This window comes from Andrographis paniculata, unplaced genomic scaffold (assembly GCF_009805555.1).
Source record: "Andrographis paniculata isolate CXL003 unplaced genomic scaffold, ASM980555v1 Contig83END, whole genome shotgun sequence".
Taxonomy (NCBI): Eukaryota; Viridiplantae; Streptophyta; class Magnoliopsida; order Lamiales; family Acanthaceae; genus Andrographis; species Andrographis paniculata.
In genome coordinates this window covers 1,880,075-1,940,861 of record NW_026137621.1, presented here as the reverse complement: position 1 = coordinate 1,940,861, position 60,787 = coordinate 1,880,075, and the positions used below count along the sequence as shown (strand labels likewise).

The 60,787-nt window shown below is 33.9% G+C and overlaps 3 protein-coding genes and 1 long non-coding RNA gene across 15 annotated transcripts in view; 3 read left to right on the top strand and 1 right to left on the bottom strand.

Annotated features, from left to right (window-relative positions):
- Positions 1-6,385: 6,385 nt before the first annotated feature.
- On the top strand, positions 6,386-11,512 carry LOC127241573 (dihydroorotase, mitochondrial-like). 7 transcript variants are annotated; one of them, XM_051260687.1, is made up of 8 exons: positions 6,386-6,547; positions 7,032-7,174; positions 7,302-7,483; positions 8,620-8,756; positions 9,885-10,050; positions 10,147-10,263; positions 10,770-10,930; positions 11,017-11,512. In XM_051260687.1, exons 2-8 carry the CDS (start codon positions 7,092-7,094, stop codon positions 11,209-11,211), a joined length of 1,041 nt encoding a protein of 346 aa, XP_051116644.1. In that variant the 5' UTR covers positions 6,386-6,547; positions 7,032-7,091; the 3' UTR covers positions 11,212-11,512. The 7 variants fall into 7 exon arrangements, with proteins under 7 accessions (XP_051116644.1, XP_051116648.1, XP_051116646.1 ...); XM_051260691.1 differs by having other exon boundaries at positions 6,391-6,547; positions 7,029-7,174; XM_051260689.1 differs by having other exon boundaries at positions 6,402-6,525.
- Positions 11,513-14,058: 2,546 nt separating this feature from the next.
- LOC127241792 (uncharacterized) lies at positions 14,059-17,407 on the top strand. Of its 2 annotated transcripts, XR_007836625.1 has the most exons (6): positions 14,059-14,192; positions 14,307-14,383; positions 14,637-14,735; positions 15,069-15,859; positions 16,016-16,221; positions 16,294-17,407. It is a non-coding gene; the product is annotated as an uncharacterized LOC127241792 (long non-coding RNA). The 2 variants fall into 2 exon arrangements; XR_007836624.1 differs by having other exon boundaries at positions 14,059-14,383.
- Positions 17,408-26,501: 9,094 nt separating this feature from the next.
- On the bottom strand, positions 26,502-30,112 carry LOC127241790 (uncharacterized). 3 transcript variants are annotated; one of them, XR_007836623.1, is made up of 5 exons: positions 29,679-30,112; positions 29,396-29,512; positions 29,055-29,109; positions 28,523-28,941; positions 26,502-26,873 (listed from the first exon to the last, which is right to left on the bottom strand). XR_007836623.1 is itself a non-coding variant. In XM_051261007.1 (4 exons), the coding sequence occupies exons 1-3, from the start codon at positions 30,030-30,032 to the stop codon at positions 29,077-29,079; spliced, it is 504 nt and encodes a 167-aa protein (XP_051116964.1). In that variant the 5' UTR covers positions 30,033-30,112; the 3' UTR covers positions 26,502-26,873; positions 29,055-29,076. The 3 variants fall into 3 exon arrangements, 2 of the variants coding, with proteins under 2 accessions (XP_051116964.1, XP_051116963.1); XM_051261007.1 differs by lacking the exon at positions 28,523-28,941; XM_051261006.1 differs by lacking the exons at positions 28,523-28,941; positions 29,055-29,109.
- Positions 30,113-58,458: 28,346 nt separating this feature from the next.
- LOC127241775 (uncharacterized) overlaps positions 58,459-60,787 on the top strand; it is a 9,074-nt gene continuing 6,745 nt past the window's right edge. For 2 of the 3 annotated variants that reach the window (XR_007836622.1, XM_051260983.1), the window contains exons 1-5: positions 58,459-58,686; positions 58,949-59,025; positions 60,183-60,258; positions 60,578-60,650; positions 60,722-60,773. Coding sequence is in view for 2 of the 3 variants with exons in the window: in XM_051260983.1 (XP_051116940.1) it covers positions 58,598-58,686; positions 58,949-59,025; positions 60,183-60,258; positions 60,578-60,650; positions 60,722-60,773 (367 nt within the window). In the remaining variant the exon portion in view is untranslated. The remainder of the gene's footprint in view (positions 58,687-58,948; positions 59,026-60,182; positions 60,259-60,577; positions 60,651-60,721; positions 60,774-60,787) is intronic. The other variant, XM_051260984.1, reaches the window with a different exon arrangement.

Below are 60,787 nucleotides of genomic sequence, written 5' to 3'. Positions count from 1 at the left end.
TAGTGTTGTTGCTAAGTATCCTTTGAGTGTTGTGTGTCATTCTCCAGCAAACCTACCCAATGAAATTCTCTGCTTATTAGCTAATCTAGACAAGTTAGTTGAACCTCAAAGTGTTAGGGAAGCTATTCTTGATCCCAAATGGAAAGAAGCAATGGATCTCAAGATGAAGACCCTAGTTGATAACAAAACTTGGGTCCTTTGTAACTTGCCTAAGGATAGAAAACCTGTTGGGTGTAAATGGGTGTTTACAATTAATACAATTCTGATGGTACACTTGAGAGGTACAAAGCCAGACTTGTTGCTAAGGGTTTCAGTCAAAAAGAAGGTTTAGACTTCCATGAAATTTTCTCCATAGTACTTAAAATGCCCATTGTAAGATGTGTTCTTATGTTGTTGTTCACTTTAACTAGAAAGTGTTTCAGTTATATGTGATAATGTTTTTCTTCATGATGATCTTTATGAAACTGTTTATATGAAACATCCCAAAGGTTATTCAAAAATGTTTCAAAACAAACACTGCCTTCTAAAAAAGTCTTTGTATGGTTTGAAACAAGCTCTTAAACAATAGAATGAAAAATTAAAATCAACAATGATTGAATTTGGTTTCAAACATTCTCTTCATGACTATTCTTTATTTGTTAAGGCTAAACATGATTTGATTATTATAGCTTTGGTTTATGTAGATGACATTCTTGTTACAAGTATGATGTTGAAAAGATCATAAAATTCAAGAGTTTTTTGCATGAAAATTTTAACATCAAAGATTTGGGAACTCTTAACAATTTTTTTGGAAATATAAGCAATTAGATGTGATAGAGAAATTATGTTCTCACAGCGGAAATATGCTCTTGAATTGATATCTGAATTTGGTTTATTAGGTTGCAAACGTTCTCTGATCCCTATGGAACAACACTAGAAGATTTATAACATAGAAAATGAGTCTGATCCCCTAGTGACGAATGTGGAAGTATATCAAAACTTAGTAGGAAAATTGATCTATTTGACTTTAACTAGGCCAAATATTGCTTTTAGTGTCCAAGTGTTGAGTCAGTGTATGCATAAACCAAAAGAGTCACACATGAAAGCTGCTCTTAAAGTACTAAGGTACTTAAAGGGATGTCCTGGACAAGGACTTCTCTTCTCTAAAGGGAATAACTTATGCTTGAAGGCCTACCGTGACTCAGATTGGGCAGCTTGTCCAATTTCTAGAAAATTAGTAACTGATTTTTGTGTCTTCTTTGGGAATTCATTAATTTTCTTCAAGAGGAAAAAATAGTCGACAATCCTACAGTCGTCTGCGGAGGCTGAGTACAAGGCTATGGCCCAAACTTGTGCTGAAATTGTCTGGATGCTTGGTATACTTGATGATCTGCATGTTAATCATAAAAGTCCTGTGGAACTGTTTTGTGGTAACACAACTGCTTTACAAATTGTTGCTAACCCTGTCTTTCATAAAAGAACTAAACATATCGAGGTAGATTTTCACATGGTACGGGATTATATGTCCAAGGGAGTCATTTCAACACACTTCATTCCCTCTGATCAATAATGCGCTGACTTGCTTACAAAAAGTCTTAACAGTAAGTCTATCTTTCGACTAAGGGTGTTATTGTTTCGGGGATTGGATTTTAAATCCCTATTCATTCCATTCCCCCCCCCCCAAATACCAAATCAAACATTTATTTTTTATTTTTTATATTATACTAAAAATCAATTTTTCATTCAAAACATCACATCAACACCTATTTATATCATATCATATAACTATTCAAATTCAAAATTTTTACTATTCAAATCCCAACTCAAAATCCAAACCCCCAAACAAACACACCCTAAGTAAACTTAACAATTTGTTTGATTTATTTCAAGTTGCTAATGCCGGCCCTTTAAGTGAGGGGGTGTTAAAACTGGGCTCGTCTTCACTTTGGGCCTTGGAGATCAGGTTATGGGCTAGGCCCATTTTTTTACTTGTGGTTAAGCCCACACACATATATATATGTATACCTAGTTGTTACTTCATCTTCTTCATCACATCGCCTCTGCCGCTACTCTCACAAACCTTACTACCACTCACTTTGCACATCGCCTCCGCTAACACCATCTTCCATTCACACACAAAGCATTTCATCACTGTGATTATTAGAATCACTTCATTTTGCCTACGTTTTGTTCGCACTTCAATCGATCTCCGCATCGATTATTCCTTCACTCCATTTCACTGATTCTTATACCTAACATCCTTTTTTAGTCATTCTCCGTTTCTCTCCTTCCCACGGGTAATCGGCTTGATTTACAGTTTTTTTTTTTGTTGTTATGCTCATAATTGCTGTTGTTTGAGGTTCTGAAAGACACCTTTGAGAACGAAAACTTTACAACTACACTGGTTTGGTTGTATTCTTCATATTTTTTTTATTATGAGGTGATTTAGATTGATTAAAATGTTGTTAAAGTGTTTTTATATGAGCACCATGCCTTTCCGTAGTTGATTAGTGTGTAGAGACATATTCTCGATTGATCCTTTGTTATCTAAGTGTGTTTTGTTTGAATCTCGCCTCTCCATACACCAGCACATTTGATAATAAATATCACTCGGATTGTAGGCATTCCTCACTTCCTACTATAGAACTGTGTGCTTGTTTAATTTTGGTTTGTTAACATATAGATATAAGATTTGTCGAGTTTTAGTTTAGCATCAACCTCACAATGTATTTGGTAAAAGATAATAAAATTCCATTTTGGTGGACTTCTAATAACAGATGCTAATAAGATTGAAAAGAAAATGAATTTAACAAAAAATATAAATTAATAAGATTGAAGAGAAAATGAATTTAACAAAAAAATATAAATTAATAAGATTGAAGAGAAAATGAATTTTAAAAAATATAAATTAATTATTTTGTTTGATAAAATTGAAAATTATGTTAAAACTTATGTTTAGTTGATATATATAATTTTAAAATTTTGATTTTTTATTTGAACATTAGTTTTAATGTAATGCTTTATTGAATTAAGGACGTATTTGAATTGACTTAAAAATCAAAATAAAAGTACTTTGGTTTTAGGTTTAAGTAGAGTTTTATAGATACAAATTTTGAAAAAAATAAATAAATAAATTGAATATAATTAATTTAGAAGTGTTTTTAAATATCTATTTTTTTAAAGTACTTTTGAACTTATTTTTTATTATTATTATTTTTTTTGCTTTTAGAAAAAATCAAAATAAACGAATTTAAAGTCCTTTTTGGTAAAAATTAATTTAAACAGAGCCTAACTCAATTAGACATTCCAAAAAAAAAATATTACAAAATTACCCCTTTTTTTGGCATATATTACATTTATTGTGCAGTGTATCCAAATTCGATGTCGCCACAAAAAATTAAAGTCGACAATTAAATATATTTTGCATGAACAATTTATGTCTTTTATGGTCCGATTAGTCTGGATATATAGAGTGAAACGTTGGAGCATAATATGGAGAAGACAAAATGAGGTTTAAAATATTTTTAGGTTCAATTAATTTTATTTTGTATTGGGTATGTGAGATAGAGAGTCAAACGTTGTACAAATCTAATTTTATTTTTTATTGGATATGTGAGATAATTTCACAAGATGGAAAATTGTGATTTATTTTTCTCTCTAAACTTTTGTTTTCAATGCTTCTTGTTTTCAAGAAAATTTTAATTATTTATGATGACTTGAAGCTCCTTGAAGAAGTAGATTTGATTTTTCAACCATTAAAAAAAAAAAAAAAAAAAAAAAAAAACATCAACACACTAACTCTCAAGTCTCAACTAGAAAAAAAAAAAGGGTTTGATTGCTAATTTTTTTAAATACATACCAAAGAGGATTGTGGGATAAAATAATATATAGTCGATGTTTGTTGAAAAAAGATTTTCTAATGTTTAAAGTACGGTTTGATTGCTAATTTTTTGTAAATACATATCCAAAGAGGGTTATAGGATAAAATAATAGGTGGTCGATGTTTGTTGAGTCGTTCATTGTGTACTTGATGATGGGTTTATTGGATGTCTCCTAAATTAAAATTCCTAAATATTGGTTGTTATACCTAATTGGCCATCAAATCTTGTGTATTTTATTTTCTTTTTTTAATTGCACCATTTGCACGCATTCAACCGTTACAGCGGCGGAACAATTACATATTTTCTAAAAATACAAATATTTGTGATTTTCCAAGTTCACTGCTATTAGAATCGAAGTAGTTGGCTTCTTATGTGATTTTTGCCAACGATTTTTCTAATTGTAAAAATTGTTGGAAAAATCGAGCCATGTCCTGCTCTTTCATTTTATTATTTTTTATAACAATAATGTTAGGACAACATCACAAAATACAAGAAGTAAATCTTAGATTAGTTAGATGTAGGACAATTGTAATTAGCCATATAAATAGATATCAAAATTTTGGATTTGTTATTTTGTAATTTTAATCCAAACAATTGTTTTTTTTTTTTTTCTAAAAAATCATATTAAAATATTATTTAAATAAAAATTATTCGAAATATTGGTGCGTTTGTTTGGGGGATTGAATTTTAATTCCACTATTCATCTCATTTTTTCTCCAAAACATATCAAATCAAACACCTATTTTTAATTTTTTATATTATACTAAAAATTAATTTTTACATTCAAAACATCACATCAACACCTATTTATATCACATCATACAACTATTCAAATTCAAAATTTTTACTATTCAAATCACAATTCAAAATCCAATCACCCAAACAAACACACCCATTGTTGAGCACAAAAATTAATAATAATAATAAATAATGGTAATAGGATTCTGGATGGGTCTGGATATAAGCCAAACTGCCCAGAAGTCGGAAAAAAGAAGTCGGACAAACGCGGAGGTCTGTCAAGAGGACAGTCTGTCCATCTAAGGAGATAAGGCGAATAGAGCCGGTCGGTTGGTCTGTGGCCGGGACCACAGTTGGTTGGTCTACAGTCGGGACCGAGGTCGGTTGGTCCGTGGTTGGGACCACAGTCGGTTGTTCTGTGGTCGGGATCACAGTCGGTTGGTCTGCAGTCGGGACCGAGGTCGGTTGGTCCGTGCTCGGGACCACAGTCGGTTGTTTTGTGGTCGGGACCACAGTCAGTTGAGCAGGTCTGGCGGTCTGCAGTCGGTTGAGTCGGACGACATGGAGGTCGGTTGATATGGAGGTCGGTTGATGCAGAGTTCGGACCAAGTGAGGTCGGACGAAGAAGAATGAGACGGACGATACATGGTCGGACAAGAGACCAGATGGTGGTCGCTTTATTGAGCGACCAATGAATCGTTCGGTCTAGCGACCAGTTAGTATCTGGACTGGTCGGTTGGCCTGCGATCCGTCTAAGGAGTCAGGAGTTATTTTGGCGGCTGAGTAACCGGTCGGGCCAGCCACTCATTTGAGGCAGAAAAGTGTTCATAGGCGGTCGGATAAGCAGTTGAGTGCTGTAACTGACGCGAGCAATCTGGTAAGTCGGTTAACACACGTGTTGACAGAGGAGGATTTTCTGGGCGGTTGAACAGCGGTTGCTGCAATCAACCAGACGACGGTTCAAACCGTTTCTTCAAGGGATTATTTAAGGACCCGATGCCATTCGAAAAAAGGCATCTTCAATCGACATCAAATTCAAGAGAATTGATTTTGGGATCACCACTTTATTTTCCAGTCTTTATTTTATATGTTCATGTATTTTACAGTGTTTAGACATTTCTAATCTGGGGCACTAATTATATCAAATTCGAAGATATTTCCCTATTTTCGGATTTTTTTTTTATTGTTGAAAAATTGCATCAACACAGTCGCATATAATTTGAGTTTAATGAGAATCAGGTAAAATATGATTAGTAAAAATAATTATTATATAATAAAAATAATTATAGATTAAAATTAAAATGTAATTAAAGTTTAAAAAATTAAAATAAAAAATATAATTAAAATATATAATTTTATTTTAGAACAAATGATGTGGAATTAGCTAGTTTTTATGGAGATAGTTTTTTTTATATGTTTAGTTTAGTAAAAATAAATTTTTAAAACATGACAAAAATAACTTTTAGTATATTTACTATTTTCTTTTTAGGGTAAATATAAAAAAAAATAAATATATGTATAATTTATAGGGATTTATAAATTGATATTTTGAAATTTATTTGTTAGATTAAATACAGTTAAGGACCGCTGAGAGGGTTAGAGGATTAGACGCAAATTTTACGAAACTACAAAAAAATTTGACACACGTTTATAGAAATACGAAGAATTTGTTATAATTTCATTAAATCACGAATAGATTTTGTGCCTAAAAAAAATATTGTATTTGATGTAATTTTTTTTTTAAAAATAAATAATAACAAATGAGCGAGAAAATATGCAGCGGAGGGTAAAAAACTGCAAAAGGCACCTATCAGATTCGGAATAGACACACAGATCGCTTTCGCGCCGTTGACCGAAGAAGTGCAGTGCAAGCGGCACTGATCTTCCATATCAGAAAACTGGAAACTAACTGCTACGGATTCAGCTGGTGCGGGCCTATCTCGCTAACAGTGAGCCTCTAATTCATTACATTCTGATTTAAGATAAGGTTTTAACTCAGTGATGTTTTGTTTTTTAGTATCTCAACTGAACTGATCTGATCGTTTGTTTGCATAATGTTGTTTATAACTCTGTCTACTTATTTCCATTTTACTTAACTCCATAATGTGGTGCTCTATGTCAGAGATTGATCTTTCTATGTAAATGCCTTCTGCAGTTGTATGTATTTCAAATTTTCATTTTAATTCTAGCTTAAGATTAGCCACAATTTTTCATGATCTGCCCTAAGAAAAGGTCGATTGTTAATTGTTTGTGTTTAGTCTAGAGGTACACTAAAATATTAGTTTTTTATGTGCTTCATTTTATTTCGGGTTAAGTAAGGAACAATCTGTTTGGATGCTGTTTCTTACTCTGTTCATTACACATTTGTTTCTTGATTTTGGCGGTTGTGATTTATTTGTCAAATCTTGTATAACTCTTTTACTCATTCAGCAGTCATCTAAACCAACTGTGGGTGCTAGAAGGCCCTTTCACCTAAAAGCATATAGCTCAAAAATGAAGTTATCAATCACACGCCCTGATGATTGGCACCTTCATCTTCGTGACGGTGAACTTCTTGAAGCAGTAGTCCCTCACAGGTTGGTTATTTGGACAGGCATTTCTAACATTTTTGTTTTGGCTGCTATTTTATGGTGACATCAACTTTAATGAGCTTTTTCCCCCTATTTGTTTCCTAATTTGTGAAAGGATTATTTTTTATTACAGTTCATCCCAGTTTGGAAGAGCTATAATAATGCCGAACTTGAAACCCCCAATCACGACCACAGCTGCTGCATTGGCCTATCGCCGCAGGATTTTAGAAGCTCTACCTGAAAACAGTGACTTCACTCCTTTGATGACTCTTTATTTGACAGACACTACAAGCCCAGATGAGATCAAGCTGGCAAGTGAGTCCAATTCTATATATTTGTGTGCTTGTGTGATTGCGAGATAATTGATAGTTTCTTTACTTGATTCTTGATGCAATGAAGGTATGCAATGACTATACTATTGTTTGTTCTTTCATCTGCATATACTATATGCTTACTGAAATACAACAAAGTTAAGTAGAAATGGTGGCTTTGGAAAGTGACGAAAGGGTCGCTGATGTGATTCCAGCTGCTTGTCTTTCTTCATTTAATTTTCAGATCACATTAAAAACCAACACAAATATATGATCCATGTTGAGGGAACTTGAATCTTGTCCCCCTGAAATTTACTCTCTGATTGTATGAGATGGAAATGTAGAAGTAATGTCTGGAAACCACCACATTATGGGTTTCTAGTTTGGCTTAAATACATGTAAAAAAATAAGGTTTTCTCTTACCTACACCCATAAGCACATCAAAGAAGAGACCAAGCAGAGTTAGCTTAAATATCTATATGTATGCCTTCTTTCCTTCAGCCCTTTTTCCCAATATCTGATTCTTTTGTTCGCAACTAAGAGTGCCAAACCCTTAACCCCAGAGGTGAATCACCACTTCTTAGAACTCACGCTTGCAAATAATAACAATTTAATATACCTTTTGTTTTTCAACAAAAATTTAATATACCTTTTGTTTTTCAACAACAATTTAAAACACTTAAAAGCCAATTTACTTTAATAGTTGTTCTACTATTTAGTTGCAGGATTATGTAGACATTTGGTATGTTTGTTTGTAGGTTTCTATAAGGTCTCACACTATTAGTTACTTTTTCTTTCTTTCTTTTCCCTTTCCTTTAAAACCATCCAAATTGAACACCTATTTTTCATTTGAATATTATATTAAAAATTTACTTTTCACTCAAAATATCACATAAAAAATCTATTCAAATTTAACTGATCCTAAACCCCAAACCAAGCCAAACCCACATCCAAACAAACCTTAATGATAAGGTTCATGATTCACTGGTGCTCAATGTTGTGGTTGCCAAGGTAGCAAATGAGCTTTTTCCTTTTTATTGTTGATATTGTTGTTTGTTTTTCATTTATATTATTTTTTAAAATAGCTCTTCATGCTCTATTTTTCGGCTTGATAGTTGACACATTTTAGGGCTATTACAGGAGAGAGCGGAGTTGTTTTTGCTGTGAAGCTGTATCCTGCTGGTGCTACCACTAATTCTCAAGATGGTGTAACAGATCTGTTTGGAAAGTGTTTACCTGTACTTGAGGAAATGGTTCAGCATAACATGCTTCTGTTGGTAAGCTTTTTATGGTGTTTTTTGAGAATTATGCTCAAGTTATCACTTGTTTTAATATTCAGCATCTTATGTTCTTTTCTTCCATTCAATCTAGTCTATGTAGTTATTATTTGGTACAAATAGGTGTGTTTTAATTCATTAGATTGCATGTTGACGTAGTTAGCTCATGGATGTGATCTAATTCACTAATATACCTAAGATATCTGACTTGTTTAAAAGGGTTATATTGTGATATATCTATTTTATTTCTTATCTGCAAGCTCTACTATGAGCTACTCAATGTGCCTCATATAATCTTCACATGGTATTATGCATGGTTAGCATGTAATAATTCAAAGCTAAAACCTAAATGGCCTTTTTAAGATGGGAAAGTGCCAGAAATGGCAAAATGGGGGCTTGGAAAGGCAATGGTTGCTTAACACCACCATGTACACCACTAGCTATAGATTATGCTACGCTATTTGAACAAATAACTTCAAATCTCATGGCTTACAATTTTTGAAAAGGATATGTTGTGGATAAAAGTCAGTGAGATCGTATTGTAGTGATTCTAGTGCATGTGTTTATTGGGAGGAGCACAGGAAATAGTGATCACTATCTTCAGACCTTATAGCTTACATTATGTGTATGCATTTTTGTGATCATCTAGGTTTCATAATGAGTCATTACTGCCAGGAATTGCCCTGAATTGAGCTTCCCTAATAAACATTTTTATTTTGGATAACATTTGGCTGTGATTCATTATTTTACTAGCTAGAATTTTGTAAGTTGAAGGAAATTGGAAATATTATGGGCTTGGTGTTAAAGAAGAAAATATTTCAAAGTTCCATCTTAGAGGGGCTTTGATGCTTAAAGCTAAAGTAAGATGTTCGTAAGAACTGCATTCTGTGTGAAGACTAATAGGCTAGGATGAATATAAGAAACAACTTTTATTAAGAAATGAAAAAAAAAGGTAGTTTATTATTGTTTAGATGGGTAACTTTACATAAAGGAAAACCCCTGGCTATGTCTTATAATTTCATTTTGTTGATTAATATAAACAATGTTATGCCAGCTTAATACGTTATTCATACCAAGGCCTTCTTCTTTTTCCCACTGCCAAAGTCATGCCAATTGAAGTCTCTGTAGGTCCATGGAGAGGTAACAAGTCCCGAGGTTGATGTGTTTGATCGTGAAAAGGGGTTCATTGAAACAATTCTTAGTCCCCTAATTCAAAGGTTCCCAAGATTGAAGGTTGTCATGGAGCACATAACCACTGCAGATGCTGTAAAGTTTGTTGAGTCGTGCGATGAAGGTATGTCTTTTCATGCTTTTTAAAATTTTGATTGTTTTAAATAAAAATATGGCATCCATATTTTTATTTTTGTCATCTAATTTTGATCATATGCAGGATTTGTTGCAGCAACAGTCACACCACAACATCTCATTCTTAACAGGAATTCTTTATTTCAAGGAGGATTGCAACCTCACAACTATTGTCTTCCAGTACTTAAGAGAGAGATACACAGTAAGGTTTCTATCCTCAACAGGAGAACAAGGCATCCTTGTTCTTTTATTCAAGATGTCTCAGCTGATTTTGACTGCGGTTTTGTTTTCTAGAAAGCCATTTTGTGATTGGAACCATGATTGAATCCTTTCTTGCGATTTCTTTTTCTGTTTTTTGCAGTTTATTGTTTTGTATTTTTGTCTACTTTTTTATTGATAGTGGGAGCCTCTCATTGATTAGAACTGTAACTGGATCCTGTTTTGCTTTTCGTTTTCCATTTTGAGAGGACTCTTTTTCTTAATTTGTTGTGTTTACTTGGTGACATTTTTTTAGTTTTAGTTTTTTTTTTATGTTAGGCAGCTTTCCCAGCTAATGTGGTGAGTATTCTCCCCTCATTTACAATATACTTTGAGCAATGGGAAGGGTGCATTTAGTCTGCAACATAAGTTTACTTCATCATCTTCCTCTAAATACTTACAACACTAATTTTGTTTCGCGATTTTACATTTGTTCTCTGGCCTTCACAGGACAGGCAATTGTATCTGCTGTCACAAGTGGAAGTAAACGATTCTTCCTAGGAACCGACAGTGCTCCTCATGAGAGAAGGAAAAAGGAGTGTCCTTGTGGATGTGCTGGAATCTACAATTCTCCTGTAGCTTTGTCTGTCTACGCTAAAGTTTTCGAAGAGGTAGTTCAAAGACTGTCTGTTAATCGATACATTCCATATTCCATAACCATTACAAAGGACCTGTGTATTCATATTAATTATTACAGGCCGGTGCACTGGACAAGTTAGAAGCATTTACGAGCTTCAACGGACCAGACTTCTATGGCCTTGCGAGGAATACAACAAAGATTGAACTGAGCAAGACCCCATGGAATGTGCCATCTTCGTATACATTTCCATTCGGGGATATTGTTCCGATGTTTGCGGGTGAAACTCTTGAGTGGCTACCATCTTCCATTTGAAAAGGTTAGTTTTCATCACCTCCACTGCCTTATCCTTCACTTTGGCATTTTTTTTTTCTTAAAAAAGACAAAGAAACTCACAGTGTCGAGGTCTAATCTTAATGCATTAAGTCTGTTCGACTATGATCAACAGCCTGAGTGATGATTTATATAGGATTGGAGAGCATTGGATGTAGTTTTTTTTTTTTTTTAATGTTTACTTTTCGGGTGCCTATGCATTGAGTGAACTCTCGTATGAATGCATTAGCTTACAAACTATATCGTTTTTTATTTAGAAGAAAATAAATACTTCATTTTTCGATGGTACTATGACATAAATTTCTTATGTTGCAATCAACAATGTGATATAAATTTCAAAGCATACTCGAAAAGTAATAGCTGCCGATAGTTTCGCCTTAAAAAATAAAAAAAGAACAAGATGACACAAATGGAGTAACCTACAGCCAATAATTGAACTAATGCTAGTATTGGTGAGAGAGTTATTTGGTTCTGAATTATTATATCTCAGCCATAAGTATACTTAATATTTAGAAATTTGATTTCTTATTTTGGATGACGTGGGAACCTTGGATTATCATTTCTTATTTGACATTATTGAGATAGGATTAATGTTTTGATATGTTAAAAGAAAAATTTATATTTACTTATTTTATAAGTAATTTTTTAAATAAATTATTGAAATATACTGAGGGTGTGTTTGTTCGGGGTTTGAATTTTGGATTGAGATTTGAATAGTAAAAATTTTGAATTTGAATAGTTGTATGATGTAATATAATTAAGTGTTGATGTGATGTTTTGAATGTAAAATTGATTTTTAGTATAATATAAAAAAATAAAAAATAGGTGTTTGATTTGATGTTTTTGGAGGGAAAATTTTGGATGAACAATAGTATCTTGACAAAATCCTACAAACGAACACACCCTTAACAGTCATATATTTATAGGATAAATTATATAACTCCTTGTTTATTCATCAAAATATACAAAACACTCTATATTTTATTTAATGTGCTAAACTCCCTTATGTTAATGTAAAGTTTGCACAAAATATCTTTATTGGCCAAAATTGATATTTGGTTTTAAATAAAGACTTAAATTACTCAAATTTTTATGTAAAATTTACATTAACACAAGAGATTTTGAATTTTATGTAATAAATAAAATATTAGGTGTTAGGGAATATAATATAATTTAACCTATATTTGTATGAGGTGGAATAATAGTTTGCTTAAGTATTAGTAATTTATGAAGCCACTGAGATCAATAACTCGTGACATTTCGGCGAGATCCTTGGATATGTTTCTAAATTGTAATGAGTAGTAGAGTGTATATATAATTATATATAATATAATTAGTGGTGCACACAGTTTGCAGCCTTGCAGAATCATTTAATATTATATATGTAATTTTATGTACTATAGTGTAGAGTGGGGCAGAGGGTTTGCAGGCTGGCTTGCAGAATTATTTAATATTATATATTTAATTTTGGGTATGTTTGTCTGGGAGGTTGGAATTTGAATAGTAAAAATTTTGAATTTGAATAGTTGTATGACCTAATATAAATAGATGTTGATGTGATGTTTTGAATGTAAAATTAATTTTTAATATAATATAAAAATAAAATATAAATGTTTAATTTAATATTTTTTTAAAAAAAAAATAGAATAAATAGTGGAAATCTAATCATTCTCCCAAACAAATAAATCCTACTATCCGGTAGCGTAGGGTGGAACAGATAGTTTGCAGTCCCAAACAAATACATCCTACTATCGGGTAGTGTAGGGTGGAACAGATAGTTTGCAGTCTTGTAGTATTATTTAATATTATATATATAATTTTATGTATTATTGTGCAATATGGAGTTATACTTGTTTACTTATTTATGTCTAATATATGTAATTTCATAGTACTAAGTTATATATATATATATATAATATACTAGTAAAGACAAGTGTTATATATAAATATATATGTATTATATATATAGTGGATGATAGAGATATTTGTTTGTTTCTTTTATTTTTGATTGGCTTGTGGCCAGACCCTTTTTTTTTTTTGGACAATTGGGCAAAAATCCCTCTGTCCATTTATCAATTGGGATTCAGTCCCTAATGATAAAAAATTTGTCTGCACTCCCCCCTTTTTCCTTTTTCCTTCTTCCTTCTTCTTCCTCCCTACTCATATTTTTCTTCATTCTGTTTCTCTTCGCGCAAAAAATTCATCTCAATCCGTTGTCCTCTTCCGTGAGCTCGAAAGTCACATCCCGCACAGGTAAGGTTCTTAATTGTTCGCCCGATTTTACATCGCCGCTTCTTGTCTGGTTCGATTGAAAAATTTCCTAGGGCACTCTCCGAATCCTGTTCCGGTTCCCTGTCGTCGGCGGTCGGTTGATTCGGTCGAAGAACTACCGAAGGCTGTCACCAGTTCCCTAGCCCGTATTTGTTGTTCTCCGGTGAAATTAGATGTACCAGGTGTGTTTTTGTGTCAGTTGATTCGGTCGAAGAACTACCGAAGGCTGTCACCGGTTCCCTGGCTCGTCTTTCTTGTTCTCCGGCGAAATTAGATGTACCAGGTGTATTTTTGTATCGATATCTTAGTTGGAAAATTATTATTTGGAAGAAAATGTTTGGGTATTATTTTGGGTGATTTTGATAATAAATTTTGTTGTTATTTAGGGTTTAAGGGTAATATTTATTTTGTGAAATGGGTAATTTGTTGCTATTGAGGATCAAGAAATTACTAGAATTCCGTAAGAACATATGATTTTAGTGTATTTTGTGTAAGATTATCTAATCGCCCATACGACCTAATATAGTTCATACATTCATTGGTTGGATCGTTAGGTTCCGATGGACATGGAGCAAAGTAATCTGAAATTATTAATTATATGTTCCTACGAAGGTGAGCATCATGTAATTCGTTTAGAAGAGGGCACCACGCTGGAGGATCTTTACCGGAATATATCGAAAAGATGGAATAAAGTGAGTATTGAGGCGGTAAAACTCCAATATATTGCACCTATTCAGAAAAGCTACGTGACGTTATTGTGTGACGATGATGTCGCTAATATGTGGAGAATGCATATCTTGTTAAAGGTAATGTTTGTGGATATGATTGCATGGTGTAGAAGCGAGCACCAGAGCGTGCCTCTCCGAAGCACGGTTGGACGCAGGTACGTTACTCATCGTTTGTAATTAAGTAGTCTTTATTAAATTTTGTTATAGAATGCAGTCTCAATTGTTCCTTATGAAAGAATGGAGTCTGTAAGCACTTATAATGCAATATGTAAGAATGCAGTCTGTAAGCACTTATAATGTCATGTTCAACACATCTAAAAACATATTGTTTATAGGTTACGTTAATAATTCTTTCATGATATTGGCATACAACAATACCGTGGTATATTGTTGCAATGTTGTTTGTAGGTAGTAAGTATCCACCTCCGCGATTTTGTAGTAGCGCGGTGCAGAACGAACCACTGAAGAGATTGTAAAGATATGTAGTGGGGATATAACGTCTTGAAGGTATTTAACGATTTTCACTCATTCTTTACACGCCACTGTCAATATCCTCTAGCAATCCGGTTTAGGTAGGTGTACCATGATCGATGCGTTGAAATTTCTGTAGCCCATGGCATTTACTGCATCATGTAGCCTGCTGCGGTGAATAGATGCAGTTGTTGTTTTAAATACCCTGGATGACACGGTAGGTAACCATAGACACCGTGGACATACTCGGTTGAGTAAGATGGGTACCCATGTTTTTCTATTTACGAAGAAAATATCTATTACCATATAAAATTAGAACTACTTACATCTGATATAATTTTCATTCTTATTATTGTATTTGTAATGTAGGGGTGAGGCCGAATGTTCGGGATTGAACGAAGATTGCGCAGATGGTATCTTTATTCCCGACGAAAGTACTAGTCTAATTGCAATGCAGAGATGCATTGTCGGGGAAGGTCAGACATTCAAGGGACCGCAGGAGTTTAGAAAGTTACTGAAGAATTATTCTATTGCCACTTAGAAACACTTCAGGTACCAAAAGAATGATTCGAGCAAAATTATTGCGGTGTGCATCGACAAAGGCTGTGGTTGGCGTATTTATGCATCCTTCCATGCTCGTGATGCATCATTCAGCATTCGTAAGTGCAATTTACATCACACATGTACTATGAGTCTATTGCAATCAAGAGATCATCCAGCAGCCGATGCGAATTGGATTTCTGAGGTCTACAAAGATAAGATACATTCTATGCCAGCGTATAAGGCATCCGACATTCGGGAGCATATCCAAACAGATTATGGGATTAACGTGAAATATCATAAAGCATGGCGTGGCAAGGAGAATGTGATAAGGGCAATTAATGGTGGAGGTAGAGACAGTTTCTCACAACTTCCGTGGTACTGTCATGCACTTCGGGAGTCAAATCCGGGAAGTATTATAGACTGCGAAGTTGAGCAGGCAACCAAACGTTTCCAGCGCATTTTTGTTTGTTTAGGTGCATGCCGGCTGGGTTTTTTGAGGGGTTGCAGGCCCCTACTCTTTCTTGATGGGACACATATAAAAAACAAACACAAAGGGTGTCTGCTAAGTGCAATTGCAGTGGATGGGGATGATGGGATGTTTACTTTAGCATTTTCTGGTACGTAATTTGATATTAGCTACAGTTGTCATTTTGTTAGAATGTTGGGTATAGCTGTTCGTGTATGCTGTTTTCCATGCTCTCTTTAGGCACGTATGTACCCTTATACGTTGGAAACCTTTGTAGTTATTTGTATTCTTATTTGTTGACTTGCAGCTGTGTCTACGGAAAATGATGAAAATTAGGAGTGGTTTTGCTGGAAGCTGCGATCAGTTTTAGAATGTGAGGGACGTACGGATTGGAAACAATACACATTCTTCTCAGATCGGCACTCGGGTTTACTAAAGTCAATCTCGTGCGTCTTTCCCGGAGCACATCATGCGTACTGTCTCCGACACTTAGTGGACAACTTCCGTACCCAGGTATATGTACGTCAATATTAATTTGTAATGAACATCACTGGTTATGATCAGCCAAAAAATGTCTTTTTTTAGGTTATGCGGAGATACCAAATGCATAATAAGAAACGATGGACCGCTGTCTTCAATAAGGCTGCCTATGCTACGTTGAGGAGAGATTTCGAAAACCACATTAGTTCTGTGGTCGAATCAATGCCATTGGCCAGGGACTTCATTACCCAATCACACCCAGAATGTTGGACAAATTTACTATTCAGAGGCACTCGTTGGGGAATAATAAATAATAACATTGCTGAGTCATAGAATAGTTGGGTGAGATCCGCGAGATCAATGCCATTCGTTGGGATGTTGGATACCATTAGAAGACAAGTGATGGTAATGATGAATGAACGCCGCGAAAAGTCAGAGATAATGCACGGAAGGCTCTGTCCAAAACAGGAGAGCAAGTTGGTACTATCGTACATGGCGTCTCGACGGCTACAGTGCAGTTCATCCTCTAGAAATGTATTTGAGGTAACAGATTGTAATGAAAGATACGCAGTCGATTTGGAGGCGCGCAAATGCTCTTGTCGAGAATGGCAAATTTTCAGATTGCCCTGCAAGCATGCCTGCGCTTGCATTGAAAAATGCAGTATGTCAATTTATGATTTTTGCGATCTTTACTACAACATTGAATGCTACAGAAAAACGTACCAGGAGCCAATAAATCCCGTACCGACGCATGATATGGACGTGATTGTTGAAATTCAGGCGGACCAAATTCACCCTCCTCCGTCGTCTGTCCAACCAGGCCGGCCAAAGAAGCGAAGGTTCGAGTCCCAGCAGGTAAAGAATCCACGAAAATGTGGTCGTTGTGGGCGTCTTGGACATAATAGAAGAAGTTGCAAGCAACAAATAGATTAGCAACTTTTTTTTCATTGTACATCTTTTTGGCTTCCAGGAGTATATATTAAGACAGTAGGTACGTATTCAATAGCTATATTGTAATTGTTTTTTGTGTCTCTAGGATGTAACCGGTTGGATCCACCGACTTATGTGCAGTAGTAAGTGGTATGTAGCCCTCTCACGCAGGTATATGATGAAGTTGTGAAGGTTCATAGTTATATTCTGCAGGTATATTTTTCATGTACTGAGGCATTTGATGATGTAGCTCTGTAGGGACGGATGGTTAATGTAATATCTAATTGTTTTGAAAGTACATGCTATCCTATTTTTGGGTTATTACTAGGAGGTATAGTTGTTGTATTAAACTCTTCATACTAACCAAGTGCATATGTCATACAACTTAAGTATTTGTTGATGCCTTCTTTAACCATCAGCAGTAAGTACATGCTATTCGAAGTAAAAAACAAAAAAAGACCGTTTCCCCAGCCACAGGTAACCAAGGCATACATAATTGCAACTGAAGTATAATGTCACAGTTGTTGTAAGTACGCAATAGCTTACAGAGGGTATATGAATAATGATTCCAACATATAGGGTTGCGGTCCGAGTACAAACCATATTTTATTTTGTTTATACGGTATTTAAATTGTATTACCGTGTAATAACTTGGAGGCGTAGTATTGATTAAAATTCAGCACACAGCTACGTACCAGACTTCCATATGTTACACAACTATATTGTGGTTATATTATCGTGTCTATTCTATTGTATTCTAATTCAATTAACGGGTAAGCAATGTAAGTTTTATCTGTGGCCTAAAACACGCCATTCAAGATTATGGGGCTGACGAGAAACACTACCATGGTTAAGCCAATACACTCTTACCATCATTTCGTGAATATTTTAAGAGAAAAGGCCAAGTCCCCACCCGTAGGGTACCAGAGCATTTGAAATGGTAATAGAAGTATAAAGACTATTTCCGTAGGTACATAATAGATACTATAGGGTATTTGTAGTAATGACTCCGTTACTTATGCATCTGAGCTGAGTACCGGAGTCGCTGAACGAGGTACACAGATTGCGTATGCGGGTATCTGTGTTGTAGTTGTAGGTATCCTAGTTGTAGGTATAGTAGCACTTATCTGTAACCACGTGTTGCTTAGCATTCCGTAGGAAATAGTTTATTGTAATCTAGACGTTGGCCCACACGCAATTACCAGACACCTATGTCCCGCACAAATATTTTGTTGTAATATTATCATGTTTTTTTAGTACTGTTTGTTTTAAATTAACGAGTAAGCCCTTGCAGTATCTCCGGTCGATTAAAACATGGCGTCCAATAGGGTTTTATGAGAAACGCCGACACGGTTGAACTGATTCAAAGTGAACGCTATTTCAGTGATCAGTGCAAAGGAAATGACCAGTCCCACAAACGCAAGTGATTGGAGCATGTAATATATAAATGGAAGTACATACTAGTTTTCCGTAGGCACATAAAAGCTATCAACGGGTATCACCACACAACGCAGGTATATAATGAAGATGACAAATCAATCCACATAAAAGACATTTACCAATTCCATCACCTCGATACACAATGCAATAACTTCCCAGATCAATCCAAATTGAAGACATTAAACAAATCCATCACCTCCACACAACACAATAACTTCCCAGATCAATCCAAACTGAAGACATTCAACAAATCCATCACCTCGCCACACAACGCAAAAACTTCCCAAATCAATCCAAATTCATTACATGTGTTAACCTGCCCTATTTTTCCATCGGGGTCTACGTTTCAGAAGGGGGGACCTTTCAATATCCTCGCCGCAATCGTGCCTCGGTAGCTCTTGACATCGCCGATGTCCTCGCCGAGGACACCCACGACATTGACATCTGGACCTGCCCGCGCATAACACTCTGCGAACATGCAGACTAAAGGTCCACAGTCCAACGTTTCACCCTGGTGTCGGCATCTAATGTACTCGGGCATGTCGCTGACCATAGGCCATAGTCGTGACGCGTTCATATACAACGATAAAAATCGCGTCTGCACAAATAACGTTACTCTTTCGTTAAGGAATTCTCCCTACCCATAGGCAATTAATTATGATCATTCGAAAGACGTACCAATTTCTTTGCATTCCCCTGGCCGAAGGGGTCGCGCATTGAGTTACACTCCAACACAACACGTTTGACGGTATCCAGTATGCAGAGATGCCAGTGGAACCGGGTGTGTACGGGTAGAAATATGTACCGGCACCCAGACTGGATTTTGTCCATGATTCCGGCAATCTCTTGGCCTACGGTCACTTGCAGCGAGTTGGCAAACGCGAGCACATTACCCTTATTGATGCTCGGCTTTTTCGCTCCCTTGCTTGGTCGTGATAGCGCGTCGTTCACGGCTTTCTGAAAATCGAACACATCAACCAACGCAATAATAACAATGTGATTTGTAATACTAACCGTATAAATTCCAAATAGGATACTCACCGCTACGAACCATGGCACACAACCACACCGCACCTGCGGATTGTGTTGGAGCTGATATTCATTGCTGCATAGATGATGTAGGTACGCGTCGATGACTTCGCCTTTCACAGCTTCGTCAAACAGTAGTTCTAAAACGGCATCGGACGAGACAGACACGACGCCCTGCTGCCATACAGTGTCCTTACAAGATGATAGTCGCAAACGGATAAAAACATCGATTGAGAAAAATATATAAAGCCTTAATAGTGAATAGCAATACCGGACGGCGAATGACGCGAGAAAATGTTCAATGGTGTTCGTCTCATCCTCAGATAAGGTACCCTTTCCACAGTAGCTGTCGTTATTGCGATATCCCTCCCACTTTTGTGCTCCAGGGTCTCCTACAACCTTAGCATCCGAGTCCCCATCGTCGCCGACGACAAATGGTTCCTGAACCAACAATGAAGATAATCATGTTTCCGTAGGTATCTGTATTTATTGTACAGGTATTGACTCAGAAACACAAGGTATTTAAGAATCTATCCGGAGTATTTTGAGCCAGACTACTTATATTTGTATGGAACTACGTACCTGCTCATTATTGACGTCGACCGCTGACTTTCCTTTCGCCCTCTGTGTTTTTCTCGCTTTCTCAATTCGCGGTGTCGACACAGGTGTCACGAATTCAGGCTTCTTCTTTCTCTTCCGATCCTTACATGCCATTACACCACGTACAATCAATGAATCTGCGGCCCTGCTACAAGTCTCACGGTCGGTCTCATCGGCCTACTACAATTTCAACAAAGCAAATAATCATTCAACAGATAGACAACTACGACCTACAAATTGTACTTACTATATTAATTAGCTTACCTTGACATCTATCGGTGCAACATAAGGAACAATGGCCATCAATTGGTTAAACTCTAGCAGGCTACCAACCCCTTCGTCATCTGACTCGTTTATCGGATCAACTTCGGCCAAAAGGATGTCCATTTTTTTTTTGCTTCGTCGCTCCGTATTCGCTCGCTCTTCCGCTGTCTCCTCGGGATCCTCCTCAGTCTGACTCTCCTCCTCCCCAGTTTTTTTCTCATCCTCCTCATCCTCCTCCTCTTGACCTTGACTCTCCTCCTCCTGACCCTGTTTCTCCTCCATGTCGGCCTGCTTCTCTTTCCTCTCTGACTCCACTGCCATCCAGTCTGCTGTCTCCTCATCCCCATAGTTTGCATCACCCTCCTCACCATCGCTCTCGTCCTCACCCTCACCTTCACTGTCGTCATCGACAACACCGGCTCTAGATCTTTGCAATTTATGAGCAAGTCTGGCAATTGCAGTGTCTTTCTTCCGCAGCTCCACCTTCAATGCCGCAATTTGCTGAGCTGCTTCCTGCAACATATGTTAATAATGTCATATAAGAAATTATTTTATCCATTTACAATGGTAGCAACATTGAATAATGCATTTACCTCTGAAGCATGGCAAATTGCATGAACAAACTTTTCTTCCGTGCCTATCCGATAGAATTCCTGAATATCTGACCGCTTTAGGGATGTCAATTCACCAACTGCATGAACCCTGGACATTGGACCGAGGCTATTCAGCCACCGAAAGAGACGCGGTACCTTCGGAAGGCACCGTGCCTTGTCCAGAGTTGGGACCCTCTCATTGAATCAAGCCTGCACATATTGTAATAGACATTACTGCCAACAATAATACATATTGTGCAATATACCAAAATAAGTAGAAAAAATTAACAAATCCGATATTACATTGCTTACCAACAAACCCGCGGTGCAGCCTGTCAAATATTTTTTCCCGGATTTGAAGTTGCTTATAGACTTCAACAGATAACGGTGACTCGCGGGTCCCCACGCGTAGTCACCAATCGCACTCAGGTCTTCCACATACGGTAACAAAAAAAGGGGTACAGAATAATTCGCAGAACAAAATAAAATATTTGCAAAAACAAGCAAAATAAAGAGACGAGCAACATCCGCAACAGAAAGAGGCTCCAGCCCCTGCAACAGAGCCTCACGTAGCTTCTGCAACACCTGGCCACGGGTTACAGAACGTGGCTTGCTCCCAAAAATCCGAACAAACCATTCGCTTTCGACCGATGTGTTTTCGGTCACGTAGACTCATTTCGCATGTAGTCCTAAGACTACAGAATATTCTTCAACTTCAAACGGAAGCTCAATGTCACTTCCAATTTTGAAGGACATAGATTCCGAACTAAAGCTATTGACGAGGGCAACAAGTCGGTGCCATGGAAACTTCATTTTCGGGCAATCCAGAAAATGCCCGAACGGTGTCATTTTTATAGCTGTGATGTGTTCGTCTGTCATGTGTTGCTTCAGTTTGCCCAGCTCATTATGAAAAAATGGTAATGCAAATCGGCTGATTACCGATTTGTGCTCTTTCCCTGGCCTGTAAGTAAAAACCATAAGTCCACATTATCCAAATCTCTAATTTAGTTAAAAGTTTTTCACAATTTAGCAGGAGTAAAAACGCATTCCGAGTATACAATAGTGTCGTTCAGGTATATTAATTGGCAAATTAGACCAAACAAATGAAACTCTTGGTGCCTAATAATACCGCATTTGTCAACCCACAAATATGACTAATTACCGAACAATCCACCAAAAAACCTAAAGTATGCAACTTCGAGTAACTAAACAAAATATACATCTCCAAAATTAACAAAATCAAAGATAAAACAGATAAAATCACCCAAAATCGGCCGAACCGGGTTTCCTGGCCAAAAATTCGAACAATTTCAAACCACCCGTTGAACAAACACAACACCGAACACCCAGGGCTCCTCATCACTGAACCAAGGCATACAAACACGGGACCAAGGCATCTACCCCAAACAATCGAATAAACTACGATATAAAATTCGATTGTCAACAAAATCATAAAATGAAGAGGGTTTCGACCAGACACTTACTTTTTTGAACTTCTTGTGGGGGATCGCGGCGGATTCGCGGTTTTTCTCACCATTTCGCTGAACAAAATGTCTTACTGCTGATCGTCGAGTTCGCGAGGGACGATTTCCTTCTCGAAGAACTAGGGCTTGAACGGAGAGTGAGGGGAGTTAGGGAAGCTTTCAGTTTTTAAATCGTGCATATTTTCTGTGATTTTTTTTAAAAAAAAAAATCACAAAATAAGGTACGCAGTATTTAAATGGAAGTATCTAATCGTATACTGGGGGTAGAGCGGGAGGTAATGTATGTATATATTATAAAATTGGAAGTATTTATTAATCAATCGTAAGTACATGTTGCATATACAATTGTCATTGAGTAGAAAATACAAAAAGGGAGTTATAACATATCTAATCAATAAAGTAGGGACTGCAGATCAATTAATTTACAATGGGGACTGAATTGCAAGTAAATTACACTGACAGGGATTTTAGTCCAAGTCTCCCTTTTTTTATATATTTTATCATTTTTAATTTAATGTATTTTGTTTGATTGATTTTATTTTTAAGTATGTTTGATTTTTATAATAATTTTATTCATTTTTTAATGATTGATCTATTATTTATATATTTTATTTTATATATTTTTTTTGTACTAGTTATATTTTAATGGCCGATAATGAAAATGTTCAAGATTTATCAAATAATCCTGCAAGAAAGACCAAATCATTCGATCCAGGATGGAAGTATGGATTTTGGTCGGATTTGAATAACAAAGATTTGATTGAATGCGCTCTTTGTCATGGACAAATGCATTTCGGAGTCAAGAGGTTAAAGCAACATTTAGTTGGGAGCTATGACGATGTTGTTAAATGCCCTAATACTACAGGAGAAAATTCGTAAGGAAATACATCAATTTATGAGGAAAAAAATGATGAATAAAGTATCGCAGGGATTTACCAAATTTGATTATTCTGAGGATACCGAAAATAACGATGAGTTAGAAGAAAATCAAAATATGGGTGCAACAAATTAATCTTCCGAGCCTTCAGTGCATCCAAGTTTAAGAATAAGTAGGAAAAGAAAGTTGGCTCAATCAACTTTTAAGATTTCTAAACCTATGAGAGTTGAAAAACAAAGTAAGTCAATTGCGGCAATGATTCGAAAGACTCCTGAAGAGATTGTTGAAGAAAGATATATGTGCGGTTATGTTAAAAAAAACCATTGAAACTTCTACAAAAGGAAAAGAGGAAACAAAAGAAGTGCAAAGGCGTATTGTCGATTTTTTCTATGAAAATGACATTATATTCAATGCTTCCAAATCAAGAAGTTACGAGATTATGATTGAGGTCGTAGTGACAATATGGTTCCGGTTTGAAACCTACTAGTTATCATCAGTTGCGGGAACCATTTCTTGAAGATACCATAAATGTAACAAATAAATTGAAAGAAAGACACATGGAAGCTTGGAAATAATACGGGTGTTCCCTTATGTGAGATGGGTGGACAGACAAAAGAGGGCGACACTTAATAAATTTTCTTGTCAATAGTCCAAATGGAACTTTTTTCTTGGAACCTATTGATGCATCAACTAAGTCACATGATGCAAGAATGTTGGTTGACCTGGTTGAAAAAAAAGCTTGAAGAAATTGACACGGAGCATGTTGTACAAATTGTGACGGATAATGGAGCAAATTATAAAGCGGTGGGAAGATTATTTGAACAGCGCATTCCTGGGTTTTTTTTTTTTTACATTATGTGCAGCTCATTGTATCGATCTCATACTAGAAGACATTGAGAAAATGAATGAATTTAAACCCTACATTCAAAAGGCTAGGGACGCCACTACTTCTATTTATCGACATGGGAGAATTCTCAGTGCAATGAGGGAAAAGACCGGTGACAGAGATCTGGTGAGGCCGGTGACTACCCGATTTGCTACCACATTTCTCACTTTGCAGAGTTTAAACAAATATAGGAATGAATTGAGGCAGTTATTTGTGAATGATGATTTGAGCGATAATAAGCTGTCAAAAACATTAAAAGAAAAAAAAGTGATGGAAACCATTATTTCATCGAAATTTTAGGATCAGGTAGAAGATTGTTTACGAACAACACTTCCTCTTTTGATTGTTTTGATGATAGTTGATGGTGATGAAAAGTCAATCATGCCTGAGCTTTCTTTGGCTATGAATCATGCGAAGAAGAAAATAACTGAATCTTTTACGGGCAATAACAAAACAAGATTGTTGGCCAAATTGATGGAAATAATTGAGGATCGATGCAGCAATCAAATAGAGATGAAGTTATATGGGGCTGCACTATTCCTAAATCCTTCAAAATATTTTGAATTGAAGAGGAGTGATCTCGTATTTGCTCGTAAGCAACGTCAGTTGTTTAATGATATTTTAGAAAAGATGGTTAAAGATGAAGAATTGATGGATAAGATTAGTGGTCAAGCAAATAATTACGATAAAATACGATGAAGCTTTGACCGTCAATTGGCAATCAAGCACCAAATGCAAAAGAGTCCTCGTAAGTATTTTTAACGTATATATATTTTTATTTTCTATGAAACTTAATTTCACATATTGAACATATTCTTTTTTATATATTTTTTAGTTGATTGGTGGGATGCATATAGTAGTGATAACGAAGAACTTCGATCACTTTCCGTACGGACTATTAGTCTATGTTGCTCTTTCTCCGGTTGTGAATGCAATTGGAGCACATTTGAATTTGTAAGTAAATTTGTTCGAAATTTACTTATATTAATATTTTAGTAATAATCTTCAAATTTTGATATAAAGTTTTATTTTTAGATTCATACCAAGAAAAGAAATTGACTTGAGCACCAAAGACTAAATGATTTAGTGTATGTTCAATATAATTGGAAGATTACACATTGCTTTCAAAAGCGGCGGGAAGAGGGAAGCAATTTTAATCCCTTGATTCTTGAAAATTTTCAATGGGAAAATGAATCGGTTGATGATTCTAGAGATTTAGTTAATGAAGATGGAGATCTTGAGTGCCATCATGTTATAAAGCCGTAGTTGTTTCAAATAATCTCAATAATTCCAATATTCGTAGTAGAGGTGGTGGTGAATCCTCAAGTCCGCCCATCATGTATGACCGTCGCCATGGCCCTTTTAACAAACGTTTGACAAATGAGGATGAAGTAAATGATGAAGATGATATGAATACTGAAGACTAATGTGAATTTAAGAAATTGACAGACTTTTTTATTTTTGTGTTTTGAAACTTTCATATTTTGACATATTGATATTTTAGTGTTTTGATAGTTATGCTTAGTATTTTGATATTTTTTGGTATTTTGATATTTTATTTAAAATTTAGTGATTTAATGTTATTATTTTATATTGTATAATTAAATATTAAAAATTTATAATAAGCGCTAAGCAGGTCGTCGTATCTTCATATTGTCGTCATATCGGGCGCCGTATCGCCAAGGTATATGGCAGTCCGATGGCGTCGTGCCTAAATCCTCGCCATAACAACCTTGGTTCTTCTGTATAAAATGATATTTTCAAAGTTAAGACATATTTTATCTAAAAAAATTTTACTCATAAGTTGTGAATTCAATCTATATATCCAATCAAATAATATATGTAATCCCGCAAAGAATATCTTGTAGTGAGAGGGTGAACTTGTAATCATGAAATGATTAAAATAACATATGTTGTCCCGTAAAAAAATGGCCTATCACTAATATTGAACTTACACTTTTAAATTATTGAAATATTAATCATGATTGTTTCGTATTTTCAAATATAAATGAATAAGTAGTGAATATCGATGATTTTGCCAGGGTGTGTGAATTGCCGTATAGATATATATAATAAGACCCCTATTTCATTGAAAGAAGTATTTCTATTGATTTGGTGACAAATTTGCTAAAGAATACAGTCTCACAGGGGATGAGAGAAATTTTATTAAAGAGATCAATTTGAAGATGATGTTAGCAAAAGACCAGTGAGGAAAATTGATTTTTGGAGAGTATATATATGTTATCTTGTAGTGTACATTTACATTAGTCGTACCTATTTCAAATGACCAAATCAGCCAATGTTATTTCAAAGACCAGTGAGATCAAATGGCACTGGAGAACATAGATAGCAAGCTACTATTAAATACATGAGTACATAACACTGTGTACACGACAAAAATGATGTTAGAGAACTTATCTAGCTTTATACATCTTTAGAAAGACCCGAGTGTATAAGAACACGACGACTAATCCATAATCCATTATTGGATACGAGACAGGTCTCTAAAGATATCCATCCCTCCGGTCTTGCTCCTCAGCGTCTTTATTTGCAGCTTGAACAGATTTGAACCAAAGGAATGCCTGGATTCGAACAAGAGATACATTAAATAGTCAGTCATGCCTTGAACAGGCGACAAAATATAATTGCAGATCCCAACAGACAGAACTGAATAGTAATGTTAATCTATCAAAGCGAAAATGGTTAATTCAATCCATTTTACAAGATGATGAAGGAACCAAACATGTTGAATGGACACTCTTACAGTACATTTGGTATAAGGGATTTGAAAGCAACTGATTAAGAAAAGAAAACACAAGTCAAAACCTCTTTCATCTTATTTGGTTACGATTTTAACGAGGAAAGGGAAATATCAAAGAAGAAGAAAGTCGAAATCTCTTTTCCTTTTTCCTAACAAAAAGATTCAGCCTTTAGCATTTAAATGAAGCAAATAATATTACTTCAGAAAAACAATAGATGCACAGATGAATGGAACTCAACTATATCATCTATCAATCACGATTTCCACTAAAACGTAGCATAGCAATACCCTCATTGCTAGTTTTTTTCTTTTTTTGATCACAGTTGCCATAGATCCCTCTCCCAACTTCCTTGTCACAACTCCATCAACAATCCCATCTCTCTATATACCCTCCATGAAATCAGCCATCTTCGCCATTCAATCAGCATCTTTTTGGACCCGTAAAGCTTTGAATAAGCTTCCGAAAATGAGGTCCGCAATTAGCCCTTCCACGTCCCCTTATCCATTCATTTCCTCGTGCCTTCCTCAAGTCTATCAAACACAATTCTCATACCGACCTGCCCCTTTTCCCATTACAGCCTCAATCTACCTCCTTGCTTCAGCACAAATACTCCTCGAGTCTGCACAGCCTACATCCGCATTTAGATCCCCAATTCTCTCCAGAAGTTCAGCCTACACCAAATCAAAGCAGAAAATTGCCAATTCTTCCCCTAATTCAACATTTCTAGAAGCATGAACCACAACATGAACGCCAATATACAGGCACTGCACAATGAGATCACATGAATGGCGGATAATAAATGTAGATCCATAACCCCGATGCCTTAATAATCCACATTCTTCCCATGAACCTTTGCACATACAGCATTTTCGTGAAGTCTTCCCTTCTCCATATTCTCACCGTAGACATCAATATGCTCTGCAAGGAGCATAAATTATCCAATGTCAAGAACTTCCTTTCCCTTCTCGTCATCATCTTCCCTTCTCCAGATTCTCATCATAGACATCAATATGCTCTGCAAGGAGTATAAATTATCCAATGTCAAGAACTTCCTTTCCCTTCTCATCATAACCAGTTGGGAAATTTCCCCTGGATCTTGAGGCACTCTTGGTTTCAAACATCTTCCAGGACATCCCACTCTCTATATTCTTGGTTCCAAACATCCCACGCTCACTATCCTTGTCAACAGCAATAACTTAGAATCCACAACAAGGCGCCACTCTCAAGATTCTTGGTTCCGAACATCCCACGTCCACTGATCCTGGACCTCCTGATATCCACAGAGATATACATTCAGCCAATTCAGGCACCTTCCAGTGGAAGCCACTCCAAACCCAGTCTGAAGCATCAAATGCTCCCCAGTCCTAGGGATAGATTTACCACATCGGAATTCTCATTTACCTCAGGATTTGAGGCCTTGAAACATTTCATAACCATTCCATACCCAATTAAACTCAACAAGATTTTACCTTTACAAAGGAGAGCCTTGAACTGGGCCTTCTCCATCCTCAGTGCCTCTTCATAATCCCTCAATGCTTCAGTGAACTCCTGCAGCCATGGTTGGGCCTCGGCCCAATCTGAAATGGACAGACAGAGGGTCTTCTACAGCTTGGTGACTCTGGCTACTTCTGAATTGTTACTGAAAATGATTTCTTGGCTGAAGAGATGATCTGTGTATAGGCTTGGATTGAGTCTTTGTACTCTTTCCGTAAAAAGTAATTTCATGGCTTTGAATCTCAAATAGCGGATCCATTCTTCATCTTCTACTTCCACTTCCATTGAATCTTGTTCTTACAGAGGTCAAGCTCTCATCTCCGGTCAGTGCCAAAACAGATATTAGCCTTGAAGAACCGTGGGTTGGTTGGTATGCTGGTGCAAGCAGCCATGGCTCCCAAAGAAAAGGCAAAATAGAAAATGAGGAAGTTGTTAAGCTAGTTATGATAAATCCTACCACCTCACCGGCATAGATGCATCTATTGTGCATGGAAACAAGGCACTTACTGTTATCTAGGGAGCATGCTCTTCATGGTACAAACGACACCAAAAATCTCATCTCCTACATTGAAACATCAATTACGACAAACACATCCCCTTAGGGTATGTATATTAATTTATACAACATTATCATTTCTTCAATGGGTACAAAAGAATCATAATCTATTCTAGAGTAAGCATAGATTAAAATAATCGCATACGATTAGTAGACAATGCCCAAGATTTCAATGCTTACTCAACATTAATATTGAGAACAGCACATTATCCGAGCACATATAGCAACTAAGCATGAGTACTATTCAGAACAGAAGGTAAACAAGAATAAATCATAGAGCTAAATATCTCACCGAAGAGGGAAAGCCAGTGACCACAAAGAATCCAAGCAATGGAGCATAGAACACGCTGTCCGAATTCAAAACACCAAAAACAGGTTTTTGATTCACGTACTCAAAGATCGAACCAACCTGCATAAACAAATCCAAAACCTAATCAAGCATTTTAGCTAGTACTCTAAGGGCAGCAGAGCATCATTAAATAGACCTCAGAATATCACCACAAACAAATTCCCTCAAATTTAAGAGATTTTTCCTTGAAAAGAATCATCATCCAAAATTTATAAAGTCGATTTACCGCAGCAATGGCAGTTACAGTGGAAGCAAGCAAGTAGACATAGAAGGGAACTGCCTGTGACGAAGAGGCACTCTGGGATTCTTGGCGAGCCCATGGTGGAAGCTCATCTGTGCCGGGCTGAGCCCATGAAGGGAGTGGAGCTGAAGAATCTTCAGTATCGCCGTCATCGGACTTGGCAGCAGCCACCAGTCCAAGCCTCCGTGGAGGGAATGACTTGAAAGCAGGGTCGTGAGGCAATATATTATTTAGAAGCTGCGAAGAGAAAGGTAGTCGCGAGGAAGACCAAATGTGTAGCGATAAGTGCGACGGAGAAATAGAAGCGGCGGCGGCGGCGGCGACAAATCCGGTGGCCATAGGACTCGCCGTACTTTGTGAACGAGACAACTCGTTGTTGGATAAAGGTTTTAAAAATCTGTAAGAGCCATCATTTGGTTTTAAACGTGATCTTTTATTATATAATAAATATAGGGAGCTGCTAAATGGTGGGCAGCCCATAATATTTATTAATTATGTAATAATATGGGTGTTTTTTTTTTATTATGAGTTTGGAAAAAAAAATAGTTTTGGTTTCATATGAAAATAATGTTTGATGGAATATTTTGTGAGATGAAAAAAATATATATATTTTTTTAAAATACAGAATTCAAATAGTAAAATTCGAGGAAAGTGACTTAAAAAAACATACCCAATAGTAAAAAGACTATTATATTTCTATTAATTTATTTATTTCTCTTTATTAAATATAACGATTATGTTTTTATTTATTGATAAATTTTACATTTCATTAAAAATATAAAAAGTATTTTATCATTAAATTTGATCGTTGAATTCTTCTTGAATAACATATTTTATATTTTGAATAGCAATTAACAATTAATTTTGTAGTTTTATTTCTTTTATTTAAACTAATACTTCATTTTCCATTTTTAAAATATAAATATAGATATCAATATAGCAAATATTGTATACGATTTATTTGGTAGTGATTTAGAAGAAAATAATCAATATAAAGATTTTCAAGCTACTTCGTAAATAAATATATTCAAACGCAAATTCTTGTTAACCAAAATTCCGAACTCGATGTTGAATTGGCTAGTAAATTTATTGATATATTTTTTTTAAGATAAATAATTTTTTATGCAGTATTTTCTTTTTAAAATTTATAATTATATATATGTTTATTTGAATTTATTGTTTATAGTATAGTTGTCTATATATTATATAATGAATTTATACCATCTGAAAATGTATAATTTATTAAAAATAATGATTTAATGTTGCTAATGTTTAGATTATTAGATATTAGAAAAAAATTAGTTAGAAACCTTTTTTTGGAAGATTGTTAATGAAAAGACATAAGAAAAAGAAATACGAATAAGATTAGAATGGTGTGAAAAATATTATTGATAGTTAGATATTTTCTGTTAATATTTTATTTTTTTAAATACATATATAAATATTATATTAAAATAAATAAGAACATAAAATTTAAAAACATCATAAAAATTTTCACAAAAAATAACTAAACACACTTTTACTTTCAATTGAGATGAAAAATAAAAATTAAATTATAAACTGAATTTTTCAGTAAAAAAAAATTAAAAAATCAATATTTTAATAGTTTTGAAAAATATATTAGTCCAAAAAAAAAAACCTATAAAAACAAACTAATTCCGAAGATATTAGATTTCACATCTTTTGAAATACTTGACAACAAGACCAATAAGACAAAATTATTTAATAAAACAAAGTTTTCCTAGAAAAGAGAATAAAAGCCTTTTTTTTAATATAATTTAGTCTCTTCATTTATATTATTTTGATCATTTATTTTTAATATGTATAGAATATTAATTAATTTATATTGATCAATAGTCTTCGGAAACAACATATGTAATTTTTTTAATAGCAATGTTATAATTAATTTTTTTTAATTTTTATTAGTTCTAATAATCATTTTAGTCAATGCGTCACTTATCATTACAATCATATCATTATTATTATTACTATTGAATAGTCTTAATTTTATTTTGATAATATTTAAAATTAATAATATATCATGAACCTCTTAACATTGACGCAAATTTTAAAAAAAATCAATTTGAGCAATAATGTATCATGAACATCTTAACATTGATGCAAATCCAGAAGAAAAACAATTTGAGAAGATTGATGGGCCATGTAAATGAATAGTACATGATAGTTATGAAAGTATATTTCAACACTATCAATAGTATGTGATAAATCATGAATACCATCTGCACAAAAGATTTCCAAAAGAGTAGGATGTCCAGCTATCTCAATGCCATAAAGAAAGAAGATGGATCATGGATTATTTCGAAAACAGTTACAACACACAATCATGATCTTGATCCAAATATACCAATGTTAATGCCGGCTCATAGAAAATTGGTGTACACATGAAGAGAAAATTGGAGGCAAATGATATTGCGGGTTTAAGGCCAAGTAAGAACATTTGATTGCGTGAAGTTCAAGCTGGTGGTCCTGAAAACATTAGGGGTGTGTTTGTTTGGGAGTTTGGATTTTGAATTGAGATTTGAATAGTAAAAATTTTAAATTTGAATAGTTGTATGATGTTATATAACGAATGTAAAATTAATTTTTAGTATAATATAAAAAATGAAAAATAGGTGTTTTATTTGATATTTTTGGGGGAAAAATTTTGGATGAATAGTAGGATTTTATTAAAATCCTTCAACCGAACGAACCTAGATGTCTTCCAAAATATTGTAGGAATTTTATAGAGAGCAAGAGAATATTGAGATTGGGTGATGGAGATGCAGAAGCTATTCGAAAGCTTTTTGCAAGATTGCAACATCAAGATAGAAATTTTTTTATGTGATAGACATTGATGATGAGGGAAGGTTAAGAAATGTATTGTGGATTCATCCGAGAAGTCGAGTTGCGTATTGAGACTTCAATGACGTAGTGATCTTTGATACGACATATCTTGTCAATAAGTATGAATGCCGTTTGGAGCTTTTGTTGGGATTAATCATCACGATCAATCTATATTGCTAGGGTGTGCTCTGGTGACACGCAAAGACTCAACTTCATTTAAATGGCTTTTCGAAAATTGGGTTCAAGCAATGGATGGGGTGCGACCTAAAGCCATATTGACCGATCAATGTGAAAGCATCAAAATATCAATAAGAGAGGTGTTTCTGGACACTATACATCGATATTGTTTGTGGCATATAATGTCGAAATTGCCTTTGAAGTTTAAGGGTATTTAGGAGTATAATAAGACGATTGTCGAATTCAAATGAATCGTATATAACAGCATTACGGCTTCTAATTTTGAAAGAAATTGGGGTGATTATTTAGTCAAAATTGGATTGGAAAACAAAGTCTAGCTTCAAGATTTATATTCTGAAAAGGAAAAGTGGATTCAATTATTTGAATCACGTGTTTTGGGATGGTATGATTTCGACACAAAGAAGTGAAGGGATGCACACATATTTTTATAATTATATCCATTCAATATGCACGTTGAAGGAATTCATTGAACAATATGAAGTGGCAATTGACAAGAAAATTCAAAAAGAATTTATGGCAGACTTTGATTCAAAGACAAAGATTAAGGCATGTAAGACTGAATTTCTATGGGAAGCTCAATTCCAAAAAGTTTACACAAATGCCATATTTAGAAAATTTCAAGAAGAAATTGACCGAATGCTATATTGCAATATTATTCCGGGTCCTGAAGATGATGTTGTTGAAGTTGGTATTGAGAATTTTTTTTTTATGATGGAGAGGAGACTTCGAAATAATTTCTTTATGAATGAATTCACTTATAAAGTTGAATATCATCTCGATGGAGAATAGTTTGATTGTGAATGCAAGAGCTTTGAACTTAAGGGAATAGTTTGTTCTCATATATTTAAAGTAATGATGTTAAGGACATACAATTTATTAATGGAAGATACATTTTAAATAGATGGAGAAAAGATGTGCAAATGAGACATTATTCGATATTTTTTAAGAGAGGATACCCACATATGACGGAAGAGTTTAAGAAATTTTAACAAGTTGAAAAATATTTTCAAGAATGTGTTGATATGGCTATGGACAATCCTCAAAAAATGAGGAAAAATGGATTGGATTGAAAGAAGAACTTGTAAATTGGGAGCCTACAATAGATGAAAATAATTTTTTGGTACCAACAATCGAAAGTCTTGACGTTGAAGGTGTTCATTTATATGATCCTCATGTTACTCCATCATGGGGAAGACCGAGGAGTAATCGTAGAATGTCGGCTTATGAAGTTGCTCAGAGAACTAGAGCCAGAAAACAAACACGAAGAATGGAAACTACCTGTAGGAGAGGAAATGAAAACAGATGAAGGAGTAGAGGTCGGGTTCAAAGTAATAGAGAAAGCACAATCAATAATCAAAATATCAATAATTTTGATTTGAATGATCCTCCAATATTCGAAGACGATTTGGAGACAACATTTGGATCGGACAAAAATCTAACTAGAAGAAATTATTTTATTCACAATTTGTAAGTACTTTTTATACTTATTTTCAAAGAATATATATGTTTATTTCAATTCTAAATAACAATATTATTTTAATGCAGAATTTTAAGAAATATCCTATATCGTTCATCGTTAGAAAACTTAATTTTCAAAGTTTACAATATTTGTGTAAGTATTTTCTTATTATGTTTTTTTTTTCATATTATTTTTTCAACACGCATCTAACTTTGTGTTTATTTTTATTTTCTCCAATTTGGTATTTTACCTTCATCCATTTAGCTATAATTGTTAGCTATAATTGTTGCCGTTCGTTATTGCTTTGATATAATAAGAACAAATTTAACATTTTAGTAATTTGAATTTATGTAAATTTTATTTATTTTTATATTAAATATTTTAAGCAATTCCATTATTATTTTTATATAATTATAACATTTATTTTTATTTTTTTTAAAATTTGTATACTCATTAAAAAGCAGTTTAATTTTAATTTTATTGAAATTAAGCATGAATATGAAAGGTCTATGTGTTTGTTTATATATTTGTTTTAATTTAAATATTTTAACACATTTTTAATATTTCATATATACATATATATATATATTTAATATTAAACATTTTAACCCATTCAATTAAATATTTTATATAATAGTATTTGTCCTATCTTAAATATATAAAATATTTTGTTAAATCAAAATTTATTCATTGATTAAAAAAATAATATCAAAATTAGAAATTAAATACAATTTTTTAATTTTTCCATAATATACAATTATATATAATAGTATATTAATTGCAGCCGTTGTATAGAAATTTGTACATACACTAATTTATTAAGAGATATTAAATAGCTGACATAGAAATTGAGAAATTCAAAAATAAAAATTTAAATGTCTATAAATTCATTCTTATGTTAACAACAATAATCTACTTTATTTTCTAAAACTATGGCCGGTATTCCAGGCAAACACAATCCATCCTTAAAAAAGAATGAACAGTGCCTTCATTTCCAAAAATTTAGAAACCATGTATGAGCGTTCGAGGATTCAACATTCTGGTTTGAAAAAAAATATTTTAGAGTTATTGAACCGGTTCATTTCATATTGTCGGAAGCAGTTTGAGAGCCAAATTCTTTTGGAAGAAGAGTCACTGATGAACACTTCTAATTTATATCTCGAGGTTGTCGAAGAGAAGACAAAAAAGACATTCAAGTTATTGTTATGTCTCATTGTACCGGTATTACTCCTAAAGTTTTTACCAATCGCAATGATATTCCACGAATAGTTATTTGGAAGAGCTTCTTAGATTATTTTATATTGTTCTTGTTTTCTGATGTATCGGAAGAGTTTCTTAGTTTATTTTATACTGTTCTTGTTTTCTGATGTATAGTTTTCTTTTGATTATGAATAAAATGTTGTTGTTAAATGTTTTTTTTTTTACTTTTTTTTCCAATTTTTTAAATAAATAATATTTGCAAGAACAAATAAAATTATATATTTCGAAAAAAGTTTGAAATAAACAATGAATGAAATTAATTATGAATAAAACTCTGAAGCAATCCACTTCACTTTTATCAAAATTGAAATTGAAATATCTTCACTCCTATCAAAACTGAAATTGATTCGTGAATAGAAGCCAATGCTTAGTCATTAGAAATAGAATTTTGTAAAACTCTAAGTCCATAAAAAACAACATTAAATGGAGAGCATTCCTTCGTCGGCAGTTCCAGTTCCAACCGGAACGGTCATCTAGGCTTAACTTTTTTTTTCTCTGACCGTAAACCGCGGTTCTAACCGACGGTTTCAGTTTGAACACGGGCATATTGTATTTTTATTTTTTTATTTTTGAAAAAAATATATATTAACCTTATGCTTGGGCTGATAGGTGAAGATGAGGAGAAAAAAGGAATGGAGATGGATAAAAAAAAAAAAAAAAGAGAGAAATTAGGAAAAAAAAAAAAAAAAAGGATAGAGGAAGAACCTCGGTGTCGGCGGCTACGGCTGCGGCTGCGGCTGCGGCTTGGGTGTGTAATGAATTAGGGTAAAAATATTCATTGTAGTATTAATTTTTTCTAAAATTAAAATAATATTAATATTCACCTCTTTGAATATTTATTAACATTATTATTTATCTTTCCAAAAAGAATAATACTGTTCACTTGCACTTTCAAAAAATCAAGTAAATTTTTATTTTGAATATAATTTATGAAAATTTTTCTTTAAAAAATAGATCAGTAAATATTTATATTCATTTTATTTTAATTTTGTGTTTGTCTTAAAAATAACTTGCAATATACTTATCATTATTTATTTTATGTTAAAATGCAAAAGTTAAGAATTTTTTAAACAAAAAATGAATTGAATAAATTATTTTTATAAAAATTATTAAATTGAATTTATCAGAATTCAAATTAACAAAAAATATCTAACAAATATAAACCTAAAACAATATATTATATATCAAAAGAAATCATATTAAATGATAAACATATAGATATTAATAAACTATATATGCTTATGTATATAATATGATATTAATAAATTATACAATTATTATACTTCATATTAATAATTATATTTCCTATTTATAACTAATAACGATAGTATAAATAAAAATTTCTAATCAAGAGTCTAAAAGTCTTTTATTAATACTAATAATTTATTGATTATTATTTTTAATGTTTCTACCTAGGTAGAATCTGCCCAAAATTAGCGATAAATATAATATACAAGTTGTAATGCTCGATTTTGGAGTTTATAAAATAATATTATTATAGCAAATAAATATTTTTATACTTCCTCCGTCCCATATAATATGAGTGTATTACTGTAAACACGAGAATTTAGGTAAAGTATAATTAGTAAGTAATTAAAAAATGTATTAGTAAAAATAATTATTATTTAGTAAAAATAATTGTAGATTAAGATTAAAATAACTAAATAGTTTAATTAAGATTAAAAAAATTTAAATTTTAAATTTTAAAATATGATTAAAGTGTATAATTAATTTTCCAAAAAAGGAAATGACAAATTATGTGGGACGAACAAAAATATAAAATAGGGACAAATTATGCGGGACAAAGAGAGTAATATTTTGGGATCAAGAAATTAATATTTTAGAATAAATTTTATTCCTATTTTATTTCTTAATTATGATTAAAAAAATTGTTAAAGGGATAAATATCGAAAATATAATATATATAATAATAGCCAAAACTGCCTATATCCCCCTGTGGTTTGGAAACTCGGCGCCTTTTCCCTCTGTACTTTAAAAACTGCGTAGTTCCCCCCTGTGTTTTCAGAAACGTTGCACGTAACCCCCCAAACGTTAAAAGATAACGGAGGTTGGTATGCACGCGCGGATCAAGCGAGTATTACTAGGATTGCTTGTTCTAAAATACCCAAATTACCTAATTTACCCTTATGACTCCCATTAAGTTGTAACACTCCTCCCCATTGTTCTCCCACTAGCGAAGCAAACCCAGGTCCTCAATCTCCTCTTCGGTTCCCTTGGCCACGGATTTCCAATCTCCAGGTACGAATTGCTATTGATAACTTGTTGTTTTTGTTTTCGCCTCTTTCTTGAATTCATTTTGCGATTCTTCATTTCTATTATTCAAATCTCCAGGTACGATTCTTCATTGGGTATTTTGCGAACATAGGTATATTCATTGTTGTATACGTAATTGGTAGTTATTCCCTGAATCAAGGCTGAATGTTCGTCACTTTTCGAGGTTTTGTGTAAATTGGTGTGAAATTTTGGGAATTTTGAGAATTTCGTCACTTTCGAGCTTATTTTGGGAATTTCATCACTTCTGTAAAATTCAATTTCTTATTTTCCTTCAAGACATAGTATCGAGCTTCTCTAATATTGTGTGAATTTCACGATCTGCAGATGTCTACGAGTACTAATAATTCCCACGCAAAAAAAAAGAACGAGTTTTGAGTTGCGGTACAAATGCCCAAAGTGCAAATATGGTGTTGTAGCTGCCATACGTGTGGTTGGTCCATCAAAAGAGACTGAAGGTAGATTATTCTGCAACTGTCGAATGGGGGTTTGTGATTTTTTCCGTTAGCTAGAACCTCTCAACAAAAGCCACGAGGACCGCGATATGCACGTGGAGATTGAGGTTGACTCGTCCATGTGTTTAGTCGATGAAGTAAAGGAGATTAAGATGAACAATGATCAGATCGTTTGCGAGCTGAAGGCGGTGCGACGCACTTTGAAAAAAATCATGATTGTTTTGGTTGTTCTCATTGCAATTGTGTTGTTAAAAATAGCACTTTAGAAGGCGTAGTATTGCTCGTTCGTATTACGGAGCTTTTAGGTAGTTTATGCCTAGGATTGGTGTCACCTAATAGTCTTTTAGCAAGAGTAATGTTGATTGAGTCATGATTGAATGACAAATTTTCGGATTGATGTAGATGATTCGTGTTTCTTTTGTAGTAGTAACCAGTTCGTCTGTCTTATTGTCAATCACTGTCTTTGGTTCCTCAGAACACAGAAAATGGCACGAGGGGCAATCGAAGCCTCTTTTGTCTCTCTGCTTTGTTCTCTCTTCTTTTCAAATCCAGCTTGTTGTTGTGCGTGGTAATAAGGTCTGTAGCGTTTGTCACCCCTCCCTCCTTCCCTTATCAGTGTTCTCCTCTTCCTGATGCACTACAAATCTTCTAGATGTATGTCGTCTTTTAAAATTGTTACAAATCTCTCCTCTAAGTTTGTTTATGGTGTGGAGTGGAGGGGTAGTAAGAACTTTCTTTCAACAAATTATGATTTTCCCCACCATCATTCTTAGCTACTTCTTGGCTAGTATATATATATATATATGTATTGTATATAGAAATACTTGATCATCTTTTGCTAAAATTCTGCAGTTGGTTCCCATGGATGCATGCTTTGAGTGCAATCTTTTTAAGCATGTATTCATTTGCTAATAATGTCTAAAGAACTTCAAACCACAATAACCATTTTATTATTATTATTATTCTTCTATATATGGCTGTTCCATTACCATTTCATTCAAATATACATTTCATCAGAATTGGGTGAGGAAGTCATGGATACGTTGGTTGATCTCATCTGCCCTCTCCTGACTGATAAAGTGAGCAGCCCCTTCAATCACCACAACTTCCTTCAACGAGGGCACGTGTTTCTAGAACTCTCCTTTGTGGATGAAGTCTTGCACTCCTTGCACGTGATAGGTCAGGTCTAGATCTCCCAAAATAAACTTTGTTGGCACCACTACTTTTGCTCCAACAAAAGCCCTACTCAGTTCCCAGCTTCTGCAAATATCAAAATGTTAAGAATAATCAAATTAGAACCCATAAATAGTCATTATACAAATTACAACATCTTAAATACTAAACTATAAATTAAACAAGATGAGGATGATTTGCAGATGATAGGAAGTAATTGACAGAGACACACTTACAGAAAGTCATAATTTATCACCACCCTGTAACAAGATAAACTATGAAATAAGAGATGATCATCCATCATAAATTTAGCACACAGATAGATAGTAGAAGGTAGCCGACAGGAGCATGCTTTCCAAATAAAATCCAGCCCCACGCAATGCAGATTTTCGGTTACAATATTAATACCTCACTACCGTCATGTCGTAGCGAACCAACAAACAAAAACACATCAACCAATTCGCCAACACAAAAGCAACATAGGTAGTGGAACCCTAGCATATGTAATACAGAAATTAAAGCTTAGAAATCCCAAGTTCAATACACAATCATGAACCACCACCCCGACGAGTGAGCGGTATTTTCGAGAATCGAACAGATTTCAAGAGAGATGCGATGGACGCTCGCACGGATGATGTTGCTGGTCGCTTGCCTTTGTCGCAAGAATTTGTTCCTCCCTATTTGCCAATATGCAAACAGATAAATTATTAGGTGTGGCTAAGGTGTGACGAGAAAAATTGGAGTGGCACGAATATGTACCTGTTGTGGCTGTGAAGCAGTCCCTACAGTGTTTGGGTCGTGCGGCGAATCTCTATTCGACGTCGCATCCTCCTGTGATGAATTATCAAGAGACAGTTAATATCAGTACATAGCTTAAAGCAAACGATATTCGTATGTCGAGAGTTGATATAGTACCTCACAGGGGTTTGGATCATCCTGAGTGTCACGGCAATCCGGCCCGGCTGCACTCGACTTCTGCGTAGTCACCTGCAATATATAACATGAATTACGACCCCATATTTTAATGACTACTCCAAAGGTAATATGATCTAGGGACTACTACCTTCGGAGGAAATGAAACATTTTTGCATCATCTTTTGTTATGCCTTTGTTGCAAACACTTTGAGCATGTGGTCGTCAACCCTTTCCGAGAGGCTTTCTCCGGGTTATTCTCGTCATTTCCATCACGTCTCCTTGCTTTCTTTGGTCTTCCCGTACGAATCTTTATCTTCGGGGGATCAACCGGCCCAAGGTGGGTTTTCTCATACTCATGCATGCCGGGGACGGGGTTGATATGGTGACTATAAACCCGTTCATACGTCTCCCTCCAGAAGCAGATGTCCACAAAATCGTCAGCGTTAAGACGGTGGTGATCGATGGCTGCAATGGCGTGGCAGCGTGGGTACCCACAAACTTGAAACATCCCACACGTGCAAGTCCTATGTCAAAGCTGAACCACATGATTTCGTTGGTAATGAAGTACTTCAAAGTTTTCTCCGCCTCTCCACGACGCAAAACAGTTCCTAGACTCTACCCGCTGTTTGTTGATCTTCTTCACAATGTTGAGGCAGATGGCTCCAGAGAATTTTTCAATCCCCACATACTTCGTCTGTATTCGAACCATAAGGTTGCGCCTTATCCACTCCCACATATCAACAATTGGGAGATCTCTCGCTTCCATTATATACCGGTTGAAGGACTCACACATATTGTTTACAAGCGCATCACTTTTGGTCCTCGGCGAGAAGTAGGCGCGGCACCAATTGTGGGGGGAACTTTGCTCAACCACGTGTATGCCTCTTCTCCGATCCCGTGCACCGCATCATACTTTCGGATATCTCTCATAATTTTCTCGTGCTCCTTTACACTATACGTCGAAGCGGTAGACCATAAATACTTCTTCAATGCAAGCCCTTTGAATCGAGCTTTGAAATTGTTGTACATGTGTCGGACGCAGAACCTGTGCTCTGCACGCGGCGCCCGAACAGATATGGCATCAACCAGCCCCTTCTGTCTGTCTGATATAAATCCTCACTTCCCGTTCCTGCATTCGCCCAAATCGCGCAGCAGACGCTCTAGAAACCAGTCCCATGTCTCGAATTTTTCAATCTCGACAAACGCAAACGCTAGAGGGTATATATTGTCGTTTGGGTCACGCCCAACTGCCGTGAGCAGCTGCCCCTTGTAAATTCCCTTTAGGAAGCAACCATCCAGCCCTATAATCGTACGACACCAATCCAAGAAACCATCCCTCAACCCCGATAGGCAGTAATACATTATGCGCAAAACAGGAGGATCACTGTCGCGATTTACATCCAAAATAAGACTGCTGCCCTCGTTGTACCTGCAGACAGTCGCACAGTAGTCATACAACCGGCGATATTGCTCCTTCGTGTCCCCTCGAATCATCTGCATTCCGTACTTTTTTGCCCGATAGACCTTATGCATACTAGCATCAACACGAACTTCCCGGCGAATCCTTTTCCTGAGGGCGGGGAGCGTAATATTAGGGTTATCGCTTACGATACTCTTGATTCGTCTTCCCAGGTATTTGTAATCCGCTTGTGTATTTCGTGTTTGGTGCGCACAAGTGTGAGTCCCTACATAATGTACAAGCAAACACAAAAAAATGTAATGTACAACTGCACTAATAAATATTGCCCAAACAGAAATGCGCAAACAAGTGTGAGTACCTTTTAATGTCTTGATCTGAAATGTAGGCCCATTCATTACACATGATGCGTGGATCCTCCAAGCGCATCCCTTTTTGCAAGCCGCGGTCACTTTTGTCCTTTCATTCTTTACGAAAAATATGTCCCATCCTTTGCACACCGACCAATCCCTCAATGCATTCTTGTACTTATCGCGGCTTTCAAAATTTAGGCCTACTTTTAAATCAACACAACCTAAATCACGATCCTCGTCCCATTCATGATACATAGGGGCCGAGGTATGATCTGTCCGAGGCGATGTTCTTAGACATCTCTCGTTGTTGCTGTCTGTATCGCTGAACCAGCCCTCGGACGATCGAGGTGCTGCCGTGAACCCATCCGCCTGCTCCTCCTCGTCCTCATCATCCTTTCTGTGAAGACCTTCAAATCCCTCGAAATCACGATCATTTTCGGGCAATTCATCATCCTCCCCATGCAATCGGTGTATCTCTTCTTCAAGTCCCTCAAACCCGGATCCATCTCCATCATCGTCATCATCTTCTTCGCCGGATGTGATGCCATCCCAACATTCGGCATCGTCTGTAGCTGGTGCAGTAAACTCTCCCTCCAAGTCATCATCCCCGTCCGGTTGATCCTCCATGGCCGTGTCATAACTGTCCTCACGGTTGAACCTCCCATCGTGCTCACTATCTCCTCCGTCAAATCCCCCATTATATGAATCCTCCATAGCAGCCCGTTCATCGAAATGATAACCCGCACTATGTTGTTCCCATTGATCTCTACTTGGTGTAAATACGAAAGTATATTCCACACCGTGTTGTTTGGCCTCTCTCGCACCCGCAATATCTTCATTGTAATCTATCCACACCGGTTCATCCACACCAAGATGCCCTAGACCGTCCCCCCCCCCCGTACGAATCTTCATCGTTGTCGTCGTAATTCCACGTTGGCGGTCCACTACCGCGAACATCATCATCCTCCTCGTCCATTCCTTCACCTCCTCATCACCGGACTTTTTTCCTTCGGACTCCTCTCCTTCGACATTCTCATCACTCTCTTCATCTATTTCATCCCTATCGTCAAACCCACCATAATATCGCCCTTCCCCACCATCCATTTCCGAGGACTCAGAGTCCGAGTCCAAATCTAACTCTTCCATAGTTTCAGCAACTCGTTTACCCTTCACATTGTATAATTCATTGTTCGGATCAAACCCCCCGGTCATATTTTTGCTAGTCCATGCGGCAGAGCACTCTCCACCCACGCAACCTCCCTGGTTCTCTTCCATAGATTCGTCAGCCTCCGAAGATGGCAGCTCAATAACCGCACTGCCCGGGGGAATCGGAAAATAACTTGAACTGTTATCTACATGCCAATCAATGAGGGGCACCTGTTTTTCCAATCCTACTTCGTGCCACTCTCTATCGCATGTTGCGATGGGCAATCCAATGTCTTCTACATAAACGTGTATGTGCTTCTCCCCATAATGCTCGTGAAACATTTCCAAGACATCCTCGTCGGTCTACATTAGGAAAATAAATTTGGTGCTGAATCTGCAGGGGACCCCTTTAGAAGTGTGATACATGCGCACTGCAAGGCTCTTTCCACCAGCACGTCCGTACATATTCAGGAGGGTCCCATAATAAATCCTGTCCTTGTCGATCTTTTTAAACAATACTTCTATTCCGCCTACGTAAGGATGACCTGGGCTTTCCACTTGAAAATATCCACCAACCCACATGTAAATATCAACGTAGGAGTCTTCATTCATTGCTTCGAACTAACAAAATCCTGCAAGTGGGACAACCAAAATACCAATTCAATCCCCCTCCGACTGACAGACATAAATAAACTATACAAAACAAAGCGAAGATGGTCCACCCCCAGACAAAACAAAAAATTTCGATTAAAAAAAACCAATAAATCCAAAACTTTACGCAGGCAGGTAATGGGTTTTTGGGGAACACCATCGAAAACCAATAAAAACCAGACAAATCGAAGAATTTCTCAACCTGGAATTGCCATAGTCCGTGAAAGCAAAGGAAAAATGAAAAATGCCCTAACCCGTGAAAAAAAAACCCAAAACAGCGAGGTAGAAGATAACTCGTGAAATGCCCTAAATCGCGATAACAAGTGGAATACCCGTGATATCGCTGAAGATGAATGAATGACAGACCTGTTCTTGGCCGAAATCGCGACCGCGACCGCCGGGGTAGATAGCCGCCGTCGGAACCTGGAGTCTCGTCTGGAGCTGCGGTGACCTCGGGGGGGATTGTGGGGATAGATGTCGGTGGGGTGGGGATAGACCTGTTTTTTTCCGAAATCGCGACCGCGACCGCCGGGGGAGATAGCCGCCGTCGGAACCTGGAGTCTTGTCTGGAGCTGCGGCGACCTCGGGGGGATGGTGGGGATAGATGTCGGTGGGGTGGGGAGGAGTGGTAGGAGAGAAGTGAGAGAAAGTTATATGAGATATTTAATTTAGGGGTATAACGGTCCATTACATATAAAATTTAACACCGTTAGGTTAAATTGATCAATGGGGAGAGTTTGCAACGTTTCTGAAAACACAGGGGGGAACCACGCAGTTTTTAAAATACAGGGGGAAAAGGCGCCAAATTTCCAAACCACAGGGAGAATATAGGCAGTTTTGCCATAATAATAATAATAATAATAAGGTGATGATGATGATATTAATAATATATAAATATAAGTATATATATAAAATAATAACGTTAATAAAAATAATATAATATAATATATAATAATAATAATAATATAATTATATATATAAATCAAACTCTTACCTTACAACCAAAGCAACATAGTAGCAAAGAACGCCAGGGAGAAAGAGAAGAAAGGAGAAAGAAGAAAAAGAAAAGGAAAAAGATTTAGTCGTTCGATTTCGATTTTGATTTGGGTATTGTATTTCTTGTTATACGTAGAATTTAATTATGGATTTTAATATAAATTTTGATATTAAGATATTAAATTAGAAATTCTTCAAAAAATTCATAACTGGCTACTTGGCTATTTAATCGACGAAGTTCTTTAATTAATAGTCTATTCGTAGTCCTAGCATTATATTATGAGAATTTTGTATCGATTCGAGCCGAATTGAAAACGGCATTGTATTGCACCTGCCTGTTTATTCATATATTTAAATATTTTTATTTAATAATTAGACGATATAAATATTATGAGGTATAAGAGTTTTATAGCTAGAATATCGTAGTCTACTAAATATAAAAGTTTGAAACCCAACGAGTTAATTATAGAAATTAACTTTTGAATAAGCAGGTAGCTCCTATGAATAAGCATATAGTTCAGCTGATGTTAGTAAATAATGGGGCGGGTGTACGCTGGAGGAGATTTGGGTAAGATTGCGAAAACTAGGGAGTGTCGATAAAAGGTAAGCAGTAAGGAATTAAATCTAATTTTAAGAAAATTAGGTATGCATGTTGCATGCGATTCTGATTAATATGCTAATGTGATATTATGTTAATCATTTTGTCAGTGCATGTATATATTTATATATATATGTGTGCGTATGCATGTGAGAGATTTCACGGTTTATGGTATTTGATATACGTATTTGATCGCGTTGGTGAATTTATGAAAAGGAGGATAGGTGAGCTGTCTCACCAGCCCTTTTCGGTAAATTCACTTATTTGGTATGTTGCACACATATTGCACGGTTTATGGGATATGTTTTATGGATCTATCGTCTAGTCGATGTGTGCGGTAGTGCTAGGCGAGGGCATCATATGAGGTTAGGATATTCGACCCCGATGTACCGTAATACTTTGGCGATAGTGGACGATAGTAGTCGGACAACTCGGTGACTTAGTCGCACGGTCATTCAGGGATTAGACCCATTGTAATTGAGATGTATTTGGTCTAATCATTCGTGTTCGGTGTTGTTCCACTCATTGGACTAATCACTGGTGAGGTCTACCGGTAGTTTAGGATCATATGTCAAACTCCAAACGTGATCCCGTTAGGGCGCACGAGGAGGAGTAGAGTTTCCGGGTTTCCCTTGGGTGATTCCAGGTTGCACGGATTCTACTACATTACACGGGATAGGGCTAGTCAGTGGGGGTCCTATCTTCGCTATCACAGACTATGGGGCGTCTTGTGGTTAATGGTGACAACGTTTGGCTATCCATGTATTGATTGTGGGAGTCGTATGGTGGGTATATGGAAGTGACCAGATGACCGTTATATTATTATGGGTTTATCAGGTCCTTCCTTAAGCCGAGGATTTTCCGGCTATTTATTGATGATGGTCTAGTGAGCTTGTTATTACGGGGCCGAGGGTATTCTGGCTGCTCACTTAGACAGATGTAGTGAGCCTATGATTATGGAGCTGAAGTTATTCCGGCTGCTCACTTCGGCGGATGTATATACATATGTGGATGTGCATTGTTGTCGAGTTTGATATCTTTGTTGCATCATTTCACTATTGGCATGACATGACACGTATTTCATGATTGACGGGAATTAGACTTTATTTTAAAAAGGTATGAAATGACATATTTCACGTTAGTTCTTAAAATTGATTTAATTCTAGACTGCTTTTAAGAAAAATATTTGTTTCAGGTATGCATGGCACATCCGAGACAGGGGACGTCTCGGGATATAGAAAGACGGGCTGAGTGAGGGATCTTACATCTATTGTATTATATGTAAATTTTTAACCGGAAAAACCTCTTGTTTAGGAGTGTGTTTTGTAAATATTCATAAATCAGATTTTGTTATATAATAATACACTTTTATAGTTAATTTTAGCCTTAACACTGTATTGTAGGGCCCAAAGTAGGATGTGGCGACCTCATGATATAGTGTGACGGTAGCATTTCCAGTATGAGTCAACTGGGGGTGTTACACAAATTGCTAAGTACTAATATATATATATATATATTTATGTATGTATATATGGACGTGCAATGTGCATAATATATATATATGTGTTTCATGTATGATTGTGTATGTATGTAATGAAATGATTGAATGCATTAAATGAGTGGAAGATTAGACTTGCGAGAAAGTGGTGAATTGAATTGAAAGATTGTATCTCATTTACATAATTTTGATTCACAATTGTGAAATGTATTGAAAATTACTTTTTGTTGAAAAAAAACATTAAGATTACTCACAATTGTTTCAACAATTTATTTTTATTTGGAAGTAAAAAACTATCAAATTTCTGAAATATCATACATATCATATCGAAAAATACGAGAAATCCCAAACTTTTGATATGCTAAAAATATAGTGTGGTATGATATTGTATCAATTTTTTTGATACGGTATCGGTATATAGTTTTACATTTATTGATATATATCAAAATATCGAAATTATTTCAGTATACAATGAAATTACCATTCGATATATCAATATATATTGATAATTCCGTATATTCATACCAAAGTTATTATTTTTTATGTTTCCTATATTATAAAATTATTTTTAATTTTAATATTAATTTGAAACAATATATACCAATACTTTTCGTATACCGAATTATCAATACGGTACAATATATATATTTGTTATTGAAATTCTATTATACTGATTTTGCGAAACGATGTCGGTATATTTTTTAACATAATATAAATTTGAAACAGTATATAAAATGACTCAAAATTTTCGGTATATCACATTAAATCATCTCTATTTTTAATTATATTTAATTAGAATAGAAAAAAATAAAAATAAAAAGAGTATGATAACAACAAACAAAATGCAAATAATAAGACTTGGACCGATTTTTTTTAAAAAAAATAAAATTAAATTAATTTTAATATTTTAAACAATATGATTCATAATTAATAAACACTAACGGTGTGTGTGAAAGTTTGAATTTTAAATAATAATTTTTCTAATTTAAATAGTTATTTGATATGTTACAAAAAAAATATTGACATTCTGAATATATAATTGATTTTTTAATATAAAATAAAAAAAAAAAGAAGTTTGATTTGATATTATTTAAAAAAATTGTAAATAGTAGAAAAGATTTTAAAAACTTTAATCAAATACAAAAATTTTTATTTTATATTTTAAATAATTACAATAATAATTTATTACAAATAATTTAAATTTTTATTATTATTATAATACTTACACGAATAATTTGGAAAAATATATAAAAAAAATTATGTTAAAATTTTATATCTATTTTATCCATAAAATACTAAATATTAAAAATATATCACTCTATTACAACTATCAAAACAATTAAATTTAAAATAATTGGTTTTCTAATATACTTTTTTTATAATCATGTCAAAAAAATAATAATAATCAAATAAGACCGGAGGAATATTTAATATTGAGTAAATTTTACTATTAGTATTATTTATATTGCTATAGTTACCACAAAAATTATATAATGAAAATCGGCCGTCTCCGATTCACGCTAAGTTATTCTCACGTATAATACATATATTATTATTTTTGTTAACAAATAATAATCAAAATACTATTAATTTTTTGAATTATTTAAATCTATGTCTAAACTTTTTTTTTTTCTTTAACAAAAACAGTACACTACCTTTTTATATTCACTCATTCCCTCAAGATTAGTTCAGTCTCTTTTTTGCCCGCAAATTCAAAATTACTAAATTAAATAATTAATTGCATAACAAAATATTATTTTGATTAATTTATTATTGGCTAAAAAATAACTAAAAAATATAAATACTTTTTAATCTATATATTAAAATAAATATTTACTATTTTTTTTCTTATAAGTAACAACGTCAATTTTATTATTAAATTTTAATTTACTGTTTAAATAAAAAATTCTTTACAAATTTTTTTTTCTAAAAATTTCTCACTAAAACTCCCGTAACATAGTTTTGTCAATCTTTTCTCCATAACTCAATTTCCAATACATTGTCTAAATACAATCCATTTAAAAAGCAACGGCACATGGTCACCCTCAAAATAGAATCGACATGGATATTACGTTGAAATGTATAATTCACCGTTGCTAAGACTAATATAATCCTTTAATTTCATTTAATATCTAATTATGAAAATCTAATATAAAGATAAATATATATTTTATACTAAGTCAGTACCACTGAAATTAAATACAATCTCAGCATGTGATCCTCTTCCAAATAGAATAGAAGGTGTTGAGAAGAGTTGTGATTAATAGTAACAACTATCAACAAATAGAACCAACATTCTACCACAAAATATAATAATCCAAATTTTCATCCATTCTTCTCAAAATACAAACAACATCAACCTCAAAATATAGCGAATGGAAAGAGCAGAAACAGGTGCAATCAACCCACCCATGACAAAATACAATAGATAGTACAAAAACACGGAGTAAGTAATAGCATAGTCGAGAAATCATAACTCCTACCTAGATTCACTTCTAATCCTTATTGTTCTACAGTTTTGAAAGTTGCTACTCGAGATCGAAATCAACTTGTTAATAGGAAATAAGAAAGGTGTTACAATGTCAACTAAAAATGCTATCATGCAATTTCTGCTACAACATTGTAATAATGGAAAACCGAAATTAGATATGCTTTCTGAGACAATTAATCGATATGCGGTTTGTCCTCGAACAGTCCCTCGTTTATGAAATGAAGCAAATAAGTAAGAAAGCAAAGCTGAGGCGATATCTTTAGTGAAAAAACATTCAAAACCTAGAGAGATGGAAAAAAAAAAAAAAACCGGCTTAACCTTATCTTGATTGAAAGTATTGTTCTACGTAAACATGACACGATACGAAAGCTTGCCAATAAGATAAATTGTTCAAAGTCAATAGTTTAGCGATGGATTAAATTTAATTTGATTAGATTGCATACTAGTGCAATAAGACCTACTCTTATAGCTCTCAATAAGCAATTGCGGCTTTCATTTGCTCTAAAAATGATTATTTGGAAACCAAGACGTAAGGTATTGAAATTTAAAATAGTGGCGAATATAGTTCATATTGATAAAAAGTAGTTTTTATCTTACTCATAGTAAAAAGTAAAAAAACAATCTATGTAACACCAGATAAGGCCGACCCATATCGATCATACCAAAGTAAGAAGTTTATCACAAGAGTGGTGTTTACGTGTGCAGTTACTTGGCCTATCTTTGATGTTGATGTACCAGTTATTTTTTATAGAAAGATAAGAATATTTCCATTTACACATATAGTTCCGGCGAAAGATCTAGCAAAAATAGGTTTGCTGCGACTTTAGAGACTAAGGTGATTGATTATGTTACTAGAGATGCAGTTAAAGCTTGCCTAATCAACCAAGTTACAAATTTAATGCCTCAAATTATATTTTTATCCTTAAACCTTACGTGTACATCTTGAAGCTTTAAGTTTGATGTTTACTTACTATGTTTAAATTAATATTTCATGTGATTCCAACAATAAAGAAAAAGTAGTGGCCTTCTTGTTTACATCGAACAATTTACATTCAATAAAACAATGAAAAATCACACATTCGCAATGATGATGTTGATTTTAGGCAACCAACTAGTAGTGATGGTTTCAATATTCACTTGATTAACCAACATTCAAATTCACCCGATCTTAATGTTAACGATTTGGGGTGGTTTCGTGCAATTCAAAGTATTCAAATAGGGTGCTACTCCATGGATGACTTGGTTATTGTTGTGCGGTTGTCATTTGAAGGATTAATAATTTAGATGTTGAACAATGTATTTCTTCCCTACAGAGTTGTTTGGTGGTTGAGATTATGAAGGCCAGAGGACAAAACAAGTGCAAGATTCCACACATGAACAAACAGGGACTAATGAAAAAGAATAAACTGCCTATCAACTTAAATGTAACACTTAAATTAATAACGGTCTGTCTTGATTACCTAAATGAATTAGGTAATCAAGATTATGTTGGGTTGTTGACAAGTGCTTTGTGCATTACGCAGAAACTTGATGCACCATATGTTTATGTTATTTTCTTTCGCAATGTTATAGGCTCTATGTATGTTGTATGAACTATTTTTTTAGTATGATCTATTTTTGAGTATTTGATGCCTACATCTTGTATGGCCTGTTTTTTTTAGCATTTTTTTATGCCCTCATTTTGTATAGGCCGTTTTTACACTATGCATAATTTAGAAAATGCTTAAACCATATTTTCTTTGTTTAAGGGCATGATGGTGGACAATTTATAAAAATGTCTACTTATCTATTCAAAATGAGGATAGTTTTAATTTTCATACACTATAAATAACCCGTTATAATATAGTGGATGCCCATTTATATCATAGTTGTCGGTTTCACAACCATTTTCCTGCGTTATTGCTACAATATGTTTAAATATTGAGAAAAGTTTACAAAATAGTCTCATCATTGAATTTATTTATCGTTGTCTGTGCATTCTATATTTATATTGAAATAAACAAATTTGTCATGAGTCATATCAAAATCAGAATATATAATAAGAATAGAGTACACGAACAATATTTTTTGGTTGTGAAAAGAAACATAACCAAACTCGATTGTTTTACCAAGTCTCTGATCCCACATCACCCTTGCAAAACTACGCATTAAAATAAAAGTAGAGTCACAATCGTATTACAAGGTTTCCGCGTATTGAAAACAAAATAAACAAGGTAAAAAAGGAGTTGAATGACGTACATGCAATATGGAAATACCGAAATAATTCAAAAAATTTACAATTACTATGGTAAAGTAATCTACATAAAAAATAAATGACTTCGGAATATATATAACCTATGAATAAAGCAAGAATATTAAATTGAAAGCACCAAATCTACACTAGCTCTTTAAAAATACTCCATTCTCAATTTCCTTTTTAGTCCGTCCGCTAAATTATCTCATTACTAATTTTGAAAATTTTAATTAAATCAATATTTAATTATTTACTCTTTATTAAACACTTATTTACAACAAATACCACCAACTTTATTACATTCTTTCTTCATTTATTTTAATTTTTAACTAAATTTTCAAAATACCCCCAACTACCTATTACTTTTTTAATAAAATACTTATTTTTCTTAATTTTCGTGCCGAACCTAAGTGGACTAGTTTTAATGGACGGAAAGAGTATTTTTCTAGTCATACTTACGCATTGTACCCTTTGTTGTCATGTCTATATTAGTTCTTTCGATCGAGACTAATCAAATATTAAGGGTACATCCATTATGTTCCTATGTAGAATATTACAATGAATAATGTTTAAGAAAAAGATTAAACATAAAACTGAAATTCAACAAAACTTGTAACCATACCTCACTACCTACAATTCAAAATAATATTTTTCAATCTATAAAATATTACTAACAAAAGTGTTAAAGTTCTAAGAATGAATAGGCAATTAGTAAAATTTGAACCAGTATTTATCGTCGAGGTCGTTAAACAAATTAGGAAAATACACCATCTGCAAACTATCTACTACAAATTTCGTTTCAACTCCAGAATCATTGGCCTAATCTAGATCTATTTTTCAATTGTTAGTTTTCATACCAGTAGACTTCTCAACTACAGCCAGAGGACGCTATACACAATTTTCACTCTCAGAACATGCAGTATGCTCAATTACAGGAGAAGTAGTTGTTTCTAATTTTGGAGAATCAGGGCTTAATGAATCTGGAATTACGTGGTAACAAGCCAACCTGCTCTCAGTCCCGTCGTATGAACTTGGTGAGCTAACACTTGCCAGAAAGATTGATTTCTTCTTCAAAGATGACATGGGCTACAGTTAGAGGACCGATATAAAAAATAATTATTGCTGGGGTGCAAACCTAAGTCCCACATTGGAAGATTTGAAGAAAAATCTACATCTTATATAAGTTCCACATAAACTCCACTAGTATGAGGTCTTTTGGAGGAAATCAGAAAATAAATCCGTGCGGGTTTAGCCCAAAGCGGACAATATCACACTACTGTTGAGTTGGTTCAGTCCTTATAGTGGTATAAGAACTGGGTTCGTTGGTGAAGTGGATTGGATGATATTTGGCAATGGTTGTGGTAGTGGGAAGCCCTTTCGCTCGTTGACCTCGTGATTGGAATCTACGGTATGGCTAAGGCGGCCCAAGGTGTATAGATCAATGGAATATCATTGGAGTGGAGACCGTTTGTTGGTCCTTGGTTTGAATGGATGATTGTTGGGATGCAAACTCAAGTCCCACATTTGAAAATTTGAAGAAAAATCTGCACTTTATATAAGTCTCACATAAACTTCACTAGTATGAAACCTTTTGGAAAAAATTCAAAAACAAATCCGTGCGACCTCAACCCAAAGCGGACAATATCATACTATTGTTGAGTTGGTCCAGTCCTTAAAATTACTCAAATGAAAACTCTCACAAATTTAGGATAAAATTAGGAATGAAAATAAATCATTCACCAAAATGCTAAATTTATTAACAACAAAAACGTAAAAAATTGAATAAAGGAATCAATCATTACCTCTACAGTAAAAGAATGACTGGATTCGACAATAGCTTGAATAAATCAATGTTTACCTGTGAAATCGATTCATACATTTCGGTGAGTGATTCCGATCCGCAAAAGAAATGTCCGGATTCAATGATGGGTATAAATAAAACAAGAAATCTAAAAAACGAAAAGAGGAAGAACGAGAATGTAGGAACAAGAAAAATCACGTAGAAGAAGATAATGAAGGAAGAAGAAAGAAGGAAGATAATTTTGTTTAATATACGGACAAAAATTATGTGGTTGGATTTCTAAGAAATTGAGTGGTTGTGATTTTTCTATTATTTTATTTAATAGACAATACTCCATTAATTATAGAAGTAAGTCTAGTTAAGTTTTTAATTTGTTAAATTATATTTATAATTATTACTTTAATAAAATGAGATTAATTTAGTGGGTGGATAAAAAAAAAATGAGACTAATTCCGTATAACAGAGGAAATATTATTTTACTATAAAAGAAAAAAACAATTATTATATATTTTTTTTAAAGCTCGTATCCAAATATTTGAGCAACACTTGGATGACAGAGGATGCGAGGCCCCAAGTCCTCCTCCCCAAAATTCGATAGTGTGCCATCGAATTAAACGATGGTCAACTGGAGGACCAAACCAACATGGTCCCGACAAGTATTCCAAATAACCTTTCCGAACGTCGAGCAAAATATCCTCATCACCGGGTGAGGGCCTGTGTCGGAATTTGCCAAGAGGCCATCTAATCTTCAGTATGAGACTAACAGCTTGTCCAAGTATGAACCCCAAAGTGTTTAAAAACACTGTGAACTAGAATTAAAAAAAAAAAAGAACAACTTGCATTGAAACTAAACTAAAATGTTGAAGAAAATAACAATGGAATGTGTCAATGTGGTTATTTCTCATTCAAAAGATGTTACTAAATAATTATTTTTACTCCTAACTTTTGCCCTTTCGTTTCTTTTTTTTTTTTTATCTTCATGTGTTTGGAACCGTCTTGGACTTGGTCTATCTATTTCTGCCAGAAAATTTGAATAATTTGATCTTTTTTTTGTTGGTGAGGGTCTCGCGGAGGGCCATGATTTTTTTTTTTTTTTTTTTTTTTTTGTTCTAGATGACCTTATTTTGGAACTACGTCATCCGTTAGAATGTTCTTGATCAGGTATCATCTTTTGAATTATATTATCAAGGGAACATGGGCTGACTCAACAATATCACTTTGTATAAGAGGAAAAGATGCCTAAAATGCCATCCTCTTCAGTTTGCGGGTGTCACCCTCTAATATGTGAGGGTGTTTCGGCCTACGGTATTCGCAAGACTCTTTCATTCAAGGGTGTTTTTTTAATTTTTATTATTTAAGTTACTTATTTATTAATTTAAAAATATGTATAATTACAATTTTTTTAGTTATTTTACTTTTTTGTCAATTTTTTTTAATTATTTATAAAATACTCCATATGTCCCACGTAATAGGGACGCATTACCGTACGAGAATAAGGTAAAGTATAATTAGTAAGTAATTAAAATTTGTATTAGTAAAAATAATTATTATATAGTAAAATAATTATAAATTAAGATTAAGATAACTAAATAGTTTAATTAAAATTTAAAAAATTATAAAATTTATAATGTGATTTAAGTGTATAATTATATTTCGAAAAAAATGAAACAAATTATATGGGATAGACGAACATAGAGACAAACTATGTGGAACAGAGAAGTAATTTATTATATATATTGATATTTTAATTTTGTAATTAATATTTGGTATTATTTGGAAATTTAAATTTTTTTATAAAATAATATATAAAAAAATATTCTTTACTTCTGCGAAATAACAATGTAAGAAAAGGACTATCCCTTAAGAAATAGAATTATAAATTGAGAAAATATATGCAAATAAAATAATTAAACAATAAAAAATAATTAGAATATTAATTGTAGCCATCAATGTGTATATATATACTAGTGTCCTTGGTGGTACGCCACGCCACACAACAAAAAATATTTTCATTTTATTTTATAAAATTGTTATATTTGTATTCTATTTTGTTGAATTATTGATATATGTAATTTTCTATATTAAAAAGAATTATATTTTTCATATCGTAAAAACTAAGATATATGATAGAAAAAAAATCAAAAGATAATCTTACATCTGTACAGCATAATTTTTATTTACTGAACAACTAATGTTTGACCATCCACAAGGCTTTGGATCTACATAATCTCAATCGGTCAACACAATTGTCGGATTTTCGAAGAAATACTTCAATTCTTCCATCCAAGGTCACGATCTAATTGCACAATCACATTAGCATTTTCTCGAAGAATTTATCTGCATTTCATAACACCAAAGTTACAATAATTCAAGCATTAATCAATAAATTACAATGTTTTTTATCAACAAATTAAACAACTTTCAATATAATCTCATAAAACAATTCAAAATAACTAATCTAAAACAACATAATCTTGTGAAATTCTAAACCAAAAGTGTGCTCACCTTTTCATGTGAAATTCTTGATTTTTGGTGAGGCAGAAAAAATCCAACAAAATTAGATAAGTGAAAAATTAGTGAAAGAATAAATTACCATCAATTGGTCAATTATGAAACTAAGATATATTCATTGAAATTAAATGACCCGATTTTCATACCAAATTGGTCAACGGTTTTTAACCATAGTGCCTCTCGCTTCTTTCAAAATTCATTTATAGTCATGCCCTATACATATTATTAAAAGGCCACAACACTAATACAAAAATGATGAATCAATTATAACTTTATGTAGAAATTACGAGTTTAAACAAATAAAAACATTACAAAATCATACTTTGAAGGGTCAAATGTAATTTTACGTAGCCATTCTTACTACAAGGTATATGTAGGTGGCAAAAACATCAAACCAAACACCCAAAAACAATTTTGGGGGATTGGATTGGATTTACACTATTCATTCAATTTTTTCCCCCAAAAAATATCAAATCAAACACCTATTTTTCATTTTTTATATTATACTAAAAATCAATTTTACATTCAAAACATCACATCAACACCTATTTATATCACATCATACAATTATTCAAATTCAAAATTTGTAGTCATTCTTACTACAAGGTATATGTAGGTATTAGGATACATATAAACCAACTATGACATGGAAATTAAACTTGCCGAATAATGATGAATATTTGTTTGTTTTTTAATTGTATGAAAATTATAAATAATAATATTTTAATGTTAAAGTGGGCTAAATAAAAAATAAGTCGGCAGTTAGGGTGTTCATTCGACAAAATAATTTGAAATAATTAGCAAATTATTATATGGTATATAACATATTACTAAATTAGCATATTAACCTGAAATAATTGGCAAATCGTCATAAGTTAGAAGACATATATTGTGTTATACACCCTCCGTCAAGTTAAAAAATATACATATTTTTATTTTGGAATGTCCAATTACATCACATCATTACTTTAATACAAAAAAATAAAAGTAAACTATCATTATACTACTTTTAACTACCTACTATAATTCGAATACTATTATTTCTTAAACGCGCCATAGATAAACATATACTTCTTAACCTGACGAATAAAATATAATATTTGCTATTTTTTATAAATACATGTTGTATGGATCAAACTTTATTGTTCGGAAATCAAAATACATTTTGCTAAACTTAGGATATATTTTTCTATATATAATTATAAAATGTGCTATTTAGCTTATGGATTAATAAATAATAGCTACTAAGTATTTTTCTTTTTATGGAATATTATACTCGATAATATAAACTATTATTTAAATATTTCTAACTTTTAGAATTAGGAGCATTTTTTTTTTTTTAAATTTTACTTTTTTTCATTTCACTGTCAAGTAAAATATAATTAATAAATAAGTTTAAAATTATAAAAAATAATTATTATATAATAATATTTAAAATATAATTAAAATATAGAATTATTTTTCTGAAAAAAATAATAAATAAAACAGAACAATATGATTAGTAAATAATTAAAAAATATATTATTATACTCTCTTCGTCTCATAAGTAAATATCCATTTGCTTTTTGCACGTAATTTTAGAAATATTAGTATTATATTGAGATATAATATGAATAAAGTAAAAATGACTAAAATAACTTTATTATTAGTATGTGTGATATAAAGGTAATAAAATTTGTGTAATATATTGTAAGTTGTAAGGGCATTTATAATGTTAGGTAGATAGTACAGTTATTAATAAAAAAACAGAAATGGATACTTTGTCATTGGCACATATTAAAATGAAAAAATGGATACTTGTTATGGGACAGACTAAAATAGAAAAATAGATATTTTGTTATGGGACGAAATGAGTATAATATAAATAATATTTAAAATATAATTAAATTGTAAAATCATAGTATTTTTTTAAAAAATAATAAATAAAGTGGAACTGTTATGTAATAATAATAATATAATATAAATATTAAGTGTATATATATAATATATATGTAGATATATTATGTATATTTATATATGTATGTGATTGATATAGGATAAAGAGAAGAAAGTGAGATAAACGCATTTATAAGTGTAGAATTCAATGTATATATCTCTTGTATTTATAGGCAGTAAATGAGGGTAATAATGGTTACAAAGCATTCACATCCCTCTTATACGTAGCAGATACTAGATTAGTGTATACTTTGTAAAACTCTGATTTGTAAATAATTAAAAAATATAAATTATTATTGATAATATGTAAGATATAATTAAAAATGTAGAATTATTGTTTTAAAAAATAAGAAACAATAAAGAAGGTGGAACAACGAAAAATAGTAAACAAATAAATATTAGATTTTAATTCTGTTCTTTCAGAAAAAAAAAAAAAAAAAAAAAAAAAAAAAAAAAGAAAAAGAAAAGTTAATCGAACCCAAGCAATATTACCTGACACGCCCAGATAAACACACCAAAGGAATCCTAATTTTGAAAATAATCGTTACAAAAGGGCAATGTCGGAGAGGAACGGAGCCACCGGAAAAATGTAAAAATACTCGTAACTGAAACGAGCAACCAACAGGCGCAACAATTTGAGATTCGATCGACCCGCCCGCCGGTGTGCTGTGCAGTGACATGTACAACCTTCGACCTCTGATTATTGATCTCATACTCGCACATCTTGTTTATGTTCTTCAGTTGTCTCCTCCCATCTTGGCCATCAGGTATAACAATAATTCAGGATCGTTTTCCTTGTCCATGTTTAGTGGGGTTTATTAATCAACCCTCATTTGGTTATATATTAGATAAGATTACATTTTAAATCTGCGCTTTTGTTGATTTGTTTGGAAGATTTTTTCTTTTTTTGCAAGTCCCATTCAAAATTCCACCCTTTCGCCCCAAGCTACTTTTGTTTTAACTTCTAGTGTGCGTTGTTTGGTAAGGTTTGGTGTCAAAAAGTTTGATTGGAAACTGTTGGTGTTACAGGAAGGATGTGAGTCTTCAACTGAAGCATTATTGTAGAACCACTGTACAAGGAAGATTCTTTCTTGCTGATGATAATGGTAATTGGCTAATTTATTGAAATTAAAAGTGGTGTTAACTTAGGCCGTTTTTAATTATGATATAAGGAGGTGATAGATAGTTGTAGAGCAGGACGTGTAACTGATCAGTGGTGGAATGGCGAGAACATTATGTGTGAGACTGTGAGAGTGAAGTTCTTTAATCTTTAATCTCTGGCACAAGTAAATTGCATCTGTGGTTGTTTTGTTGTATAATATATCCTCAGCTACAATATAGAAGTGATCCCTTTTCCTCGAGGATGGCATTGTTTTCAAGTTATTCCTTCGATTATCATAATGATCTTTCTGACTTTGGGGTGATTTAGCTGTTCAAGAATGCCACGGAAGGTTTGTAATATCGGTATTAGGTGGAAGGGTGGAACTGAATTTTGAAAAACAAAGTTGTGTTCTTTTTCGTATTACTCAGATTCAGATTAACAAAGGCTAGTCTTTATAGATATGTGTTCTACTGTAGATCTTATTGCTGAACAATGCAACATAGATGAAGATGCAGCAGTGTCATTCTTGATCTTCTCCATCCTGTTCCTACATTTTAGTTTTTGAACCTGGACCAAATTAGGACTAAATGTCTTTGTTCATGCTAAACGTTAGACTTATATTAGTTTCCTATTCATTTTAATGGGTCTTCTTGAATAAGACTTCCCGTGTTAAAATATTATCGGCTCATTCTATTCCAATCAGTAGACCTGCTGGACATGATAATCCTAGTTGTCTGACTCAACCAAACATTGACTTCACCCAACTTAATAATATTATAAGTACTGAGGTAAATTAGCAAAGAAGCTTGAATTATAACTCAGCACCTTGGGTGGTTACAAACCTTTGAAATTTCACAAAGGATTCAATCTTTGAGTGATGGCTTCATCAGAGGAGCTGCAGTAGTTCTTAGACTAGCAGAGGTACAATATATTCTTAGAATTTATTGAACAGTTGTGTGGCTCATCCATCACGTTATTAGTTTTATGGTTCCTGAAGCTACAGATATAAAGAAATATGCTGGTTGGGCTATCACATAGACACATACCAATTTCCCGGTTCAAATAATTCTATTTTAAATAAATGAAATAATATATTGAAAGAAATCTTATAATTTGAACCATCATGACCCTGCTTTGTCTTGATGAAATTGGTTTTTGTAGGTTATGTGTGCGATGCTTTCTCAGTTGACCCACTGTATCGTTGTTGCCCAGATAAAGGAAATCGATTCTCTTGTCAGTGAGTTTTATCTTTTTAGTCTTGTGTTTCATACTGCTCTCTCATTCCACTGTTTTTTGTATTACTATTTATTGTAGTGAATTGAACAAAGACAATGCAAATTTTTATTACAACCAAGTCTGAAGATTTTTAGAAGAAATGAAAGGGTAGACACAAACAATTGTATACAAAATTAAGTGAATATAGGGATTTGTAAAGTCTCGTTGTGGATATCACTGTTACCTCCTGGAGAAGTGTTTCTTGGTCAGCTTTAAAGTAATTATGTATCTTATGAAGCTTTGTTCCTTTGTGCTATCCCATTTTTCTTCTGAGCTCACAGGGGATGCAATCTTGTTTCTCAGTGTTGCAACTCATATGAGTTCTGTGTTTCATGCTGCTTGAATCCAACTATGGTAATTCTTTACTGTCTATTCGTACTTATGCTATTCATTGTATTTTGACAAACAATTTATTGTTTCAACAGACTCCCAAAGAACAGGCACTGAAGGTTAAAATAGCAAAGCCTGCAACAGCTGGTAATTTGAACTTC

What these genes read in the sequence shown, in the direction of transcription:
- LOC127241573 (XM_051260685.1), top strand. An exon ending in AGATGAGATCAAGCTGGCAA is followed by an intron (nt 7,484 to 8,619) that starts GTGAGTCCAATT and finishes GGGCTATTACAG; the next exon opens with GAGAGAGCGGAGTTGTTTTT. An exon ending in AGCATAACATGCTTCTGTTG is followed by an intron (nt 8,757 to 9,884) that starts GTAAGCTTTTTA and finishes AAGTCTCTGTAG; the next exon opens with GTCCATGGAGAGGTAACAAG.
- LOC127241790 (XM_051261006.1), bottom strand. Translation starts at nt 30,032, where the DNA reads ATGGCCACCGGATTTGTCGCCGCCGCCGCCGCCGCTTCTATTTCTCCG. An exon ending in CTGTAACTGCCATTGCTGCG is followed by an intron (nt 29,513 to 29,678) that starts GTAAATCGACTT and finishes TTGTTTATGCAG; the next exon opens with GTTGGTTCGATCTTTGAGTA. An exon ending in TCACTGGCTTTCCCTCTTCG is followed by an intron (nt 26,874 to 29,395) that starts GTGAGATATTTA and finishes GTTCGAATCCAG; the next exon opens with GCATTCCTTTGGTTCAAATC.